Below are 60948 nucleotides of genomic sequence, written 5' to 3' on the forward strand. Positions count from 1 at the left end.
TTGTACCAATACGTGTTTTTCCTTTGCAGAGAAATGGATGATGAAATCGGTGCTGACTTGGAAGATGAGGTAGTCTTCTGGAAGTTATTGAGCCAAAAGTGATGATAATGACGCTGTTAACCATTTAGCCCTATATCATTTACTTAATTGTATGATGTATAGCAAAAATAGCTAATCCACAGGCTCCAAGCATGCAGATCTGTTATTCTCACTATCTTTGAACATTTTAAAACTTTTTGAAAATCTTAATCTATAATGCCATGCCCAAAATAGGAATTTAAAGTGGTTAAATGATCGGTATTTTACCCCAATGCATCACATCTTCAATTGCTTGTCTGCCCACAGGAAGAAATATCTGAGGATGATATTGATGACTCTTTTAAGTCCATGTTTGCTCAGTTAGCGGGTGAGGTAAGTTTCCTGCCACAGGTAAATCATACTTAAACTAAAAACCTGTACAACTCCTTTGCAACTTTTTTAAACATTTGTAAATTTTCTCTCGTGTTCTTTTCAGGATATGGAGATATCGGTTCATGAGCTCAGGACCATTCTGAACAGAGTGGTGACTCGACGTGAGTGAGATGTATTTGTTTACAATTAATCGTGAAGTTAACACAATGGTATTACTTTCCAGTCACTGTTAATGTATTCACTGACAGCGTATGTTCTGTCATTGTGTAATAAATTGAGCCTGAGTTGGTTGAACTGTCTCTGATAAATCTATTTTTGTCATTTCAGACAAAGATCTGAAGACCGATGGATTCAGTTTGGAGTCCTGTAGGACTATGGTCAATCTCATGGATGTATCCTCTTGAGGTGTCAGTCATGAATAAAAGGGGATATATCAGTATAGTATTGTAAAGTTAGTGACAATCTCTGTCCAACAGTAATTTCACACCTTGACTCAGTTATTCCCAGAAAGATGGCAGTGCACGTTTAGGCCTGGTGGAGTTTCAGCTCCTCTGGAACAAGATCCGAAAGTGGCTGGTAAGAGTTGGTTTGGATATTAGTGAACAATGTACAGTTGTATCTGTACATCTGGAGTTTACACATTAGTAGGACACTCTAATGTGTGAGGGGGCCTTTATTTTGCCATAACTTCTTTCATTTTTTTTTTATAATCTTTTTAAATGTTTATTTTATTTGAAAGTGAAGTATCCCTTTAATCTCTCCCTCTGTTCGCAGGGTGTTTTCAGACAATTTGACCTCGACAAGTCAGGGGCCATGAGCTCGTATGAAATGCGTCTTGCTGTGGAGGCAGCAGGTACAATATTTGAGAGCACTTACTGCATCTACGCACACACACACACACACACACGCGCGATTGTAACCCCTGATCTCTTTTAAATTAAGGTTTTAAACTGAACAACAGACTGAACCAGCTTCTGGTGGCGCGGTATGCTGAGAATGAAGTCATTGACTTTGACAACTTCATTTGCTGCTTGGTCAAACTTGAAGCCATGTTCAGTGAGTACTGTTCCTCTACAATAGATGTGATATCCATGTATTCATAAAAAAAATGTAAACAATATTCCCCTGATCATAACCCACAAACAGCAGACATTTGCACACTGTACTGTACTATACTGTATGAAGAAATACTTTGTTAATTTAATTTGACTTTCAACAGGATCTTTCCAGCAGCTAGATAAAGGAGAAGGCATGGCTGAAATGAACATCACAGAAGTGAGTTCTGTATCAAAATTGCATTATTTTATTGGCAGTTCAATAATCTATTGTTGCTAGAGAAGGCATATGGAAGTCTTTGTCAGCCCTGTCAGGTGTCAGGTTCACCACTAGCAAATGCGATCAGTTATGTTGTTTATCAGGGCAATGGTCACAAACAGGGAGTTCACAAAGGCTGGAACATTAAAGAAAGCAGTGTCAAAGCCTGTCTATGTTGTTCATCTTAACATTTTACCAATTCCTGTGATTTTCCCCAACGTTCTAGTGGCTCTACATTACCATGTGTGGTTGAAGAGGACCTTTTCACCAGAGATGTACAGAAAAGCTAGAGCGTCTGCAGTGTGCCATGAAGCCGGAGCCCTGAACACCTTCAGCCTTAGTGTCCTGTTGATAAACAATCCTTTACACACACCTCAATAAATGTATACAACGGTAAGCGCTGTGTAATGTAGAATAAGACCAAGCTAAATACCTCTCGCCCCAAACCTTGGGTTTGCTATGCAAAAGACGCAAAAAAGCAGAGTTGCTATGCTGCAATCATCTTCCCTATGATGCTCACACCTGTCATCTCTTGATGTAAACGGCATGGGTCAACGCATGATAGATAACTGCTAATGTACATACTGTAGTATCAGAACTTTGTAATGCCCCACATGCTTTGATGTCTGTATGACGTCTGCATATCACTTAATTGACTATCAGCCCACATTTCTACAATTGTGGTAATGAAATCCTATTTTGTCTCGTACAAATATCCGTTTTATTAATTTCTTTGACATGTAGATTAATTTGTTACTGCAGTGGTTCTGATTACACCAGATTTGTTATGTAGCATTTTTACTTTGCAAGTTTTTTTAACACCAATATTTCAATGTTCAACCTGTAGGTGGCAGTGCAATGTTGTAGAAAACCTCTCATTTGCCTCAAATATACTGTAGAAATGCAGTTTGATTAAACGTTTTCCCCTGAATTGAACTTGAAGTCAAGAACATACCTGAAATTAGTAAATTTGTACTGTTACAGGGGAAGTCTGTTCAATTCAGGGATACGGTTAGTGAAGTTTAATATGTAATTCAAGTAGTGAGCCTCAGTTTAGACCAGTGTTATTTACAGGCGTGAATGTGAATATGTAAGCCTTACTCCCTAATCATAGCACCATGTGATTGTCAAGACACTGTTAGAAAAGGAATGCCATTACTGTGTGTATGGTGTTTTTGAATGTATGTTGTGCCTTCAATAAATGTTACCCCTAAAGTGTTTGTTTTGAGGTATGTTGCATCCAATTGCTTGCTGTTCATAGCGCAAGAAAAACATGAGCATGACTGCTTTGTTCGGTTATATTTATGGTAGAACTCATGACTTGCAATCACTGTAAAGGTTATATTTATTGTAAGCATACAATGATGCATTACATCCTAAAGAGTGAAATGGAACAGTCATCTTACCCACATATGGAATAATCATTCCTCCCAAAACACACAATGTTTTGTGCAAGCACATGAAGTGGGAAGCAACTTTGACACATTGAGGACAGTGACCAAAGACAAAGATTATGAGCACAGTACCACTTTATAGAGAACAAATGTAATTGGTTGAAAAATGTACAGTCCGATAACATCAAGAGATGCAGTAGAAATTGCTTGTAATTAACCACTTAAACTTTATTAGACCAGGGACTGACAGCGTTCTACAAGCTGGTGTGCACGTCCTACCAGGACATGTCTCATTGGCTCTGTACCACAGGAAACAGAAGACGGCCACCGAGACTTGCGTCAAGACCTGATCGCCAGCGTCTAACAGCGCGCCTTCATTGCAGTCCTTGACACCGCTTAACAGCTTTGAGCAGTTCTGTATCAACTAATGAGAAACTTCAGAGACAGTTCAATATGCAAGTGTTCAAGCTGGAACTGGAAGAGCAGATTGATGACAGAGCATATTCCCCAGAGACTGATAGATTTCACTATACAAGGCCCTCTCCTGTTTTCCCCCTACACCAAATCTCTTCAGCAATCTACAAGCTCACAAGGTGTTACAATGCGTTGTGAGCTTGTAGATCTGTTTTTGCCAAATGTTCACAGCAGAAAAGGGACAAGGGTTTAAGTGGTTAGATACATGATGCTGTCTCTATACAAATTTATTGGCAATGGAAAGCAGTTTGGAGTAGTCTCCTTCCATCTTGCGCAGATGTGTAGGTAGGGGGACTTTAATTCTTGTTCCTGTAGGGTTGCCATTGTCCTCTATTAGAACAACATTGTTCGAATCAAAACGTGGAGTCATGCGGTCTCCAGGCATCTTGTGTCCGACAATTAGTGCCTTCTTCTTCTGTCCTTTGATGGCGAGCAAAACTGTGTCACCTATTTTCCCCACTCCATTTTTGGTGTAGACATGGATGACTCTCGGTGCGCGATGATAAGGAGTGTTTCCAAGAGGGCTGTTATCAACAACTCGTACTCTTGTCATTTTCTGGATGGCTGCTGCAACTGCTGACACACTGCAGGACAAAACTTGTATTAGTCAATAGCTACTGGCAATCTACTAAGCAAATACCGGTAACTAAATACACAATACAGAGTCCAGGGATCAAGATGTTACAATCAGACTTAGGGCTTGAAGATCTGCCTTTTTGTCATAAGTGACACAAGTGATTAATTAAGTACAGATGTAAAGCAACATAAACTCATTATCAACAACTGTGACTATAATGTAGTAGATAATGACAGATACTTTGAGGAAAAAAAGGCTATAAACATCAGTGGGGTGAGAATGCAGTAAATTACTTTGTAAAGAGCAAAACATATCAATTTTATAGTGATACGCTATATCTTCGCCCCTAGATATGTATTTAGACTGGTCAAGTTAAGTTAAGTATAAACATAATGGCTGTTCAACATTGAAGAGATTAAATTAAATACTAAAAGGCCAAGAAAGACAAATACATTTACCCTGTCACTACCATGGAGGTAGAAAGAGGTCACACTCACTACACATCATATGGAGGAGTGTGTTAGAAAATGCAAGCTCCTTAACTGACCTGAAAGCTCTCTGTTGTGTTGGGCTGATCAGCCCAATGAAGGATCTGGACAGATGGTGGATAACAGACATGACTGAAGCAGACACCAACCTAGTTAGAGAGAAGATCACAACAAACGGATGATTACACAAACCAGGCAGAGACCAACCTAGTTAGAGAAGAACATAAATAGACAGTTAGCCATTTAGCTCGTTATGTAGTCATGCACAATACCACAGTGTCCAAGGTTGGGTATGCTATGCTATCTGCTAATAATAAGTGAATTATCACTTATCAGGTTGACAAAACAGCTGCTTGGTTCATTGGGTTAAATATATATATCACCACGCACGTGTATCAACAAGGCTTATATTGTAAACATTTTAATAAGACATCAACTCTGATAATAATGGGTTGATTACCTTCCACTTCTCTCACGCTGCTACATGAATGTCAAAACGTTTTGCGTCACTAAAAGGCGACGAGGAGGAGGGCGAAGCAACTGCGTTTAACATGACTGTCATGGATGAACTTCAATCTGGTGTTTGCACTTTCTTCATTTACGGCACGTACATCTACTTAAACGCTCAGATTGAAAATATTAAGTGCTTAACATATGGTCACGGATGTTACAATTATGTACGGACCCTCAGAAGTACCCCTAGCTTCCGTATTGTTCAATAAGAAGCATTTTAATCCATCCAATCCACCATTTTATCATGGAGTTATAATGTATCACAGTGCAATACACCTCCCAGCCGATAGGATCGCGTAGTTGAAAGCCTATGGAGAAAATACGGATTAAATGGCCACCAATCGGATTAAAATGCTTTTTTATTGATAATACGGAAGATGTGGGTACTTCTGAGGGTCTGTATGTAATTGTAACATCCGTGGACATGGGGTAAGTACTTTATATTTAAAATCTGGTTGAAGTTCATCCATGATACTCCAGGTTAAAGTTCATCCATCGACGGTCGTGACAAACGACCGTTGTGTATCCATGACTAAGCCATTATGTCACAGCGATGATTGAAGAACAGACACTAGACAAGCAATCCCACATGTAAATAATAATAATAATAATAATACAAAGATCTACAAGTTAGATGTAAAACATGTCTCAATCTGTCCCGATACAAACTAAACGAACATATTAAACTCGGGTTTGACGTCATTAAAACGTGCCAGAAAGTGGAGTCATGGCGTCGTCGTCAGATCATGAGCGAACTATAGCTGATCTACAAGCTCCGTTGTGAGCTTGTAGATCGTCTATTTCGGGTGCGCGACACCGGCGCGAATCTACGTATCAACCTATAGAAACACAAAGCATAGACACAAAGTACACAAAGACCAGCGGCCGAGAGACATGTTCTCTATTAGCTAGAACTAGATCTTTGTGTGACTCATTCACTGATTCAAAGCGGGTGTATTTGTCACGCCGCTCACGCGCCGATATTATATTATATTATAGCTCAATGTCATTGAATTTATTTGACTCGAGTCAATCGAGTCATGAGTCAATTTGACTCATACAGTACCAGCACAAGTACATGCAGTGAAATGTTGGCGTGACAAGACATGCTCCGCAGTCCGCAGTCTGTGCTAAACAACAATAAAGCTACGATATAGCCTACTATTGGGTTGGGCATAAAACAGGTTAAGAAAACACAAGTAAATTAAGTTAAAGGCACTGTAAGTGATTTTTTAAATTTGATTTACTAAGTGTAAAAGTGTCTCTGTCTCCCCATCTCTCAAGCAGCTCTTTAGGAAACATCTGGTCGAGGTCCAGGATGCAAGTGAAATTGAAGTGGTGACACAAATAAATTAGAAGACAACATTGGAACTGGAACAAGCTGATAAATGATCCTTGTGGGGTTCTCTCTCTTGGATGAAATGTGTAACCTGGAGAAATAAATATTAAAGAGATGGAGCTATGATATAATATAAAGCTTAACCATAAACTTTTCGTTTTAACCAAAGAATATCTCTAGTCTCTAGTCTAGTGTATAACCTACATGCAAAGTAAATTATGTGCAGGTTTTATCTTTATTTTTTTACATTGATTATATTATCAATTCAATTCCCAAGTCCCCCCTATTGGTTGGTCTTATTTAGGGGGTCAGGTGTTGTGCATGTGCCTCCTTCGATACACTTGATGCTGTCAGTCTGCTTCTTTTTACCTGACAGTGAGGAGTTTCACCGGGAGGGCGTAATGCATGTGGAGGAACATGCTTTTTTTTATTGATTATAAAAAAAGCACATGACAGTACTGTTCAATACAAGGTCAGCTAATAGGATTGGGGTCCTTTGTACTCAATTCATAGAGACATTAAATGACAGACAGATATACACTACTATCATAAAAACATCATAAAAACAGTTTAAAAAAAAGGGGGGAAAATGTGTACAGTAAACAGTTCGGGGGGGGGGGGGGGCTAGGCTTTGACTTTTACAGGGGCCAGTTTCGAATTGCAGCCACCTATGTACTCTTTTAGGGTGGTTTTGAAGGAGAGTAGGGTTTTACACTCCTTTACGGCTTTTAGTAGGGCATTCCACATTTTTGTGGCAAAAAATTCAACCCCTTGTTTGTGCCAAATCTGGGTTGGACGTGATCAGTGGAGCTTCCTCTGGTGTTGTGATTGTGGACTTAATTTAAGTTTTTGAAGTACTTTGACAGGTACATGGGTGTCTTAACGTAGTGGTGCATCTTGTAGACCAGGCCCATTGCAAGTTGCTGTACTCTGTCCTCAACCCTGAGCCATCCGACCCTAGCAAAGTGAGCAGGGGTTAGATGAGTTGTAGGTGTAAGGCCAAGAAGTAGTCTTACAAGTTTGTTTTGGGATGTCTGGAGCCTTGTTTTTAAGGCCTTTGTGGTGTTGTGGTACCATTAGGTGCATGCATAGTTGAAGTAACCTTGGATGAGGGCTCCTGTTACTAGAGTCCTCAAAGTATTCTTACTGACTCACCTGGCTTCCCTCCCGAACAAGGCCAAAATGTGTTCATTGGATGTGCAGTGGGTTTTGTCCCAAAAAGTATGAGAATAAATACAGTGTGTGCTCTGTATAGTGACCAAAAGGGTGGTGTTTAGCCTACATATTTTGATGTTTGATGTTTTACTTTATTTTAGTTTTGGGGCTCTGATAGCCTCAGCCAGAAAGAAGCTGTTGCTGTGTCTCTCGTGATCAGGGGTGCAATGCTCACTGGACGGCCTTGCACGGCGTGCAAGAACCTATTTGACCAGGAGCACGCGCAGGCACACGCATAGATTTAAAACTACTTTAAATTCACACTTCAACAAAGTTTACAAAGGCTCCCGACTCACGCCAGGTACATTAACATAGGAATTAGCCTAGATGAATATCAATTGTCCATTGTGTGACCTATAGTGTAGGTGTTAAGCGACGTGCGCGTCACATCATTAAAATACAGTACAAGCACATCCCAAATGAGCATAGCAACACTGCTCGTGATGACCTTGTGACACCGCAGGCGCGTGCCTGTCCGCATCATCAGCACAAACAGTCCATTGCTGGAGTGGTATTTTACAGGAAGGAAGTCGCTGTGGTGCGCTCAGCCGACCACACCACCTTCCACAGGTCCGCAGATCCAGGGAGGAGCTTTTCAAGGGTTTAGGTTGTGCTTTATTGTTACATCTTGTGTACAGGTACATAAGAGTAAAACTTTTTGTTCGGCTTCCTTCAGACAATGCAGCAGCATAAGTAATAATAATAATAACTAGAAAAAGTTCTCCTCGGAGCACAGGTCTCCGCCAGGTCAGGTAGGCTATTGTGGCCTTCTGGTGGCGCTATAATAGGCCAACGTGAAAAGGGTGCCATTTCTTCTTAGACCTTGCACGACAATCGGACACTGACTGCATTCATGATTTGAGGCATTTTGTTAAAAACATGTGTTTCGCTAAATTAGACCTGTTGGTGGTGCTATAACAGGCCAATGTTAAAAGGGTGGCATTTGTTCCTCAACATAGTGTGAATGTGCGTGCAAAGTTTGAGCGCAATCGGACGCTGCGTTCATGATTTGCGGAATTTTGTTCAAAACAAGCCAATAATGCAAACTTTACATGTCAATCTTAGCCAATCAGTATGAAATATGAAAAATCAAACACATCCGTCGTGATCACATGACTATAGAGATCATGTGTACCGATTTGTGTGAAATTTTGATAAAATTGGAAGGAGTAGTATAAAAAAATGTGTTTTACATAAGTTGACCTCCTGGTGGCGCTATAAAGGCAGATGTGAAAAATGCAGGGCAAAGGTTTTTCCTTGACCTCTAGGGAGTGTGCATACAAAGTTTTACACAGATCGGTGCAATTATAGGTAATAACACGAATTGACCTGTTATAGCGCCACCATGAGGCTGATTTGAAAATTAGTAGTAATTAGGTAGTTCTTCCTCGGCCTAATGGGAATATGCGTGCAAAATTTCACGGACATTGCATGCTGTGTTCATGATTTGAGGCATTTTGTTCAAAACGGAGCACTCCTGCAAACTTTGGAAGACATTTTTAGCCAATCAGGATGGAATATGAGAAATCTGAAAGACCGGTTTTGTTTAATGACTATAGAGATACTGTGTACCGATTTGCGGGATTTTTGGACAAAATCTCTAGGAGTACTGTCAAAAAATATGTTTTGCACAAATCGGCCTCCTGGTGGCGCTATAAAAGGCCCATGAGAAAAATTTGGGGCAAAGGTTCTGAATTGGCATCCAGGGAGTGTGTTTGCACAGTGGCGCTGTGATCAAGCCAACGGTGCCGGAGATTAGCTGCTCACAGACGGACGGACACACACACGGACGCACGGACGGACGGACGGGGTGGAAAACATACTCTCTCGCCATGCCTTTCGGCCTGGCGGAGACAATAAAACCGTAAAAAAATAGCCCAAAAAAGAGAACATCGGTGTATGTACATGTGCATATGATCTTGGTTTATTTTATACACTGAGAATATGTTTTGAGAGTTTTAAACCAGTGTGCCGATGTTTTACCTCCTTCTCCTTGATTCTTGCCTTGATGTCCAGTACCTGGCCTAAATACAGGTACAAGATGTGCACACAATCTCCTCTGTGAAATATTTTATACACCAACTGCATTTTCTTCAGTAGCTGCCACATTACTTTATGTAAAGAACTTTACAGTATCTTCCATATACAGCAGTTTAGGTAGGAACAGTTCAAGCATATTAAAGTGCAAGAAAAGCACAGGAGACACCTTTTGTCCTGGTTAATTTTTGTTCTTGTCAGATCGTGCCTGATTGTACAGGGAAAGAAGCTTGCATCGTATTCTAAAACCACCCACTATCCCAAATTCATTTGGTAGAGCGCGCCTGCACTGGGAGTCAATGTCGATAGTAGGGCCGGGCGCACTACGGCACAACATTCAGAGGCTCCCTCTCTCCTAATTCTCAACGAATGTCTGTGATTCTAATTTTCCTATAATCAGCAGAAGTGAGAGTGTCAATTCCTTGTGTCAATTGTGTTTATATAAGATGATAGTCTATTCAAAGAAGACAATGGTTTGTGCTGCACGTCGCACGCGATGCCATTCGCTCCGTTCGGTTTCATTAATCTATTGTTCAGGAAATATAGAACGGATTACAATAATATAACATTCTCTATAATTAATCAGTACCATGTAGGTAATACTTATGTCTGTCAAATATGGTTTTATAGAAAGGCAATCAAAGGCTAGGGCGTATGAAGAAAACGTCAGGTGTATAGTGTCCAACATTACAAGTGCCTCAGTGCGGCCTAAGAAAAAGTGAGGGAAAAAGTCGGGGGTCATAGCTTAAATGAAAGTTAGAAGAACTACATGAAACATAATAATAAACATCACTTAGTGATAAGGAAGTCAATAGATAGTCAATTATAAATTATATTATACACAGAGCTCTTCACAGGTTCAAAATGACGGACCCAAACCTGAATGGACCCCTGAAATTGGTTCCAAGATCAGAGTGGAGCCGACATAATTAAAAGAAAAACGCACCGGGACGGCACCCATTACTTTATGCATCCGACAAACCTAAAATGCTGTTCTTACACAGTCTGCGAGATGTCAGCTATATAGGCTACTCCAAGCTGTAGCAGCCTACAATAGAGACATTGACAATGTATATTAAATATTAAATATTAAATTGCATGTTTTCACCTCGATTAATAAGGAATCCAACAACTTTGTTCCCCCATACATATTGGCTGCAGTAATCTGATCCCTGGTCAGTCTATATTCTTGCAGCCCGAGCCCCCTTCTTTCACACCCACAGTCAGTTTACAAAGAACAATTTGTTGTGTATTACGCTTGTCTGTCTGACACCTAGTTGAGAGAGCAACTGTAGCCAGTGACAGAACGGTCATTGCCGTGAGAGGCAAGCATGTCTATTAACATGTAAGTGTAACCATGCATTATATGTAAAACCTGAATAATTTCAATAAAGTATATTAAAAAGCAAGCATGCAGCCAATACACAACGACGATTGATCAATGTACTTTATTTAGTAAGACATGAGAACATCAGTACATGGAAGTACAAATTCACAATACAAGGTCTACTAAACTGGAAGGCTACTAAAGCACTAAGCTTGTTTAAAATGAGATCCCCACGCACACAAAGGTTAGGTTAAGACTTTGACAGGGGCCATCTTCGAATTGCAGCGTCCTGAGGGTGTATCTTTATACGTTTTGAAAGTGAGTAGGGTTTTACACTCCTTTACTCCTTTTGGTAGGGCATGCCACATTTTTGTTGAATAGCATGAGAATGTGTTCATTCCCTTTGTTGAGCCAAATCTGGGTTGAACATGATCCGTGGAGCTGACTCTGGTGTTATGATCGTGGACTTCATTTACGTTTTGGAAGTATTTTGACAAATACAGGGGGATCCCAATGTTGTGTCGAATCTTGTAGACCAAGAAGTAGCCTTACTAGTTTGTTTTGGGATGTTTGGAGCCTTATTTTTAAGGCCTTGGTGGTGTTGTGATACCATGAGGAGCATGCATAATCGAAATGACCTTGTATGAGGGCCCCTGCAAGAATCTTCAAGGTATTCTTGCTGACTACGGAAATCCTAGCGTGTTCTTTGGTTGACCACTCTTTCGGCGATTTTATCACCATATAGGTTTGCCTCCAAGTCCAAGATGGAACCTAGGTAGGTAATTTCCTCTTTTCTTGAGATAACATCATCACCCGCTTTGATTGTGAAGCTCTCAGCCTTGCTAGAGCGCAACACAATGGGAAACGGTAGACCAGCACCGGTCGGGGAAAATGAATAAATAAATAGACCACTCGATCGCAATAGTGTCCTCCCAATAGCGGGGGGACATTCAGGCCCCCCACTATGCTTAGCGTAGTAGAGCCTATGCTTAGAGTGCACTTCGGAATTAAGTGATTGTGAATGTTATTGTCATTACAATTTTACTGTAATCCACAAAAGTGTGACTGTTAACGGCCAAACCACACGCATAATGTAATGGGTAGCACAGGTGTTTTACGGATAAGGCTGGTGGGGCGTCACAGGGGGGGTGTAAGTGGGACTGAGTTACTAGGCCCCCCCCCAAAAAAAATATATATATATTTTTTGTATTTTTTAAAGAAAAAAAATCATAGGGTGGCCCACAGTGAATCTTTGTCCCCATGGCCCAGAATTTGGTGCTACGCCCCTCCCCAAATAGTGGGTTTAGCCATTTTTGGCCAATATATAGGGCCCTACATCTCCACACTCCAGTCCAGTTGGTGGCATTAATGCGCCTTTAAAACTGGTTTTCCAACTGCTGACAAATCCAGAGGAAGAGGACGAGCGGCGAAGAGCCTCCCACCTCTCGTGTAATCTCGCGTTGGTCAGAGCTAGGTTACCTCTGGTGGTCGGACTGGTTAGTGGTGGTAGCTGTTCAACCGGGCTCTCTCTCTCTCTATCACTCAGTAACGTAACGCGGTGACAACAACAAGTCCTCCTCCTCCTCCTCCGTACACTGTATAGACAGACAGACAGTTGTTTACCTCCTGGTTAATTGATCGGTCAACGTTGGTATTCCGGCCGGCCCGGGCGGACACTGTAGTGTGTGGCCAGTCACACAGGAACAATAAGCTTTATGTAAATCGCTGGAGAAGAAGAGCGGCTAACGGGCGTTAGCCAGCTAGCTTCCACCTGTTATTAGCTTCAACAGCAGCAGCCACCACCGCCGCCGCCGATAGGAGCTATTATTAACGCTAATAACTAGACGGTTGGCTAATATCGACTAGCTAACCCTGAACACCAACCACACGACAACGAGGTAAGACGGTTTAGCAAATAGATAAATCCCTGTCTCTTATTTGTTTTGCTCTTAGGGGATGTGGTTTGTGGTTTTAGTGGCTGTGGTTGTTGTTCTCACAACCTTCCGATTGCATCTGCGGCAGCTTTGAGGCTCCATTATTATTAATCACGACTGTGTTCAGAGATTAGTGTGAGGCTCATTATATTAACACGAGGTTGTCTATCATAATTAATCGTTCGTAGATGTTAGATGGTCTGTTTCCTTTTTTGTGTGACCGCATATAGTTAAAAACGCGACATTCGTGAATCAGGGACATTCATGCTTATTTATGCATGTCACACACACTCCCCGCGACAGAGGCTTAGAAAGGCGACATGGAACTGGGCTTTGTGATTTCCATTCCAAACAAGTGGGAAAATAATACAAATAATTAAGATGACTTCACTGAGATTGTACAGATGAAACTACAGCTGTGTCTCATGGAAGTGGTTCAGTCAGATTGTACAAATGGAACAAAATGGACCCTCGGGTTCATTTGGTTCCATTTGTACACTCAGCTACACATCTGCAATGGTCCATTTGGTTCCATTTGTACACCCTGGCTGAGTAAAATCAGCACTGGATTTTTACTGTGTAATTAGATCTAGTGTTAGATTAGCTGGCTGTGGTATTTATTATGCTAAAATGTTGGACATAGCGCTGTAGATAAAACCTCATATGATTAGTAAATCCTGACACTTACACTGGGTTACTAGGTGCTGACTGAGTGACCATTGTTGTTGAGAAACCTTGATAGTTCCACAGGTCAGGTCTAATCTCTCTGCTGTCTTAAGTCAAATGTGCTTCATCATTGAGTTGCGATGACCCCCCAGCCACAATCTGGTAGATGTCACTGCTAATCTGTCTCTTTGATGGTCTAGTCTAGTCATGGTCAATGGCCAAAAAGGAATAAACATGAGACGGCACTGTTCATTTTGTATTCATGAGCTGCACTGGGGTTGGATGACTTGCTATGAAATATTAAACACTGATGGCATGCTTTTCAATGACAATTATCAGTTTGGCATCCTGCCCTGGATCAGTGTTTTATTTGACAGCAGGCATTATATGACATACACAACATCACCAGCTCACTTTGTCAGTAAGCGAGTTTATGTTTAGTTAGGTTTTGATTGACCATGTATAGTTGACACTCAGTGTGCAACTCTCCTCGTGATGTTGCCCTAATTATGATTTATTATGGCAACAAGTAACAACTGTACCTATTTATGATCTTTGACATTTACCAGCCTAAATCAAAATAACAATTTCCTTTGCAGTAAAAAAGATATGGGGTGGATTAGCCAACCAAATTTTCTTGACGTTGAATTCCGTTGCAGTGACAAGATTGCCAGGGCCTCTCTTTCACACCATCTGTGCCATAGTTTTAAGTGAATACACTGAGAGGTGTGCTCTGTGGTGTAATGCATCTACAGCTGTTGACTTTCCCTGCTGATCTGAAATGAGTCAAGGTTTGCCCCAGGTAACCCCCCCAAATCCCGAAACCGTTTCCTGTTAACAGGAAATGTATGTATCATAGTACATAAAAAATGTTTGCCACCTTTGATTGTGTCCCTTTTCGATGTGAATGGCATATTTTGACAGCCTTAAATTGATCACATAGATCTGATTCTTGGCACCAGTGATGCCATATTTTATCATCTTTCCACTGGAAATTCTCCTTTTGTCTGTGTTGTACTAAGCACTAGAGTGCTTTCACATTATCAGAATCCTGTGCTAATCAAAGCTCAGGTGTCAGTAGTATTTGCATTGTCAATCATTTACAGACTAATACCCACAAGGCCAACAACATCAATTCTAGCTAATCTGCCAAGTCATTTGTCTCTTTGCTTATGTAAAGAATTCTCACCATTGTACGTAGGATAGGCTGGGCAGCCCGTATCAGCTTTGGAATGTTGTCTTACAGAAGACAGGCTAAAATACTGAAATTGCATAGGCCTACTCAAATTGGATATTTGTTTTATTAAATAATAAATCAATCCTAAATTCCATCTGGGTGTTTATAATTTCCACTTGTTGTAAATGTATTGTTAACATTTGAGATCATAGTGTAGGCAACCTAGACCAGAATAGAGCTTTGCTAATGTGTGCACTTGAAGTCTTCTTTACATAGTTTGAGATTAGGCTACTTTTGCCCAGAAATTAATCAGGGCTTGAGCTCTCACAATAGCCAATATGTCAAAGTTGTTATTATTATAACCATTTATTAGTACTTTAATGAATAGCCCACGGTTCATAGTTGCATTAGATTTTCTTCTGATGTGAGTTGGTTTATCATCCCTAAAGAAGGGTGAATTTGTTAACTGGATCTTGAAGAGACATGTTCAGTTAACTAGGCCAAATTAGACTGGATCAATGTGTGTGTGTGTGTTGCATGAGAATGTTCTGTCTTGTAACTCGCATGCTTGCTCAGGTAACTTGCAGTACATGTAAACATGAACTGTTTGTTCTGTTGTATTGCTTTTTTGTTTAGACCTGTATATAGGGGCTTTCTATGATAATGAAGGACCTTGTATAGCCTAGATTATAACTTCAAGATAGAATCAAATTTTTGCATGTGAACATGCCCACACACTTCTTTCACTGGGCTTGAGTTTGATCCAGCTTGATGTGCAGATATTTGGGTTTTTCCTCCGTTATAGGCATCAGGCAAGTAGGGGTATCCCATCATTTTTGCAGGTTATTGGTCAGGGTAACCGAACCCATAGTTACCCAAGTCACTGCCATGATAGAAATACCAACCGTGGCCGCCAGCGCTGCTTGGTGATGTCCTACACACTTGAGAATTGAAACTTCTTTCTGGCTTTTGGAGAGAATTTGCTCAAGTTGATTGAAGGTTCTTGTGACCAGAATACGTTTTCGACATTCCGAACACAAGTCTAGACAGAGAACTCAAGGGCTATCATACCCATAGAATCACCTTTGAAAATAGTTCCATGTTGGCTTTTACATCCCAGTTGAGATAGTGTTTGACTAAAATGCCAGGGGCTTTTGTGTCTGAATAGGGTCTTTCCACTAATGAAGTGCATTTGTCTCACATGCATCAGGCACAAAGTAGAATTAGCCTAAAAAGCTAAATGTTTGTCACTGCATTATTAGTTACAGTCTCACATGTTACATTTGGTTGCATTTTTATGGGGGTGGACAGCAGATCCTCTGAATGTCACTTTTGTATTGCCTCACAGTTGCCTGCTTTATTATTTGTTTAATGAGTTGTATCAACATGTTTGAACCACAGTTAAGTCCACTTTAATAGCAAACCTGTTCCAAATTGAATTTACCAAGTGATTTTCTCCCCCATTGCCTTCATCCCTGTTATGTTTGTTTGTATTATGAGAATGTGCGGCAGACTGCCGGTACCATAGCAACCAGCCTGAGGTGGAGAGAGGTGACACAGTATTTCCCTGCTGCTTGGTCATGATTCAGAACTAAATATGGTCCGTTTTTACATCTACCTTTCCATTTGAAATGTGGTAACCTATGATACTGTACTTGACTGCTGTGAAGAAACACAGGATCAAATATAAATATATAATCATATCACGACACGTCTTTGTGACAAAAGCTGTGTGTTAAGTGTTTTTCAGAAACAAATGAAAAACAACAAACTAGTAGTCTCAAGAGTGAGCTGTTTAATCCCTAGTGAACAATTCAGTTTTGTATGAATCAACTTTCTGAGTCATTCAGTTTTTAACGTCTTAAGATACAGTATTGGCGTTTTAGCTGTGTTTTAAGAATGCATATAATCTCCTTGGATATTATTACCAAAGGTGAGCATGTAAAGTGAAAATAAAAGAGTCGCTAGAACAAGCACAGCTCGTACAGTACCTCATATTTCTGCCCATGAATTTGCATCACATTGATGTAGGTCTACTCTGCCTATATCTAGTCTAGGCACAGTATGTAATATTTCAACATATTCTTTTCCAAGCTGCAAGTCCTCCCAAAGAAGTCTGCGTTGTTGATTTTCCAGTGGTTCGAAATCCATGGCCGCATGCCATGCAGCGGTTTCATTTTTATGCGAGACACAGGGGGTACGTTGTCTCTTTGCATGGGTTGAGGCTCGTCCATTTGAACCCTCTGGCCTCTATCAGTCTATTGTTCAGCGGCAGCAGCCTCCTTCTCCAGTGATGTCACAGCATTCCTGGTGAGACCATAAATGAGTTAGTGTTAAAGGCAGATGAGCAGCATCGTGAATACTGGTAAATAGTGGGTCGAAGGGCACGGTATAGAAGTGAAATTGTGCATTTGCCACCCGCCTGGCCTGACAACCTATGCCTGATTGTTGTGCGGTGTGATGTCACGCACCAAAAATAGCGGATCTGCAAGATCACAACATGCCGTGACGGGTTGTGGGCTTGTAGACCTCCTTTTTGGTGCGCTACGCGGCACACAACCATTCCATTTCTGATATGCGGTATGGCCTTCCTTGAACCCCTTGCACAGTCGGCTTACATGAAGTCTTGCCATCTCCTTACAATTCAGTATCCTTCAATTATGGGTCCACCTTCCATATAGAGGTAGGCAAAAAGATAATTGCTGCCTTTTTGTTTGTTGGACTTAAAGCAGTAATGTTGGTGAACTGGCTTTTCCGCATGCTTTTTCTAAGTGTGAATGCAATTTCACCCGATATTGTATCATTGTAGTTAAGATGGTGTATTGTGTAAGCTCAGCTGGAGGGCTCTGATGTTTTGCAATCAGAAGTCATGTTCCAGGGCATGTTGTGCCCCTCGTCATGCATTACTCACCACATTGGCAGAGGTTGTTGTTTGGATGCTTTGAGTAACACAAGGCCACGTCTAAAAATATTTCCGCTTTAAGTTCAGTGTAGGCTACATTATATTATATTTACTGATCAAATCAACAACTGCCTACAAATACTTACTGAAGTATTTAAGCTTGATTTATATTTAGGCAAAAATTATATTGGCAACTCAAAAAGTATAGACAAACGATGCTTCAACAATTTTCTTTTTTTTTTGTTTTTGGGGAAACATTGGTGTGCAACAAAGTATTCTATTTACGGGGGAAGGAGTCAGCCTGAAGTGCATGGATTCATATGAGCTCATTGTTATAAGTTGATCAGCTGAAATGTCATTACTCTAACTCTTTGACCTGATGTTTGAACATCTGAGTGCACTGCCGCATCACTGGTATCTATTTTAGTTGATGAGAAAACAGGATATTTGTGCTTGACATCCAATGTCTAGATTATAGGCACAGGCCCCTAAACATGCCAAAGTTTCATTCCTCCTTTTAGTTTCTTCACATTTATTTACAGACTAGATTAGCCTAGCTTATTTATACTATATGTTTTAATACATATATATTTACTTATTTATAAAATCATCCTATTGACGGCGCAGTTTGTTTAATGCCGCAATGGCTAAGGGGACAAAACTCCTGCTAATACCTTAAGGTTAAGGTACCTTAAGGTTAAGGTTCTGTATCTTCGCCCAGATGGCATGAGTTCGAAAATACAGGGGATGATCAGTGTCATTTGTTATTGTAAGTGCTAAGCGTGTGATGGCCTTATTTTCATATCAGAAGGTGTGGGTGTGGGAAGTCGGATAATCTAGGAAACAATACGGGTGACACTGAAAAGTTTGTTTCTGTTAGGCATGGACAATATACTGAAAAAACACGAGGAACAATACAACAGAACAGGTTGAATATTACGGATTACAAAAAGTCTTACGATGAAGTTGTTTAAATTTAAACCACCTTTTTCTGATTGGGTGTAAGAGAGCAGCACAGCTTCAAGGGATTGCTTAGTGGGGCTTTTATACTAGTCTTGCTTTTTTATTTATTCGTTTTTTTTTATCTTTTTGCTTTGATTGCTTTTCAAATGGTGTAATGTTTTGTAAGCATTTTAAAATAAAGCTATTATTATTAGGGTTAGGGTGTTATTAAATTATATACATTCCCTCCTTTTCAGATACTCAATATGCTTCACTGAGTGATGTACCAAGTGTTGACTTTCATGATGGCCATGATCTATACGGCACAAGCGTGCACCAATGGGATCTGCGCCCCAGACGTTACCAACAACACCAAGGACTATTGCTACTCTGCCCGAATCCGCAGCACTGTTCTCCAGGGTCTGCCTTTTGGAGGAGTGCCCACTGTCCTTGCTCTGGACTTCATGTGCTTCTTGGTGAGTCTCTCTTCAACCACCCCCCTATATACTTAATTGACCGAGTCCCGCACACAGGGATCTATACCAGGCCCCCTCCTTTTTTCTTTCTACATGAAATGTCACAGAAAATATTTTTACCGAATGTTCGTCCCCAGAATAGGGACGTTGAGTTCAAGTGGTTAATTTATTAATCATTTAAAACCTATATACTTAATTGACCGGAGTCCCCAGGGGTCTATACTAGGCCCACTCCTTTTTTTTCCTCTACGCCAAATATCTTAAATAGACGATCTAGTGTAAAAGGCATTCTGCTATTCTGCCATCACTGAATGTTCACCTCAGAATACGGATGCTAGGGTTGATGTGATTAAAGTGGTGTTAGTAAAATGTTTTGGTTAAAACAAAACGTTTTTCGTTAAAAAGTTAAAGCTCTGTTCTGATAGTAGCCTAATCATTCATTGTTAATGTTTGTTCAGTAACAGCCAGGGGGGGTCTTCCTGTCTCTCCAGCTCTTTAGTAAACACAAAATACATTGTCAGGTGGGTCACCAATTTCATCCAGTCAGGAAAGAGACAGGAAGTCTCTCAGCTATCAGCTTCAATTTGATAGTGTCCCAATTTCAACTATGTTCGCTCATGAGGTCTCTCTTCTGATTGGATGAAATGATCCCCACCTGAAAATGTATTTTCTGTTTACTCTTTCAATATTTGTATTGATTTTTGACAAAATTGCGTGCACATTACAAAGACACACACACACACACACGTAGGAAATCATACACACAAAAAAAGGAAAGAAAAACTAAAGATAGAATCAACAACAAGCCAGCAACCAACAGTAGTTTCAATATTTGCAATAGAAAATAGTAGTAGTCAAGTATGCAAAATGCAGTTAGACTGTTTTCTGTACTAAACAGCTGGAGACGGGGAGACCCCTTTTACTGAACAAGCACTATAGCATTGATTACTATGGGAATATAGAGCTATTTAACACTTTCTTAAAAAAGAAATAAATGTCATAGTAGCTTATGATTAGAGGTGGAGATATCCTAGTCATACTAAAACCCATTGTCTTTAGTGTTTTCCTGATGATGAGCACAATTCTGTCAAGATGATACTCTACACTATATCTGTACACAATGTTCAGTACCATCACAGATGTCAGCTCTGTGTAGTGAGTGATGGCATGAGTTGTTTTGACACGTGTTTATTCTATCCCATTCTAGGTGCTTCTGTTTCTGTTCTCCTTCTTGCGAAAATGTGCTTGGGACTATGGACGTCTTGCGCTGGTGACAGATGCCGACAGGTAAAAATCTGCCGTGCTATACATTCAGTATTAGAGTTACAACTTAATCAGCAATGTTTATAAGTTGAATAGAGGACAAACAAAACATAAGGACTGCTAAAATCCCAGGATACAACACACATTTGAAATATTTATTCATGTCCACAAAAGAAGTACAAGAATGCCTTGTACAAAGGACATAAACACTGCGCACACACACACACACACACACACACACACACACACACACACACACACACACACACACACACACACACACACACACACACACACACACACACACACACACACACACACACACACACACGATTGGCCAAGAGACGTGTGTTATCTACTACTGCATAACATCACAGCAAGGAGTTCCTTTGCACCCAGATAAGACTCCAGTGTCTCCTCAGCCAAGAATTCTACGCTAGTATCTACCCAAACATAAGGATGATTGGTTAGATAGCGTAGAATTCTTGGCTGTTTGGTGGCCGAGTTTCCTCCATACTTGACATAGTGCAGTCCTTGGTTCCTCCTGGGCAGGTTCTGAGAGAATGAGTTGCCCAGGATGTAGTAGCGATGTAGTAATGGTACCTGTAAGGCTGTGAGACAAGCTGTGAGCTAAGATCTTTGCAGAATGTTCATCCATTTTCGCAGAATGTTTGTCTTACTATGACGTGCCCAGAATACTAATGGGGGATGCTAGGGTTCATGGTTAACCCATTAAAACCGGGAACGCATCTGTGTAACCACTTGAACCATTATTTTATACTTTAGCTATTCAAAAACAGCATGATCTGCTATGAGCTTGTAGATCTGCTATTTTTGAAAAAATCGTGAAGATTTTTGCAAATCTTTGAATATATATATATTTTTTAACACAAACATTTTAAACTAAAATCTTTGCTTCTGGGGGGGTCCCTGGAAGAAAACATTTTCAGATGGGGGTCCGCAACCAAATACATATCATTTCGGAGCTCCTTGACCATGAAAAAGTTTGAGAACCACTGATATAGCAACATTTTTTTTTCACAAGTTTTTCAGAAAACTGTTAGCGTTTAGAAGACATTTTGTAGAATCGGAACCTCTGGCCTTAATGGGTTAAGCGTGCTAATTCTTCAGAATATTATATAGACAGAAGAGTAGACAGATGTGTGTGTGTGTGTGTGTGTGTGGGATTGTGTTACCACAGACAGGATGGTCTGTGTCAGCAATTTCCCTTACGCTCCCGACAATATCACATGCTTAGCTGTGAACAAGTGAACCAATAATTAATTGCATGACTCCCTCTATAGTGTCTTTTCTTTGGGCCAAGCTAAGCTACCGTATCCAAAACACAACGGATTGTAAGTTCCAATGCTATTATAAGATGAAAAAAAAACCCACCAGATTTATTTAGAAGTTGTAGCCCAGGGAGAATTGGCTTGTAGCTAAATCTGGTACAAAGCATCTTTTCTCTCTTTCACTTGAAGTTGAGATTAATGCATTTTGTGCACAGTCCCTGATACAAATAAACAAACGAATGAAATGAAATGGAAATGAACAATGGCCACAGAGAAATGGGAGATCAGATCCTACTTGGCCTCTCACTAACTCAGCATATACTACGTCACCCGTGCTCCATCACCTACATCCTCCTTCATTTGTTTGTCTGTGGTCGCTGCTTCATTATTTGTGCAGCTGGATGTGAGCAGTATAAAGCAGTGCATTCGGCGGTGGTGGTGGTGGTGGTGGTGGGGGGGGGGGGGGCAGAATGACTTACTTTCGGAACAGACAGAAATCTAGGGCCAAGGCCGCATGACACTATTAAAAAGTGCTGACTCGGAGTCACTGTGTCTCTTTTAACCCATTGAGACCGGGAACGCAGATCTGTGTCATTTTTAAGATTTCTTTGGCTATTCAAATATAGAAGATATACAAGCTCATGTGCCGTGCTATGAGCTTGTAGATCTACTATTTTTGAATAGCCAAAGAAATCTAAAATGACACGGATGTAATCTTTGAATATATATATATATCTTTTAAGTGATTTTTTTTGTAACTCAAATCTTTGCTTCTGGGGAACAAAACATTTTGAGATGGGGGTCCGTGGCCAAATACATATACATTTTGGGGTCCTTGAGAACCTCTGATATAGAAACATTTTTCAAAAAACTGTAGGATTTAGAAGACATTTGTAGAATCCCCAGAAGCAAAGATATGAGTTAAAAATGTTAAAAATAGTTAACAATAGCAGATCTACAAGCTCGTAGCGCGGCACTCGGTGCCACACTATGAGCTTGTAGATCTGCTATTTTTGAATAGCCAAAGAAATCTAAAAATGACACACAGATGCGTTCCCGGTCATAATGGGTTAGAGGTCTTGTAATTCGTGGATGGCTGAGTGTGTGTCTGTAGCTTCTCGCATGCCGTATTATGGTTTGACTACCTGTATAATGTATGTGTAATGAGATCATGGATCCCCACACACTTGACAAGACAAATGATGATAGAGGGACCAACAATACATCTATTGAGGATGGTTTATTATTATGTCTGATTTTGTATTTGTTAGACTAGAGCAGTGGTTCTCAAACATTTCATGTCTTTTTTTTTTTTTTTGCTGATCTACTAACTCGCAACGCATTGCATCGTGACACACTGAGCTTGTAGATCAGTTATTTTGGAATGATATATTAACTAATGTAGTTGGGGACCCCCCTTTTGAGAACCAGTGCACTAGACTAGAACAGTGGTTCTCAAAGTGGATTCTAGGGACTCTGGGTTCCTTTTTAGGGAGGTCTAAATCGACCCTTACAAGACTGTAACCCTTACAAGACTCTGTAACCCTTACAAGACTGTAACTCTGACAGTATACAAATGGAACCAAATGGACCCTAACGGGTCCATTTGGTTCCATTTGTATACTGTCAGAGTTAAGGGGAGACCTTGAAATTTCAAGGTTTGAGAACCACTGGACTGGAGGATATAATTGCACAGTCACTGCTTTTTGAAATACACGTGCATGACCTTTATGACCGTTTTTAAACTGTCTGTCTGAACCCTTACCCACATGCTATTTCTCTATTACTGACATGCTTACTAGCAAGTATCTGTTCCTCCTTTTAGACCAACCCGACTGTCATAATTTTGTTTTTCTCTCTAAACCAGAAGAGAGCGGGATCAGCGCTACAGCCGCCTGGATGATCGGGAATAGTATGTTCTCTTTCCCCAATGTCGTACCCTCTTCACCGCCGTTTCTCACCCTATTCCCCCTTCTTCCTTTCAAATGATCTAACTCTTCCTCCATTCTGCCCAGGCTGCTGTGGGTTTTCTAACTTGTTCCTCCTCACTCTCTTGGTGCAGTGTTTGTTTTTTGCGTCATTCTCTCGTCCTTCCTGGCGTTTCTCAATGCCAGGCCCCCCCTTAATTGTTCTCTCTCACTCCTTATCGCTCCGTTCTACTTCTGCCATTGAGTGCCCCGGTCCTCTGTCACACTGTCCCTAATCAGATCTGTGTGTGCTAAATGCTAATCTGTGTGTTGACCTCTTTTGTCAAAAGCACGGGCTGCTTCTGTGTGAGCGCACCTCGCCGGCCGCAACGGCAGGATGCTTACAGGGAGAGGTAACGCTGTACCTGAACCTGTTAGCCGTGTGTGTGTTAGACGAGCCCTGACAGGGCATATAACTGTATATCTGGCCTCATAGACGTGTGGTAAACAGTCTCTAGCTCTCAGAGGAATGTGGAGGAGGAGGAGGAAGGCCCGATGTTGAAATACAGCCGCAGGCTCTGCTCTCTCTACTCAATCCATCTGAGATCACACTGCACTGTAAAAGAGCTCAGAGTGACGTTATCATTTTATGTGCATGAAATCAGTGTTGATTTTGACTGCAAATTTTGATTTAGATATCAGTCTTTTTCTAAATTCATTTAGTTTTAGTCATATTTTAGTAATTCCAAATGTTTTAGTTTTAGTCAACTAAATATAAGACTATAGTCAACTAAATCTACAGTTGATTTAGTTGACTAAAATGTATTTTGGCGGTGTCCTGATGGCGTCGTAATGGCTGATTTTACACTTGGTTGCATGCTGAAAATAGCCGATCTACAAGCTCACAACGCGACACGTTGTGAGCTTGTAGATCGGCTATTTTCAGAGCCCAGCACCCGAGCCCAACCAAACATAAAATTACTTTAGTCTTTTAGTTCTACTGGATCTCTTCTCCACTCGTCCCTCCCTAACATTTGAGTCTAGTTTTTATTTGTTGATGTAAATGTCAGTATGTTTAGTCATAGTTTTAGTCATCGTACCTTAGTTTTTAAATTTAGTTTTCGTCATTGAAAAAAAGGTTGTCGAGGAACATCTTTCGTCATAGTTTTAGTCGACGAAATCAACGCTGCATAGCACTGTAGAGCTCGGAGTGACGTTATCATTTTATGCCCTACTCAATGAGATCTACAAATGCAACTCCCAAACTGACACGACCTCACAGGGGAGTGCAATAAAACAAATTCTTGAACGTTTAAACGGAAACTTTGCCGATAGTGTGAATTTGCAGACTTAACGTGAATCCCAACGTCCTAGCGATCTTTTTTCCCGGCACAAATTCTCGAACAACGGAAGACGTTGGGAAAGCGTTCACGTCTGATTTTCACATGTCTTCCTCCCAATAGAACAGTATGATTCATGTTAAACACAGGCAAAGTTCCCATTTAAGCTGAATTTAGTCAGCGGGAGCTGTCACACATCCTGAGGCTCTGCTGGACAGACGTGGGTAACGGCCTTTTGGGATTCTCTCTTCATGGTCACCGAGTTCCTGTTGTGTTCCTCTGTGAATGTCCTTTTCCTCTAGAACTCACCCAGTCTTCGCTTCCTAACTATCTTTCACACTTTCTGCTCTTGATGGAGACCGTGTGTGTGTGTGTGTGTGTGTGTGTGTGTGTGTGTGTGTGTGTAAAACTAGCTACGCCCCTGTTGTCACGGCATGGAATGGGACTGGGGAGGTTCAAGTTTGTTCCTGTGGTTGGCTGGCTTAACAATTCCCAAAACCCTGTGACAACCACAGGATGAAGAGGGATGAATCTCCTCAGTCCATTTCAGGTCCTTGTGTTTGTGTGATTGTTGTCTGTTCATGTTCTCCTCTCTTCCCATTAAATGGCGGTAATCCCAGTGTAACTCTCGTTTAAAAACTAACTTCCCTCCACCGTCTGCGCCACTGGGCTTGTTGGGTAACACGCACATGCTTTGCTATTGTTTCCCACAGCGAAAGCATAGCGAACAACCCGGCTTCAGATAAACCTGAGCGCTACGAGCGCCTCACCTCGGTCTCCAGCTCGGTGGACATAGACCAGAGAGATGAAGTAAGTAGACCATTGTTTCTACTGTATTAACCACTTAAACCCTATAAACGTTATTGATGATCACAGTGTAGAGAGACGGGAAACGGGGAGAGAGAGAGTCAGGGAGTGACATGCAGCAAAGGTCTGCCGGGCCTGGGAGTCGAACCGGGGACTTGCTGTCACTGTCAGTCATCAGAGCCTATGTGGTGCACACCATAACCAATCAGCTATCAGCGCCCCCAACCCTATAAACCTTGTTGGCCAGTGTCCCCTACTAGGCCTCCCCTCTCCTTTCCCTCTGGCCTGGTCTAGGCCTGGACCGCTGGCATAGCGGTCCAGGCACCTAGGCTCAATGTAACCTGACAGCTTGTCGCGGGTTCGACTCCCGATCCCGACGGCCTTTGCTGCATGTCACTCCCCTTCTCTTTCCCCATATCCTGGCAGCCTACTTTCCTGTCAAATAAAGGCATAAAAGCCCCCCCCAAAAATCTTTAAAAATAGCTGATCTAGGCCTGGACAACTGGCGTAGCGGTCTGGGCACCTAGGCGTGTCGCGGGCTCGGGTCCCGATCCCGACGACCTTTGCTACGCGTCGCTCCCCATCTCTCTCCCCATTTCCTGTCTGTCTACTGTATACTATGAAATAAAGGCATAAAAAGCCAAAAAGAAAATCATAAAAACAGCTGATCTACAAGCTCACACAACGTGTTGCAAGGTTGAAGATTGGCTATTTTCAGCAAATGTTCACACCAGAATGGGGACACTAGGGTTCATGTGGTTAACATAGGACAAGGTGTCCTTCTCATGTGTTTACCATCTGAAAGCTGTTTGACTGCACCAGCTCTAAAACCTCTGTTCTGTCTCTTTTTTTTTTCAGGGTTTCTGCTCCTGGCTAACTGCCATCTTCCGCATCAAGTGAGTCAACCTATTATCATGGATTGGATTTAAGTCTAGTTGGGGGATGTTTATAGGAGGTCACACACCACATAGTTTTGATATTATAGACAGAACTGAATGTCAAACTGTTTGAATTTGATTGTTGATTGATTACAATCAGATAGGCATATAGTACTTCATCTAATCAGTATACTCTATATGCATATAGTACTTTATCTAATCAGGATATCGCAATGAAGTTACATGACGTACTTCCACTGCAGTCTTGTAGACTTGGTCATTGGAATAGGGTGTAGCATACAGTATACGCTGCTCATACTGTAGCACATTACAAAATCAACACATACCCCTCAGATATATATATTTTTTTCACGTGAGAACAATGGCTTCTATTATAGCTTGCATACTTTCCAGGAATATAAATCCTGCCTTTTCTATTAGCTTGGGTTCCCAATCGATGATGTCACTGGTAGGCGACTGATGTCTCTGAACTGTCCACAGCCCTCCTCTGAGACACAGATGGGTTAGACAAAATGGTACCATATCATGAGCATAAGTTAGGACCAATTATATGAAGATAGGTTGAAAATGGGTGAAGTCGTCCTTTAAGGACCCTCATTAGTTTGTTCTGTTCTTTTTGGAGCTTGTATTTTGTTGTGCCATTTGTACCAGGCATTGTAAGTGTATTCAACGTGATATTGAGCTAATGATATAGCTAATGTACTCATGAGCCCTTTATTCAGGAACTTTGATATCCTTGCTTAAAATTTGTTTTTTGAATGAACCTTCCCAATAACAGAAAGTTCACCTGCAATTATAGATGGAATGGTATAGAGTTTTTTTTATTGAATGATGATAACTAAACAATAATTATTGTCTTACATCTCATATCGCACTCCAGTAACTTTTACCAGCAAAAAATTACCCCCCCCCCCCCCCCATAATAATAATAATAATTGTGGTGATGAGCTCAATCCCGTGGTATTGCGATATGTGGTTATTGTCCCAGCCCTACCTGTCATACATTGGTCGAGCTCACATCCAAGATAAGTAACAGAATGTTTTTCTTTTAACTATGTCCCTTGGCAGAAGTTGGCACTCCACAGAAAAAGTCTCTCTTAATTCATACTTTGATCCAAATAAAATACATTCCGATTTAAATAAGTGCAAGCATAAGTTATTGTCACATAGCCAACCACTTACATTTTAGAGCTCCTTGCCAAGTAATGTTTTAATTGTTTCTATACACTTTCCTGATACTAATCATCTCCATATGCTAATACGTAAATGACATGAACAATCTGCCTCATTGTCATTTATTTAAAAACAGTTGAGGGAGTTTTAAGGCGGTTTCGTTGACGGACTCCACATGTGAGCTGTTTAGACTCTGAGAATATGTCACTGACACCTGTCATTTGTTAAGGATATATGAGTGTGTCCATGTTAGCTATGTGCAGGTATGGGCGGCAGTGGCTCAGGGGTAGAGTGGCCGGTAGAGCGGCCGGATTGGAACCGCGGGGTTCCCAATTCGATCCCGGGCTCCCCCAGAGTTAGTGTCGAAGTGTCCTTGAGCAAGACGCTGAACCCCTAATTGCTCCCGATGAGCAGGTTGGTGCCTTGCATGGTTTCCTCCGCCATCGGTGTATGAGTGTGTGTGTGTGTGTGTGTGTGTGTGTGAGAATGGGTGAATGTAATGCACAATCTATGTAAAGTGCTTTGGACAAAAGCGCCATATAAATGCACTGTTTACTATTTTATTTATCATTTTCACATGAGTTATGAAAGTTTTGCGGCTATCTAAGGTTGCTGGTTGATTTTGCTCCATAGGGATGATGAGATCAGGGAGAAGTGCGGCGAGGATGCGGTCCACTACCTGTCCTTTCAGCGCCACATCATCGGCCTGCTGGTAGTGGTGGGCGTGCTGTCTGTTGGCATCGTCTTGCCTGTCAACTTCTCTGGGAACCTACTTGGTAAGTGGCACACAGGGACATTAACACCACATGCCAGTCAGCCGCTGGTAAATTGTGCGCTGTGGCAGCCACTTAACCTCCTGAAGACACCTTGGATAAAACAAAACTCCTAATACAATTCTGTCCTGGCCAGTATCTTAAGAATCTTCTTTTTGTAAGTTTCAAATGTAACCGACGTGTTTAACGTACCATTTGTATTAAATTATTCAGAAGAAACATATGATGTAGGTGCCTTAAGTGAAAGATTTCATAGTCTAAATCAGATTTGCAAATTCCAACAAACCACTTATTAATTAGTATTTATAGTCTCATCGGTATCATGCTGGTCCAGTGCACACCCAATACTACATTTTAAGGCCTTTTTTGCTCTTATGTGTATCACATGAGTCCACTCTGCCCTTTTATAAAGGCATTCATTTCATTTTCTCCACCTAATGGGCAGCCACCTCCTGCAATGTTGCTAAACTGCTAAGTTAGAACATCTTCCACGTTCCTAGCTACATAGTGGTGCAATGTCACAAGGTCGACCTCACCATTCTAGTGAATTTTCTTGTTTTTAATCTTTCCCACAGAAAACAATGCCTACAGTTTTGGGCGAACAACTATAGCTAATTTAGATGCCAAGTGAGTAAACTCATCATTACTTGCTTTCAACATTCCTAAATTATATTGAGTCCATGCGGTCTGACGGTAATGATTTCCCCTTTGTCTTTCTTTCCCAGTAACACGCTGCTGTGGCTGCACACAACCTTTGCTTTCCTTTACCTGCTACTGACAGTGTACAGTATGAGACGGCACACTTCCAAAATGCACTACAGAGAGGATGATCTGGTAAGTGTGATGTGATGGTAATGCATGGATTCCTAGCACACAGTAGTGTAAAAAGTACTTGCATGTTTTACTTGAGTAAAAGTATCAATACTGCAATGTAGAAATACTCTGTTACAGGTAAAAGGCCTGTGTTCAAAATGTTCCTTGAGTAAAAGAGCAAAAGTATGGGCATCAAAATGTACCAAAAGTAAAAGGACTAAAATGTTTGAAAATAGCAGATCTACAAGCTCGCAACGTGTCGCGATGTGACGTGTTGTGAGCTTGTAGATTGGCTATTTTCAAATAGCCTATGTATACAATAGGGCTGAAGTGGTTAATGTATGTTTTATAATATAATTATTTATATCTGCAAAGTAACTAGTAACTAAAGTTTTCAAATAATTGTAGTGGAGTAAAAGTACATTATTTTCCTCAGATGTAGTGGAGTAAAAGTAAAAGTATTGAAAATACTTTTAGGTACTTTCAAAAGTATTGAAAGTACCTAAAAATTATACTTAAGTACAGTACTTGAATAAATGTACTTAGTTACTTAACACCACTGCTAGCACATACTTAGATAACCTTGCTTTGCACACTACACCGCTCATTACATCTCAAAAGCATATCCTTTTTCAAGTATTTCAAGTGTAAATTTCAAGTGTAAATGCACAAAAATAAAATGGGAAAAAGGATAGGAAAAATAGACATCTCAACCTATAATTCTGAAGCAAAGAACAAAAGAACATGAATCGAGCAGTAACATATACAAATACATAAAGAGTAAAAAATACAATAAAAGTGGTGCAATCCATCTTTGTCTGCCTGAATGTTCACAACTTTATTCCTATCTTCTTCAGGTGAAACGCACTTTATTCGTCAATGGAATCTCCAAATATGCAGAGGAGAAGGACATAAAGCAACACTTTGAGTAAGCGCTGTTTCAGCATCTCAGCTTTACGTTGAACTGTCAAACGTACTGGCACTCACTTCATAATTAAGTTGCACATTAGCAGTAACACGGCTTTTCCTCGGTTTATGTTTTACATGCATTAAACTGTCAAACGTACTGGTGCTCACTTCATAATTGAGTTGCACATTAGCAGTACTAAGCTCTGTGAGAAGAGCCATGGCTGCTCTTGCGTAAAGCTGCTGTCTTGACCTTAGCCTTGTGCCTGGGACAAGACAACAGCGGGTCTATATGTTGTAATTGTCCCTAATAGAAGCCAGATGAGCAGGATCATGGGAGTCATGTGTTGGGATGGGAGGGGCCCGTGGCTCACTTCCTGCTCAGCCAAATAGTATTATGCCAAATCTTATCTCCGCTCCAGGATTCCCCTCCCTATTCTCCAAAAATATCCATGTTCTACTATATAAAAATATGTCCATTGAAATTAAGAGTTCTCAACGGGCCTGGAAATTAAGGCCCCGGCCATAACTGGGCCGCCCCGAACAATTACCATCATTTTAGGCCCGAAAACCTGAAAACCCCTCAAAGTCATTATGTGCTTAATGTCCTCAAAGTCACGCATCCAACAAGCTTTGAACTGAGCAGATTGGATAATGGCCAAAACATGTAGAAAACGTCCACTTTTGCCGATTTCTGATGTTTGATTTCTGGCCATTTTCGCCAGTTTCTTTTTAACACATTGAGTGCCAAAACCGTATTAGGTTTTGCAAATACAGCCGTGGAGTGCCAACTTTCCTAAAAAACGTATATATACTTTTTTCTTTTCTTTTTCCCCCGTTTATTTCCATGCGGGAGGGGCTAGAGCAGCTCTGGGATCACCCTAGGCGATTGTGAGAAGGAAGGGCCAGATGGATCATTGTGTCAAAAACATGGCTCCCCATCCGCTTCCGGTCTATTTCCTTCTCTAAAACGCCTATAACTCCGAAACTTTTTACGCTGGGGAAAACAACTCGTTTTGTATCCGCGATCGCTCCGCCATAGTTACTCGTCTGAAAGATGTTATCGTTCCAGCCGTTAGCCAGGACCATCGGGTAAAATGGAGGCATGCTTTTTTTTTCATGGATCGCTCATCATGGAGTCTACAGCTTTAAACAGCACAATGGAGCCTAACGGTGAGATTCCCGGCACCGAACGTATTCTGTCATTATAAAATTCTGGCACCCAATGTGTTAATAACACGGGCTAGAAAGGTCGAACGGCGACAAACTAGATACCCGAGTAAAGTTAAATTTGAGCTTCATCCAACGCATCCACTGCCATTTCCGTCGGCCTTACCGTTAGGCCGCTAGGGGCAGTTGAAGCTTCTTTTTTCTGGGTTATAGGTTTTTGTTTTAGTTTTTTTGGAACCCGAGGCTTGGCTCGCCCCGACTAATTAGCATACATTTTCGGCCCGGTCTGGCCGGAAAACGTCGGCTTAGGGTAGAGTTTGATAACTCGAATTGAAATTGAACCCCCAAAGATAGAAGCTTGATGTAGGTGTTTTGTTGTGTGTGACTCTTGCATTATAGCACTCTGTATTGTAGATTTGTAGATTAGTGTATTGTAGATTTGTAGATCAGATATTTATCACAGAAACTGACTTCATTAGTGCCATTAGGATTGTGGAGACCAGATCTAATCTTTCACTCTTTCTTCCCGTTCCTTTCTCCCACGTAGGCAGGCGTATGAAAACTGCACCGTGCTAGAGGCTCGTATCTGTTATAACGTGGCCAGGCTGATGTACCTAAACTCTGAAAGGTAATTATTACATAATCGTCTAATCGCAATTATTTTATATAATCGTCATCAATTCCATTAAAAAAATTGGCATATATTTAAAAAAAATGACAAAAATAGTGGAAATAGCCGATCTATAAGCTCAAAACGCATCGCGATGCGTTTTGAGCTCATAGATCGGCTATTTCCACTATTAATGTTGATTTTTAAGTATGAAGTAATTAAATATGTGTTATTTGTCAAATCTGCCCTGTGCAACTTTTGTTTACGAAGGCTAAAAGCCAAACAGAAATGTATTTTTTATTCATAATAATGTTCCATTAATTTTCAACGACAGAAACACAATTAAATCGTTAATCGCAATTATTTGAGTGATAATTAATCGTCAACTTAAATTTGCGATCGTGACAGCCCTAGTAACGACATTGTGCCAAATACCTTGTGGTATATACTTTATGTCTGTTGGTCATTGCTTGAAATCTCAAGTATTCAATTGTCCCAGGTCCTGGGTTGGGTTTGGATGTAGGTTTTGATTGGTTCTGTCTGTCTGCATGCAGGAAGAAATCGGAGCGCAGCAAGAAGTTCTACACTGACCTGAAGACCAAGGAGCATATTGAAACCCTGGTCAACACCAACCCCTGTGGCCACCTCTGCTGCTGTGTTGTCAAAGGCTACTGCGAGAAGGTACAGTAGGGCTGATGCCTTCTACTACTGAATCCATTATGTACCACTTTTAAATGGGTAGTTCGTTATTTATATCCACTACAGCAGTGGTTCTCAAACCTTTTCATGTCAAGGACCCCCAAAATTATATGTATTTGGCTGTGGACCCCCCCCCCCCCCATCTCAAAAACTATTTTGTGCCAGAGATCTTTCTAAAATAGCCGATCTACAAGCTCCTAGATCTTTTCAGATCTATGAGCTTGTATATCTGCTATTTTTGCATATAGCCAAAGTATAAAATATGGTTAAAGTGGTTAAACTGATTGTGAGGCTATTTTAACAAATTTTACTGGGGACCCCCTGGTACCCCCCCCAAGGACCCCTGGTCCTTGGGGGGGGGTCTTTGAGAATCAATGCACTACAGGGTGCTTGTGTTCACTTTAAAGTAAAAACAACGTTTCAGTGTGCCTGTGGCGGGCATGCAAATATGGGGATCCCTCCCCATCACTACCTGTGATGGAGAGGGAGGGAGAGGGAACCTATTTCACACACGCAATATCCTGGGAAATGCTGGGTAATGAAACTTGGGAACACACTGTTCAGCACAATAATTCAAGCGTTGCTGAGTAAGCTGATAGGAAGGGATTTTTTTAATGCTTGTCCTATATAATTCTGTTGTGGCAAAAAAAACAAAAACAAATAAAAAAAAACAGGCTCAACTTCATTAAAAGAAAAAAAAATGACATCAAAAGAAACAAAACAAGGATTAACATTAGATGTATTTTAAAAAGACTAGACCCTACTCAGGAACGATTTAAGTCAGGAACGATGCAAGTTGGAAATGCATGCCCCACCCAGGGTACCCATTGTATCCATCTGTCCCTTTTTATGCCTGTCTGTCTCCCACAAAACGACTAACAATTTTTCTCCAACATCCCACAAACTGCAATAAACCGCCTACCATAACATATATGTACATTTCCAGGTACATAATGCTCCCGCTCCCTAGTAAGCGCCTGAGCACGAGGAATACAAAATAACTTGTAGAATACTTAATAATGATTAATGGTAGTAAATCATGAGAACAACTGTTAAACGTAGTATAAATCAGGCTTGTTTCTCCTGCTTTAGCTGAATCTCCTTTATCTGAACTTGTTTCTGAAGAATCGCTGTCAACTGTTGCGGGTTGATCAACCACAAAACACGGTAGTTTGAAGACCAAGAAACGTTCCATTTCGCTCAGTATTGGTCTCTAACTTCTGTGTTGAACATGTGCCGCCGCCTTTGATCTTTAAACAAACCCACTTAACCAACCACACCTGCTATTTTGTGTGTCTATTTTTAAGTGCAATCACTAAAATATGTGGGTGTGCGAGCAAACATACCATGAATAAGGTATTATTGGTCATCTATTTATAGGACCACATAATATCACGGTCGAACAATTAATTAAATTCAGTTAAAAAAGTAAATGTGTGAAGAAGGTACATTTTTTGGGGGTGCTATGCCCCCTCCTCCAGCACTGCATCTAAATCAGGGTTGTCATTGTTGTTCCCACAGGAAGAGGCTGTATGCTACTACACCAAGCTGGAGACAAAGCTGAAGGATGAGTATAGCAAAGAACGAAATAAGGTCAACAGTAAACCCCTAGGCATGGCCTTTGTCACCTTCCAAAATGAGGCCATGACTGCCATGTGAGTGTTTTAGTGAGGGGAGTGGGTGTTTGTTTGTGTCTGTGATCAAGCAATGTTCTTTTTCAAACTAACTGTTTGCTTGGCTTTTGACCCGTTCTAATTGTTGTTCTATGTGTCTTTGCCCGGATGTCCCCTCTCAAGTATCCTGAAGGACTTCAATGCTTGCAAATGTCAGGGCTGTTACTGTCGTCGGGAGCCAAAGTCCTCTCCGTTCAGTGGCAGCCTCTTCGCACAGAGCTGGACCGTCAGCTACGCCCCCGATCCACAGAATGTCTACTGGTAAGAACGCAAATATTCGTTACGTTAGAATGTGACGAATATGTGTGACACAAACGGCTAAATTGTACAATCCAGCAAAAATAAATGTACTCTGTCATACCAATGCAATGAGAGAATGAGGGCAGGTCAGTGTTTATTTTGACAGCAAATTTTTATTTCGTTTTAGTCAGTCTTTTTAATAAAATTCTGTTTAGTTTTAGTCATATTTTAGTCACCTGAAATGTTTTGGTTTTAGTATAGTTTTAGTTGACTAAATATCATGAGATTTTAGTCGACTAAATCTACAGTTGATTTAGTCGACTAAAATGTATTTTTGGTGGGCCGTGATGGCATCGAAATGATTTTCACTTAGCTGCATGCCGAAAATAGCCGATCTACAAGCTCAGTAATCTGAGTTCCCAGAAGTTTTTCGCCTCGCATACAAACGGGAGCTGCGAGGAACTTCTGGGCCAAAGCCCTGGTATTTGTGGACGGGATGTAACTTACGCTCAGAATCTGAGCGGACACGCCTCTTACCGGTCTACTCGTCTAAAAAGTCAGACGAGAGGCAAACAGCAGTACACAACAATGGCGGCCGCAATTTCTCAAGGGGAAATTGCTTCCCGTCGCTCCTATTTACATGTAAGACCCACTGCATGTGGATCCCGCCCCCTTTTCTTTATTGGCTGTTGATTTGAATCAGAAATCAGTGGCCGCGCCCCTGCTGTCCAGGCTTTGAGCCGAAGCCTCCCAGACTACAAGCTCAGTTGTTAGCTTGTAGATCAACTATTTTTGGTCTGTGACACCCACGCGCACCCATGATGACTTGTCTTAGTTCTACTGCATCTCTAGGGTCCACTAGTCCCTCCCAAACATTTTAGTCGAGTTTTTATTTGTTGACGAAATTGTCAGTATATTTAGTCTTAGTTTTAGTCATTATAGCTTAGTTTTTATTTAGGTTTCGTAAGCGAAAAAAGGTAGTCGACGAACATCTTCCGTCATAGTTTTAGTCGTCGAAATCAACACTGAGGCAGGTTAATAATATATTGTGAATATCCTCACAAAAGCCTTCAAACACGGGTTGATGGCTTGCTTTTTCTTGATGTCTCCCATCTGCCTGAGTATCATACTGCAGAATGATTAGATTTCAGCCCACTTTTGAAGAGCAATGCGCTCCCTCCAAGAGGAACCCCCTTTGTAAACCACTAGTGTCTATATTCTGGACAGCTGTGTCCATAACCACGGGTCATCCATTGCTCAAGTGTCGGTCTAACCCCACATTCTATGTGACCCTTCCTCCCACAGGGAGCATCTGTCAGTTGGAGGGGTCACCTGGTGGCTGCGCTGCTTCATCATCAACGTTGTCCTCTTCCTCCTGCTGTTCTTCCTCACCACTCCGGCCATCATCATCTCCACCATGGACAAGTTCAATGTCACCAAACCCGTGGAGTACTTAAACGTGAGCGCTTCCTTTCCCTTTTTACCTTCACCGTTGACGTTATGGGAAGTCTCATATGCTGGACTTGTATAGTCTGTGGTTTTACACAGACCATATGACTAACGACAATACCAACGGTAATCTCCTTAGCAGTAACAATTAGAATTTTTGTTTTGAGTAAAAAAACACTCAATTAGAACAACGGTGGAACCAAAAGATGTGGTGTTGCATGTTCTAGCAGTTCGCTGTCTGCAGGTCCCCAGGTTGAACTTTGTCTTGGCTTGTTCTCCTACCTCCCCATCTCCCACGGCTGTGGCCTGAGGGGGGGGGGTCATTCATTCGGTTCATACAGTGCTTTGTCTGTACTGCAAATACATTTGAGTTGTTAAGACCAGTCTATGACTTGGGAAAAATACTTGTGAGTGAAGAGTTGCTGAACTTGTGCAAGACTGCAAGGATATCCTCAAATCATGCATAGATTTTTAAAAATGCGGAGATTTTAACAATGTGCTCAAATTCTTGGCCGGAACTTTCCTTTCATTGTGTAGATCTTGGTAATTGTCTTGCCTATAAACATATCATTTATTTTAAAAATATGCAGTTAAGTCTGTTTCCACTTTTATACTAAGTGTAATTGTAGGTGTATATGGTGGCGTTGTTTTTTTTTATAGCATTTCCACAGTAGAATGATGCCAGCACAAGTAATGTTGCTCTATTGTTTGTTCGGAGGAGGTACTTAAGCTCTCTCCCTGTTTTGGAGTAGCTCACTTAGCAGGTGAGTGACGTAAAAAAAAAGTGTTGGGAATGATATTCACAGGTGCCTGGCAACCATAAACGTCTAACATCTTAGCAGGTATACAGCCCACTTAAGAATACATTGCAAAAAGGAGTGTTAATTGCAAAATGGGGCTGACAAAAAACATAAACACAATTCCATGTACATGTATCATATGCAGGGAAATGGTAGGGTGTTGTGAAGTCATTAAAGGAGTGTGTGGGCTCTTTTTGAATGAGAATCGGGTTATCGCTTAAGCTGGAACCTGCCACACATGCCACGGCAGGAGTTACAATGGAGAGCCGCTAGACATAATGGTCTCTATAATACCACAGAATGATTAGCAGTCCTTCGTAAAATGTATCCGGTCACTTCTAAATTATATGTCTCTGTTATCTGTCCTCCAGAATCCAATTATCACCCAGTTCTTCCCCACCCTCCTCCTGTGGGCCTTCTCTGCCCTGCTCCCCACCATCGTATACTACTCTTCGTTCTTCGAAGCCCACTGGACACGGTAGGTCCCTCACCAACAACATCTCACTGGCGTTTGCGCTCCTTCGTTCACACAATACAATATATTCTCAGTTTTGCTCTGTGTGTTTTCACCCAACCACTTAAAACCCATTAAGACCGGGAACGCATCTGTGTAATTTTTGATTTCTTTGGCTCTTCAAAAATAGCAGATCTACAAGCTTGTAGCGCGGCAACGCGCTACTAGCTTGTAGATCTGCTATTTTTGAAAATTTGTGCAAATCTTTGAATATATATATATTTTTAAAGCGAACATTTGTAACTCAAATCTTTGCTTCTGGTGGTCCCTGGAACTAAATATTTTGAGATGGGGGTTCGCGGCCAAATACATATAATTTTGGGGGTCTTTGACATGAAAAGGTTTGAGAACCACTGATATAGCAAAATAGTTATTTTCAAAAAATTGCTAGGATTCAGAAGACATTTTGTAGAATCGGCCTCAGGTCTTAATGGGTTAAAACCTATATATTTAGTTGACTGGGATCCCACAGGGCTTTCTACATTTGTTCCGCTCCTTTTCTCCCTCTACACTACATAGCTTTGCTGAAAATATGCTATTCTTTTTGCTGAATGTAAACCCCAGAATATGTGGTTAAGATTTGTATGTGCATGTGCCCCAAGTGTTTGTCTTCTTTCTTTCCATTTTGTAGGAATATAAATAAATATATTTGTTTCCTTCTGTTTTCCAGGTCAGGGGAGAACAGGACAACCATGCACAAATGCTACACTTTCTTAATCTTCATGGTCCTTTTGCTGCCTTCCCTGGGACTCAGCAGGTACTGCATATCTCTGCTTACAGCTGTGTTAATAACACAACAGTCTACATACAGTAATAAGAGCATCTGTCGGCTTGGTTTTGTGTTGGCTTAAAGCTAAATTATAGTTTGTTGCCCGGCCACTTTTGTTAAGTGTTTGGCAAAAGCCTTGAGCAATTAAATGCAAGTTGATCCATACTTTTCTGCAATTTGTTTAATTTCAATTCAAACCTTTTTCTTGTCTCTTTACAGTCTGGATGTGTTCTTCCGTTGGCTTTTTGACAAAAGTTTCCTGGCAGACGCTGCAGTGAGATTTGAGTAAGTAGCAGCAAACCATATGACCACCACACACCACCACTGTACAGAACACTATACACCTGGATAAATGACACCGCTGCATATCGGCTTGCTTCAGAAATTATTTTTATACATTAGTCATGCGATAACGTGTGATAATGATCTATTGTCCTCAAGGTGCCATCTGGTCTCTGTGACTGACTGTCCAGGAATCATGTGATTAATTGTTAGGTCATGTTGTCATAACAATATCAGGCCTGTGTCAAATTCAGTAATTTGATGTTTTATTCTCTTTGAGTGCCACATTACTGCATCAGAATTTAGGTACTGACTGACTTTTGCTGTGTTGGCTCCATGTAGCCTGGAAACCAGGCCCTCGGCAGATTTGGTCTGGCACCGCTCAATTGTCATTGGATTTCACTCCCTGCGAAGTAGTGAGTGACCAGTCAGGGCCCAGTATGCAAATATTGGGCAGGTTTATCACCAGAGGCATTTTGGTCCTTGGAAATGCAGGTTCCACACAGATATTCCAGGTTAATATCTACGCAGTGACATTAGTCTGGCCATGCCAGGCTAGGCTCCATGAGCTTTAATCAAACGTCCTAACATACAGTATTATCACATGACTATGATTTAGACCCTAAATCAAGGGGTGGGCAGCATTTTTTTCCCAGGGGGCCATACTGTGAAGGGCCACACATTGGACTATTGTATTGAAACTTTTTTACAGCTGTACTTTCACTCACATTATCAAACATATTGCATTATTATGCGTTATAAATATGGACTCAAGGCAGACAGTTTCACTGTCACATTAAACATTTAACATTCGAGTACATACGGATGGAATGCAGGTATGTACTCAAATGGTACATAATTGCTTGGAGTCAAGTTAAATACATTTTCCTCAAAACCATTAACATAAAATGCTGCCTTTTAACCCATTTAGACCTGAGACCGATTTTAAAAACGCCTTCTAATCTGAAGTAGACAAATTAAACAAAATGTCTGTTGCTATATACATAGCTATAACATAGCAACATCTAAAATGACACAGATGCTTTCCCGGTTTTAAAGGTATAACAATGTATAGGCTTTCCCGGTCTTAACTGATTCACTGCCAATCACGTAGATCTACGCGAACCTATTTAAAGCCGCCACGTGCCAATCTACGTGATCTACGTGATTTTTTATTTTTATTTTTTATATATATTCTTTTTTTCCAATTTGACCCAAAGACCAAGGAGATATGATTTTTTTAAGATCTAGACTCCTATCCACTTCCTTAACTTCCGTTAACTTAAAAATTCTGTATCTCGGCTCCTGAGTACTTTTTTTTTTTCAATGAAAAACTCTGGCTAAAAAAATATGAAAATACCTCTGGCGGTTAATGGGTTAATACTGTATGTAGATTTTTGGGGGGTAATTTTGTTTTTCTTTGAGGACTTCAAGGGCCGGATTGAGGTGGTCAGAGGGCAACAATGGTAATATCTAGCTTGATGATCGGGGGCCAGAATTCGGTTTTCAGTTACATTGTCATTCTCCTCTCTTTGCTGCAGGTGTGTGTTCCTTCCCGACAACGGAGCGTTCTTTGTGAATTATGTCATTGCTTCAGCCTTCATCGGTAACGCCATGGACCTGCTGAGGATCCCTGGTCTGCTCATGTATATGATCCGCCTTACTTTGGCCCGCTCCGCCGCTGAGCGCAGGAATGTCAAGAGGGTTAGTGGATTGTTCCTCTTCTTGCCAAGTTGAAATGAGTGCATAAAGTGTCTTGGAATAGGATTCCTGCACTGGGAATATCTTTGGGAGGGATGGAAGAACATCCCTCCCAAAACCGATTCCGTTCTAATGTTACCGTAGTCGTGTACATGATCAAATCTGATAACAAGACAAGCCTGGGTTGTAAAATGTGAATTATTCAGAGGACATGTTTTGAAGGTGCTACACTGATGATGATCAAGGGCAGATATATTATACATATACAGTACTGTATATTAAAACTATATATATCTGTATAAACTACTGTCTGTCTCTCTCTCTGTCTTTCTATATATCTGTCAAATAAATGTTTAATGACACCATGCCATGACCTATAATATTATATAGTTATCATATATTTAGGTATTGTTTGTTGTGGTTTTTAATTTCATTTAAGGTTAATCACTGTTAAGCCAAGTTAAGCCATGGGTTTGGTGTGGTTTAATTAATTTAGTTAAGGTTGAGCTGTAACACCCTTTCAGGTTGGATTTTCATTTCAGTGGTCATTAAGTTCACATGCTTATTTATTTGCACAAACCTCACCGGTGATCGTAAATCACCACTTATAAGATTTACACGTACAGTAACCAGGCTGCTTCCCGTCCAATATAACCTCATAACCCATCAATCTGTCCCTGCAGCACCAAGCCTACGAATTCCAGTTTGGGGCAGCCTATGCCTGGATGATGTGTGTCTTTACTGTAGTTATGACCTACAGCATCACCTGCCCAATCATCGTTCCTTTTGGTGAGTGAACATCTGCGACAATGTGTCGCTTTGAACCACTTATGCCCTATTTTATACTTTGTCATACAGACATTTATAAAATAACTTATCTACAAGCTCACAACGTGTCACTATGCGATGTGACGCGCTGTGAGCTATTTCCCCTATTTATAAATTTTTTGTGACAAAAAAGAAAAGAAAAAGACAATGTTTGAACATTTTCATCTTATAATCATCACGTGGCTGAAATAGAGACACCAGGTTGAAAGTGGTTAAAAGGGCTTAATGTGAGAAGACGGGGACCCTCTGTTCCCTCTATGCTGAAGCTTATCAACAGGCGTAATAGGATTAGGTCCTCGGAGTGACAATGCTGCACCCTTTCCCCTGCTCAGGACTGATGTACATGCTGCTGAAGCACCTCGCCGACAGGTACAACATGTACTATGCCTACCTGCCTTCCAAACTGGACAAAAAGATCCATTCTGGCGCCGTCAACCAAGTGGTGGCAGCTCCCATTCTCTGTCTCTTCTGGCTGCTTTTCTTCTCCACCGTGCGCACGGGTAAGAAAAGAACTCCACCTACTGGCCACTCAATGTCTTAACATATCCATAACACTTTGTCTGTCTCCAATGAGGTTACAATTACACTTTGTTAGAGGTTTGGGTTGTTTAGTTACCTTGTCATGATGTCACTCCAAATATTGGTAATAATCCAAAGTAGTTTGTTGTTGATACACCATGGCAAGGTAACTACACAAACCTACCCAAACCCCTACCAAAGTTTAATTGTGTTTAAGTTTGCAGAGCCATGTCTTCCTAATTGCTGCCATCATTATGACACAAAAAGACGTTTTTTTTTTCACTGTAGAGCAGCAATTCCCAACTTGTGGGTGGCAAGGGTGTTACAAATGGGCCCCCAAATAATTGATAAAACACTAGACAGTGTAATGATAATATAATATTAATATTTTTTCTATAAAACCTTGAAGAATGAGTTTTCATTGTGATACCGATAAATAGGAACTTACTCTCCTTACTATGTTGGTTCCATTGATTTAAGCCGGAACAAAATCATTTGATTCATCATTAAAATACACATGCTCTGAAAATGCACACGGCCTACCAGTCTGACCATTTAAAACGCCAGCCGAAAGGCCTGCCGTGTTAAGTGGCTGCGAATGCCTTTGAGAAAAGAGTTACGTTAAAAAAGTGACAAAATGTTAACCGATAAAGATGATGGCTCGGAAAATAGGGCCCAGATTGAAAACCAGACATATCCTTTAAATGTTTTAAAGTGCAGTCGTCCAATAAGTTTCCCTCTACCTTCTCCCAAAGGGTTTTCGGCTGCGACGTCCATGTTCACCTTCGTAGTTCTGATCATCACAATCATCATCTGCCTCTCCCACGTCTGCTTTGGGCATTTTAAATATCTCAGTGCTCACAACTACAAGGTAACACTGTCATTTTCTAAACGTACCATCTTAATATTCCTGACCCCACAATGCTCTGACGTTCACCTGCTCATGTCAACTATTTCTTGTCTGTCCCAGATTGACAGTCAGGAGACGGATGGCACGCTGGAGAATGGGGTGCCACCAACACGTACCTCCCCCACCAGCAAGCAAGCAGTAAGCATAGATCGCTCTCGTTCGTGTCATTCCCACCTTCATTTTTTTTTGGATCGGTGAAGTTGTTGGCCATTTAGAATGAGGTTTACAGATGGTGCAGATGAGGTGTTTCGCCTCCTTTACCCACTTTACATATCTGAATTACTGCAGTCACTTCAAAATGTGGCTGTCCCAAAGATTAGACTCGAAACTAAGGGTGAACAAACCTTTGGAGTGGTTGCTCCCACTCTCTGGAACGTTCCTCCTTAGGAAAAAGACTGTTTAATAAATGAGTTAAAAACACATTCGGTATTTTTCAATAAGCACTTTGTCTTATGATGATGTATTGACTTCTGTGTCGGTGTTAATGTTTTTATACTTATCTTTTTTTGCGTGTGCGATGCGACTTATTTTTTTGCACATTGTGCTGCACCTTGTAACTATGTATTGAGAGCTGCTTTGTAGATAAAGTTGACTTACTTTTTCCTCTCTCCCTCCTCTCTTGCAGCAGATGTACATTGCTCAGGTACTACAGGACCCACATTCAGACGAGCTTGGATCAGGCAGCAGCGAGGACGACGGCCAGGGGTCCTCGCAGGGGTCCTCGCAGGACGAGGAAATAATTAACGTTGCAAATGGCCTGAACGAGGAGTTTCAGTCTGGCGAGGACAGCCTCATTGCGAATGAAGTGCGCCACTGACACTGCCTGGAACGGACAGGGGAAAAAAAGACATGTGGAGCGCACTGAATTTATGTGTATTAAGCTAGGAACCGAACCCACAGTTCTCTAATGCGGGATTTATGCTTGGTTGCACATTGTGTCACGCACCGAAAATAGCCGATCTACAAGCTTGCGACGCGTCGCAGTGCAATGCGTTGTGAGCTTGTATATCTGCTATTTTCAGTGTGCGACACCGGCATGCAACTAATTATAAATCAGGCTTAAAGCATCTCAACCTCCATAGAGGGACTCGACACTAACGTAGGCACGCTATCTACAAGGACAGTTTCTAAAGAACTGTATTGCTCTATTGCTTCACTGGAACTCACTACATCAATGGCATCCATATACGTACAAACCGCAGAAAGAATCTACTTTGATGACGCCTGACCCAGCATAGGAACCCCCCCCCCTCCATCTCAAAAAAGAAAAGAAAAAAGACCCCACTTGCGGCACAGGGGATCCACGCAGAAAGACCCTCATCATGCACAAACGAAGACGTTGTTTTTCTTTCCCTTTTCTCTTTTTTTGCCCTGTGAAAGGGGTTTGTCTAGTATTCCCTTGATATTATTGCACTTGAACCAGAAGACCTGCCCCTGTGCCCTGCGCTGGGGCAAAGGCGCCGTGGCAATTGTTTCTGCTCTCCCATACGCTTGAGGTTTAATATGGTAAATATGTGGCATGCCATCAAGTTCAGAAGAGTGGAGGGATTCCCTTATAATCGTTTTTACCGGGATCCCCAGTTGTCTGCACTAGATGCTATAGCTGAATAAGCAGCTTACGGCGGAGAGAAGAAGAAGAAGAAGAAGAGCAGCAGAGAGGAGGGTTACCCCTGTGCCCCGCGGGAACTCTGAAGCGCTGATGATGTCTGAGTGGTTCTTATAACCCTGTGTAAGGCTTCCAAAATAACAAAAAAACACTGCTACTAACACTCCACCCGCTTTGGACACTTTGACACTGTACAGCTACAAAAACTCTGGATTTGTAAAGTTGCCTTTTTTTGAAACTGTATTTATTTTTAGGCACAAGTATTTTAAATGCTATCGAGAAAGCGCCAATTTCGCCCCATAACTGTGGAATGATGATGGTTTGCGGCTTGGCGTTCTGTACACCCTTGATAAGGATCGTTTCAGTCTGGGCCGCTGCTGGACCTGCTGTTGGACCGCTGCTCCTGACAGGGGGCCCCCCCAAGGGCTGAAACCCCAGCAATGCTCCCAAAACAAGACTAGAGCCTGACCGATATATCCGTCTGGTCGATCTATCAGTCATTATTTAACATCGGTATCTGCAATTATGCGGGCAATGTGTCCCGATTTTTAACCCCCTTTCAATCTCGCGTCCCTATTTTGAGCATGTCATTATAGGTGAACATTTTAAAAATTAGCCGATCTACAAGCTCACAATGCATCATGTATACATTGTGAGCTTGTACATTAGACCACTAGTCCAGGGCACTCCAAAACCGGGATAGGCATCAGACCTAACATCTGGCATCGGTTGGGCTCTAAACAGGTCATGGCCAGAGAACTGAGAGCCTTCCAGCCCTCGGTCTGTTCGAGATGGTGAGAGACAGACAGTATGTGTTTTGGACCTGCTTTCTGCTGAGACAGTTTTTCTGCAAATGTGTCACCTTTGTTCTCATGGAGGTTCTCATATACTGTAGGCTTTATCCAGGTGTTTACATCTTAACCTATGGTTTTCATGGCTTGTTGGATGAAGTGTCACCAGTGTGTAAGCAGAATAAAGTTGCTAGGGAACAGACTGGGGCTCTCTGTCAGCTTCTAAAATTAGTGTTAGGTGGATACCGATAGGATTAGGAATGAGCTACTCAACAGCCTGTCACTATGACACAGCTGTTTAGTTCTATCCAATATTAACAAGACTTTGTCATGCAGGCAGCAAATTCAAAATGATAATTGAGCATTGTTACAGTTACTCACTTGCCTTTACACAGACAATGCTGATTTATTGATTGTTTAAGTCAAATTGCGTAGTTTTGTTTTTGAAAACATATCAAACAGTAGTGCAGGTCACACAAAATGTAGTCTTGGAATTGTACCATCTTAATAATTGTAGAACAGTAGCTTTATACAATGAAAATGATCTCTTGCCCAATGAAAGCAAAATGGGTGATGTTTCCTTCATTTACTATGGACTAATCAAGTGTTTTTATTTTGACAAATCTACATTCCATTTGCAGACATAATGGCCAGATTTGTGATGCCTCTGCCAGAGCATTCTTATTTGTCACTTAGCAGTCAAGTCTATTTGAATCACAACAGGTTGTCTCATAACACTGTGTAGAGACCAAACAATCCCCCCCCCATGAGCAAGCACTTGGCAACGGCAGCCAGGAAGAACTTGCCTTTAAAAGGAAGAAACCGAGCTGAACCTGGCAGCCATCTGCCTTGACCCAGTTGGGTTTAGAGGGAGACACAGAAATAATGATGACTATAATAACAGTACACAGCCATAATCCATGGAAACCCTCAATCCACCAGCCTGTGTGAGAACACAGGAAGATGGGTTGTGTGCGTTTAAACCCGACACATTGTAAAATGTACATTAAATGTCCTTGAGAAATGTGTCAATTTTGGTAATTCCACAGCCATACCAAGTACACTTTCTTGTAGTCCCAGTAAGGACCATGCAACAGCCCAGACAAACACACTAATGCTAATACCAAGTAACAAATGCAATGTAGTGTCTCAACATTTATGAACTGACTCAGGATTTATCAGTGTTCTCTTTTAGCTATTTCTTATGTCATATATATATATACACACACAGTGTATATAGATATGATATAGTGAGTGTGTGTGGAGATTTTTTTTTCCAATGTTAACTACACCGGTATGAGTACGCCCCAATAAACCTACTGTATGAAATCTTTGGTAAAGCAAGGCACTGGTGGGCCAGTTGTTATGAGACCATAATGTGAAAGATGGATTATTTAGCTGCTCAGTGAACCATTGTGGGGAATCATGCACTACTAATATTATTTTCACTTATATGATTGACAGAGGAGGCCATATCCCTGTGGGTTCAGACATGGTGATCCTGAACTGTAGCCATAATTTGTCCGTGGGTAAATTTCCCCCTTTTTAAGACTGTTATGGTACTATGGAATCTAAACAATTGTTTGACACCATGAATTCTGGCGCTCTTCCAGTCATGACAAGGTGATTTTTCTTTTAATACCTCTTCATTTTTATACCTCTGAGATGTTGAGACATTTCTAAATGTTTCTTGTCCAAAATAACAAATACGGTCCTACACTCTTGAGGGAGATACTAACATAAGATTCATGATTGCTAACAATTGCAGACTTTGTTGCTACCTAAAGCCCTGAATGTTATTTCCCCAGTGTAAAGAATCTTGTGATTGTTTGATTACAATGATTTAAGAACAGGTGCAACATATACTGTAGACTGCATACTGTAAATCACAAGTCATTGACAGTTCTCGATGGTCTGTGGAACTTCATTTGGGTAACAGATCCTATACTTTGATGTCCGATGGTGGCAATTATTTCCAATAGTTTTTATTATTTCATTGTTACAAATCTGTCATTATTTTATTACTTTCTTGTGAATACCCACCTTTTTCCTGTTAGGGAGATTGCCATCATCAGGATTGTGTTTAAGTGGGACTGGCATCAAATGGATGTTCTTTGCAAGCAGCCTAGTACTCTCAAGTTCTCGAACATTGTACAAATTATTCATCAGGGGCAGTTTAATTGCTCTTCGGTGAGGCACATTTTGAATGTCTGTTTTGTTTGCTTCGCATTTTATTGTCGTCTGCCTTAGCTAGATGGTAGGAGTAACATTGACAGATCCCCAAATTATCATTTAACGGTGTCTGTTTTCTCGTTCCTCCCCAAGGGCTGTCAATACAATGGATTTATCTGTACATTTCCCCCCCAGGTCTTTGAACAATAAATCTATTTAATCAAGTATGTTGAATGACTGGTCGGGGTGATTTGTTCCTGCAGTTCTCCATCTTCAACACTAGGTGCTGCTTGGGAGGGATGTGTGATATTATGCAGACTTGCGACGTGGAAAGGCAGATGGCAAGCGCCTCCTGTACTGTACAGTGTTGCCAGGTCCGCTTATTATAAGCGACGTTGGGCTTGTTTTTCCTGTAAAGTTGCTTGTAAATATTGGTAGTTATAATTGTGGATTGCGTTTTTTTTGTTGTGCTTTTTTTTAAAATTGTAGTTGTTTATTTTGGGCTTGTTTCCTAATGTCGTTTAAACCAGTGTTTCTCAAACATTTTCAAGTCAAGAACCCCCAAATTAATATGTATTTGTCTGCGGACCCCCATCTGAAAACATTGTATGCCAGGAACCCCCGCATACAAGACTGTCAAATTGTTTTCAATAGCCAATGTAGAGTGCTGCTCATGTGGTGCTTCTTTTGGGCTTTGTTTTCATAGACCCCGGTTGCTTGTTTCTCTCGCAAAACCTGGCAACACTGGTACTGTACTCTACCCAAACACACATTACAACTTATTTATGAATGGGAGCGACCGGACCGACGCTATAAATGCACCGTGTTGTAAACAAGTGGCAGTAGAGTGAATATATCGTCGCCATGGACGGGGGTATAGCCATCACATGCATGTCAGCTGCGATGTTTGTAGGGTGTTTTCTGTTAGGATTCATCCCACTGTTGTTCAGACTCTCAGAGGTAAGAAACATGTCATCTTATCGATTTATTATGTTACCTGTTATTGTTACTATATCATTTCCCCCCCATATCCTGTCTATAGGGTCCTGGCCATGATGATGACCATGACGTAATATTCGACTGTTGTGCTGCTTTAATATGTCTCTTTATTACTCTCTTGAAATTGAGCGTTCTTCTTATGCAATGTCTGACCCCAAATAAAATAAAAATGACGTTACTTTTTCATGACTTGCTTTTGACATGGATGGAGTATTGTAATGCAAGTTGTAACTAAAATATATACTTTAAAAGGCACTGGTTCCCAAACATTTTAGCTCGAAAAAAAGACATTTGATGTCCCCCCCCCCCCCCCCCCCAGAACCTGAACTAGTGAAAATAGCAGATCTACAAACTCCTAATGAGTCACAATGCTACGCATTAAGAGCAGATCTACAAGCTCCTAATGCGTCTAACTTGTAGTTCTGCTATTTTCACTACTTCTTTAAACATTTGTTTTCTAATTTATGGAATTTCTTTGATTTAGATTCTTATATGTATGAAATTATTTTTGATTGTTTCCAATTCATGTATTGGAAACATGAATTAGCTTTTTTAAATTGAAAATGTTTTGAAATAATAATTAAAAACAAAATGCATGGGAAACCCCCAAAAAATTAAGGGATATTTATGTACTTGTGACCTAAAAAAATGTGTCTGCCACCCACACATGGGTCACTGCCTTATGGAGTTAGGTTTGTGATGTGAAAGTGAACACGTTGAACAAGTTGTACTGGTAGCATAAATCACTGTAACCATATCAAATAACTTTTAGAGAAAGCTGAAGTTTGTCACCGTCCTGGGGGCAGGACTCCTCTGTGGGACAGCCTTGGCCATCATCATCCCTGAAGGAGTAGATCTACTGGAGGAGTCTCAGAGAGGTGAGGATCTGCACCCAACCAGTGGTGGAAAGTAACTAAGTACATTTACTCAAGTACTGTACTGTACTTAAGTGCAATTTTGAGGTATCTTTTACTTTACTGGAGTATTTGCAATTTTCAGTGATTTTACTTCTACTCCACTATATCTCAGAGACAAATATTGTACTTTTACTCCACTATTATTTTACAAATTCTATTTTATAGATTTTGATTATTATTACAAAACATACATTAATCACTTCAGCTCTGTATACATTTAGGCCATTTGAAAATAGCAGATCTGCAAGTGAGCTTGTAGATCGGCTATTTTCAAAAGATTCTTTTATCCATTTCATATTTGAAAACCTTTTTAATTCAGAAATGGGACATTCTGAATAATGAGTGCTTTATACTTTTGGTACTTTAAGTACATTTTGATACCAATACTTGTGTACCTTTACTCAAGTACATTTTTAATTCCAGACTTTTACTTAATAAAATTAAAATTGTGAGTACTTTTTTCACCACTGACTGCACCCAACTCCTTTCATCTGGGGTCAAACAGACCGGGGGCAATTTGAACACGTTGGCATTGATGTCATTTCCCCAAAAACCTCTTGAACCATTTGGATAAAATGTTTATAAAGGAACTTGTTCAGTGAGAGGGAAGAGACTTGCCTGTGTCTTTTTTAAATGCCAGTCGCTGCTGTGTGAAGTCATGCATCTCAAAAAAGACAGTGGTAGTCTTCATAAGATGGAAAGTTCTGAATTCAGATACTTGTGGGCACCTTAACACGATACTGCCGGTGTTACAATCCTTTGCCTTTCCCCATGTTGTGTTTTTTGAAAGAATGTTTAATTTGTAATGACGCTTGTTAATTTGCACTGATCGAAACACTAGAAGTCTAATGTTACAATGTTGCCCCCACATGACAGGTAGATTGTAACAACACACCTTCATATAAGTAGCCTACCGGCACCACACTAACCCCCCCATGCACATGTTTTATATAATATATCCGTATTAAAATGTCAGTGAGTCACAAACCATTTGATTAAAGGAAAGACATATCAACTCCAAATCCAAAGAATTGACAATGTCACATTTGTTCCCTTTATTTTACCAGGAGTCCCATTGAGATTCCAAATCACATAAGATCCATTAAAAAATATAACCATACAGATTAGCGGTGTTCAGTAACAGGACGTGTGCAGACAGTGGTCAAATAGTCCTTTATCCTGTTTTTAAAGGCCTCCATACTGATAAGAGAGTCCAGTTTGAGTCCAATTCCCAACCTGCTAAATGTATGTATACTGTATACTGTATATACACAGCATATTGTTTATGTGTATAAACGACTGGATAGCTGACAACTGACGAAATGGCAACAATATAGTGGCATTTAAAACAAATGGAGAAACTCTTAATCTCTTCTCATTTTCTGAAGAGAGGTTGGCAGGCAGGGAATGTCTCAGTCGCTTTTACAGTGGTATTGTTGTGATTTCGGTTGACCACATATGGTCCCTAATAGTCTCCATCTATAAGGGTGGTGGTGAGTGAAGGGTTTCTGTTGAGACGCACGCGTGGAGAACAAGTTGACACCAGGCAGTATCACACGACAAGCTCTGTAGTTTAATACACACATAGAGAATATATACAGTATTGTACAGTGGACACATGACGTGAACAGAAGATATGGAACAAGGAACAGAACATACATCTTGTATGATTGTGCACAGACGTCCGTATCTCTGATAAAGTACTTGATGGTCATCGTATGACGGATATCAATATGCTTACGTAGATGCACATGTGTGTGCTGGGTCAAGCAGATGAAGTCATAAATCATGACCGGTATCACAAATGGTATTTTTGTTTTTGATGTAATTGCTAAGCCGTGTCATTCTGATGGTGTCAGAAGGATGGTGTCACACACCATTTTGATGGTGTCAGGGTTAATTGTTTGTGACACAGCGTTTCAGTTGACCCCAACCGTACCACCTATCATGACACAAGCTACCCTGCTGGATAGAAACAACAAAGCTAACATTTGACAAAGATATCAAAAGTTAGAAAACGGAATGGTCAAAACTAGACTGATATAAATTAATTTACATTAAAGGTTAAGACAGTATGAGGAGACACTGTCTCTTGATGAAGGTCCAGACAGAGGGACCAAAATATCATGTTAATGCTTGAATACAATTTGATGCTGCTGAGAAGTGTAGTGTGCAGGATTTCTGTTTGTGGATTTTTCTTCATGATTGTTTCACAAGACAGTATGAGGAAGATACTGTGCTTTCATACCTAAAACTAATTGTCTTGCCAAAAAATCTAAACAAAACAAAAGAAAAACAACAATTGACAAGTATGATACATCAGTTTGTTCTTTGGCACAAAAAGTGCAATTTCCCAGATCAGTGCAATTTGAGATGGTACAATTGTCCTTTGTTACAATTGCCTTTGGTTAGTTGGGGCTTGGTTGTCTTGCCTACTGTTCCTCTGTGTAAATTGATATCTATGTTGTTGAAAGGAGCCCAACATACAAAAGAACTAAGCCTTACCACTCACCTACAGTACTGCACTCTCACCTACTGTACATGGATACAATTAATGATGTTGCTCAGACAGAGACCACATATCTAAAGGCCATGTTCAGACTGGCAGCCCAAATCAGATTTTTGTTGGCCTATCCAGATAGGAATCAGATTGGTTTTATCAAGTCTGAACATCAAAAAAAGAGTTTTGCAAATCAGATTGGAACCACATTCCTAGGTTGAAATATCTGAAATGTGTCTCAGTCTCGACACTCAGACATCGAAGCCTGATTTATGCTTTATCATACGTGGCGAGCTTATAAATCAGCTCGCCACGAAAATAGAAATAGTGAGTTTGTAGATCTGCCATTTTTGGCGATGTCTGAAATCTGATTACTTGCAAATAACAGTGTGGATAGTCAGTCCTAAAGATCATATTTGAGAAACAAATCAGATTTGCCTGCAGTCTGAACAAAGTCTAAGGCCACATACACACACTTAAAATGCTTGTTTTATGGCTGCCTTATGCCTTACGTGAGGCATAAGGCCATTTCAATTCATTCCCTATGGAAGTCACGTGGTTTGATAAGGCTGACTTGCCTTATGGGAGGGGGGGTAAAGCCAGAGAGCCGTGAGGCACGCATAAAACAGCAAACCACGTGACTTCCATAGGAAACGAATTGAAATGGCCTTATGCCTCACGTAAGGCATAAGGCAGCCATGAAACGAGTGTTTTAACTGTGTGTATGCGGCCTGAGAGGTCTCACAAGTGAAATGGGTATTTGACGTTAGCTCTAACTTGTTTGTCCTCCCATGTGCCTTATTGCTTTGTCTGATGTGAGCTGTGAATGAAAATATCTTTTACCATTCCTCGCAGATTCAAACTGCTCTGACGCGCATGCGAGTCAAAATGACAGCGAGACTCAGGAGCCTTCCTCGGAGGGAGGCCTTCCACCTCGTTTCTTCATTGGGATGTCCTTAGTGGTTGGTTTCACCTTCATGTTTGTGGTGGACCAGGTCGGCACTTACCTTTCCACGCGCGGCAAGTAATTTCCCTAGAACTCTCTCTAGATGTGTTTCCTCCAACAGAAGGACTGTTATTTCATGTTATCATGTAACCTCTTTCAGGCACACGGACCACTAGCACCAGTATAACAGCCACACTGGGGCTAGTGATTCACGCCGCAGGTACTGTTCGACATCATCCTACACTTATGATTCACACATACAATAACTATTTGTCTTCATAATTTGTAGACTTTAGGTGGGTATTGTTCTGGCACGTTATACTTTGTTTGCCCACAGCATCAATTTAAATAAATAATGGCAACTTCCCAACACAGTATTAGGTTTGTTCTGAATTCCCTCATGTGACTCACCCTGTGATCGCCCCACTCATTATCCTTTCACATGTTTGAAAAGACTTAGCCTCAAGTATATGATACTGTGTGATCCATTGTGCGACAATAAGACAGAAATACGTGTACCAGCATTGCTTGAACCACTAACCAGACATACCATGTCTTCCGTATATAGCTGATGGTTTTGCTCTTGGGGCAGCAGTGGCCACTAACCAGGTGTCATTACAAGTCATCGTATTCTTTGCCGTGATTCTTCACAAGGTGAGAATGCACAGACGTCTGCTTCGCATGGAAGTAGTACAAACATGATGTAATGGCGTGCATAAATACTATCCGAACTTTCCAATTGCCCCAGGCTCCTGCAGCTTTTGGCCTGGTGTCATATTTGATGCATGCAGGCCTGCAGAAGAACCATATACAAGGACATTTACTGGCCTTCTCAGCTGCAGCACCTATTTTTGCCATCTGCACTTACTTCATATTGATTGCGGTGAGAAATACTTTAAAATCAATTACTTGTGTGTGTGTGTACTGTATATTCTTTTTCATTTTATTTTATTATTATTTTGTATTATTATTAAACTCGCGGTGAGGGGGTGGTGTTATTTTATGACTGTTTTTGTGCTCTCTGTGTGCTCTCTGTGCAGTCTGGTGGGTCACCACAGAACCAGGTCACTGCTACAGGCGTGGGGATGCTCTTCTCAGCAGGGACCTTCCTTTATGTGGCCACAGTGCATGTCCTCCCAGAGGTCAGCAGCAGGGGGCATCAGCACTCCCCTCACCTGCATCAGCAAACTGGGCATGGGGCTGGCCAACCAGGGAACCACCTAGGGTTCATGGAGAGCCTCACTCTTGTCGTGGGAATGGGGCTCCCTGTGTTACTTGCCTTAGGCTTGAGTGATGACTAAAGGGCCATACAGTTCAGTAGTTTGAACAGAGACAAGCACCACATTTAACCACTTAAACCCTATACACTTCGTTGGCTAGGGTTCACCAGGGGTCTAGACTTTTTTTTCGCTCAACACCAAATCTCTTCACCAAAAATAGCCCATGTTGTGAGTTTGTAGATGAGCTATTTTCACCATATGTTCGCCTATTTTACATGCCCAGAATAGGGACGCTCCGTTTCAAGTGGTTAATGAGCAAGACAAACATTGACAATACCTTTTGACTCTTGAAGAAGAAGTGGTTCTCAGAAATAGTACTGTTCTCAGAAACAGTAGCTGAATATCAAAGTGTGTATGTATGTCGTATGTGTGTGTGAAAGAGAGAGTGTTAAAAGGGACTGCTGTAAGATTACATGATAGTTCCTCGTGTCTGTTTTCAGTGCCTTCTGGAAATATTACATTCTGATGTAATAGTAAACCGATAGCTAGCTCATTGTTGTCCTCAGTAGACTGAGTTACCACCACACAACAAAAGCTTAGTTTTGATGCCATTTTTTTTTTCAAAAAGTGTGTTAATCAGGGCATGGAATTCTCAGCTTGGAAATCCCATTTTTGTAACAGTTGATAGATTTACAATTGAAAAACAAACAAACACATGTGATCTGATTTTCTTATTTTTTTGCCATGAGTGACTGAAACGATCAGAACAGATCTAACCTAACAGAAAACATGCGTTTAACCTATATTGTATCTCCTTGAATACAGCACACAAAGCACAATTGAGGGTAGTACTGTCAGAAGTATTTCCTAGTTCATTCATTGTCTGACATTTTGTTTAATGTCCTTTTAGTATTTAATAAATAAAATGCCATCTCATGCTTAATTGTTTTTCTTTATTTTTTTAAGTCTTGAACTTTTTTTTCCTGTGAAGCACATTGAACTGCACTTGTTGTCCAAATTGTGCTATATAAATAAAGCTTGATTGATTGATTGATTGATTGATAATACTCTTTTACTACACGTTTAAAACATGTCTTTTTAACCCAAACTGAACACAACAATGAGAGAGTTAAAGATATAACGAGTAGGATTTTCCTCTTATGTATTCACCAAAAGAACCCCTCTCAGTCATCACTTATGACCCACTAGAAGTGTGTAGCAGTGTTTGTATCAGCAGAGACTCTTCCCTCTGCCTGTATTTTCTTATTTTACTTTATTCAGGAGGATATTTCTGCGTGTCAGCTTTTGGGCAGTAGGTATGCACTATAATGTCATACAGCCAGGGATGAGGGGACAACTCTTTGAATCTAATGTTACTGTTTACAAAGCGCAATCAAATCCTACTCGTTACATGAATATTGTGCATATGAATGCAACATTTTACAAATGAAAGCACAGAAATTAACAGAGATTTATATTGAGAAATAGCACCAGCTCAGTGGCCTTGTGGTTAGAGTGTCCGCCCTGAGACTGGTAGGTTGGGGTTCGATCCCCGGCCGGGTCATACCAAAGACTCTAATAATGGGAACCAGTACCTCCCTGCTTGGCACTCAGCATCAAGGGTTGGATTGGGGTAAGTCCCTGCGACATACTAGCATCATGTCCAGGGGGTGTACTTGTACATCAAGCTACCTCACGCTAAGGAAACAGGAGAACTATGGGCTTCAGGGCTTTGCAAAGATTACTTATATTAATAAATGTGAACGTTTTACTCTAGATTAACTCTGGTTAAGAAAACATTTATCAAAAATATTTTGACTAATAAAAAAGTTACATATTATTCATTCTACATGATGATCTGAGGCATATCGATGGCACTTATGCAATCACACCACTAACTGCTAAATGAAACCCTACCTTTAGTATTTAAGCCACATTATGAAATCTTGAAATCAAGTATCTAAATGATAGTAGCTATTGTTGGGATACTGCACAAACAACAATAACAATAATAATGATACTAATTAATAAGCAATCAGAAGTGGTACTTTACATTCTTCATTTACTCAGTATTATTCCTCTAGTCCACATATCTCTACCCTCCATTGAAATGTAAAGTTTACAAAGGGTACTTGGCAGTGTGTTGCAGAAAACACTTTCTATTAACCCCTGGCAAGCTAAACCATTTACCCTTCAAACAATGTTTGTGCATATGGCAGATATGAAGCCAAACGGCGGGTGTTTATCTCACAGTTTGACACGGCCCATGCAGGCAGTGATCTGAGCTTCCAGAGCCATTTGGTCAAAAGTGCGACACTGCGTGTGATGCCTGACTCTGTCCCTCACATGGAAGGAAGCGCGAGCTGCTCTGCGGGCCTCTTCCTGCGTCTGCTCTCGCCGCCTCAGTAACCTCTCCCTCCTGTACTCCTTCATGGAGAGGTAGCTCTCTGTGGCCGCTCGCTGGGCCTCCTCCTCCCTTTGCACCCGATCTCTGACTCGCCGGTGGCACAGTTGCCGGTCCCGGTTGCTCTGGTAGGCTCTCTGAGCTCTGTCCTGGTGCTGGGCGGAGGCAGTGAGGGAGGCCTTCTCCGTGCGATGCTGGCTGAGCTGGACCAGGAGCTGCCTGTGTCTCAGCTGCTGCTGACTCTGCAGCTCGGCCTTAAGCTGCGCTCTCTGGATCTTCTCCCCCGACCGGGCCGAGCGCTCCTGGAGCTCGGTCGCCCGGGCCTTCGCTGCCTGGATGTGTTTCTCCCAGCAGCGGTGCAGCCTCCCGTCCACGGTGTTTCTCATCAGAGCCTCCTCCTCCTGCAGCTGCTGCTCTGCCCTCTGTTTCTGAAGGAGGTGTTGTAGCAGCTCCCGGCGGTTCTCCTGCTGCAGCCTCTTCCTCTCTCGTCTCTCCTGTGTCATTTTGGTCTTCCTGGCTCTCTCCTCCTTCCCCAGGGCAACTAGTCTCTCCTTGTCCCTCTCCATTTCCTCCACCTGCTCCCTGTCTCTGAGCATCTTCTCCTGGTAACGCTTGCGTAGCTCTGCCTCTCTCCTGGAGGCTTCTGCTCTGTCCCGGCGCTGAACCTCGAGTTCCTCCGTCAGCCTCCTCCAGCGGTCCTCCTGCAGTAGCACCTCCTGCTCGCGTAGTCCTGTTAAATCTTTCTCCTGACACTCCATCAGCCTTCTGCGGGCCTCCAGCTCGTCGTGCCAGTGCCGAATGCTCTGCATTAACTGTTTTCTCCTCCTTTTCTCTGTCTCGGTGCGTTGGACCTCCTCCTGTCTGAGGGCCTCCCGTCGCTCCTGCTCCTCCTGTAGACTTTGCCTCAGACGGGCTTGCTCCTCCTGGTGCTTCAGCAGCATCAGAGCTGCAATCTTGCGATCAGTCTCTGATATGGTGACGTTCATCTTCTTCTGGATGTCTCTTGTGAGCCTCTCCAGCTGCATTTCAGTGGCTGGAGAGTATCTGAGATCTCCCAAGCTAAGGCTGGAGGAGGTCGAGCTCTTGTCTGGTCTCAGTCCATTTTCCTGTCTGTTATCAGAAAAAGTGGACCTGCTAGAGGATTTGCCGTTGCAACCCTGATTCTCATCTGCAGAACATAAGTCCTTCTTTGGTTTATAATTGGCACTCAGACTTGAAACCTCAAGGACCGTTTCTAGAGATGAAAGTTTCTTGCTGCCCTGCCCTCTGTCCCCGGCCTCCTTGACGATCCGTTCCCTCTCCTCTCGACACAGTTTCAAACGCCTTCTGCATTCCTTCTCATAGGATTCGTGCATAACCGTCACTGCCTCGAATGGCATGTCATGACGTTCGGTAATGAACTCATTCAACGATTTAATCAAAAGTTCAACAGGCTTGACACCGAGTCTTGCACATGATTCTAGGGATCGGGGGCTCGTTAAAACATACCGACTGTCCTCGGCTTCTGTTGAATCAAAGTTGTTCAGATCCAGGTGAAGAATTGGAGGGAGCAGCGACCTAATTTCCCCCATGAGGACACAATAATCAACCTTTAGTCTACTCACAAAATGTTGACGATCTTGTTTGGTTGTTGTTTTCTATGGGCAGGCATCTCTTCTTGACGTCTGATTCGCATAGAAGTGGCTGGTTGTGAGACGTATGCGTCCATTCAGCTTTCAATATGGGCGAACCGGTGAGGCGTCTTCATGAAGGGATTAACTGCTAATTCCCTCTCTGTCCCATGATGGTCCACTAGACAGCAGATCAGTAGCAATACGAATTAGGATCACCTTCAAGCACATTCAAAACACAAATTGTAACATGTACCACAGATAACAGTTTGAAGAAAATAAGGAAAAAGAAAACTCCCCCCAAATCTATAATAATAATAATGCAAATGTAGACTATAGATAAAATGGTGTATGATATAAACAATAGGCTTATAATAGCTATTATTTGACTTTATATTGCAAAAACTAGATCTGAATTATTGACCAAACTTTTCCATTTTCTGTGTATTGTCATTTATATAAGAATTTGAGCTACAAATAATATACAGACCTGTTTAGTTGAATAAGTCTGCCATTATTTTAATGAAAACAGACATGTGCTAATATTTTAGAGCTGCACCAGTGGGGGAAAAAGTTAACAGATGCTTCTTTTGGTAACCATGGTAAAAACAACAAGGTAAGTCAAATAAAGAGGGACAGTCCAGTTCCAATTTCAGACTGATAAGGCGGCTTTCCATATACATGGACTTACCTAGCCCCACCCCACACCGCCCACCACAGCGACGGTTTCCACTACAATGAAGTGGGTAGAGTGGTGTGTAAGTGGTACTAAACTGGTGCCTAAAAAGTACCCAGTCTTGGGTAGGTCTGAGCTGGGCTAAGCGGGGCTAAAGCTGCTACTGCTACTGATTGGTCGGCTCACAGCTGTGTCTGTCCACTCAGGTCTCTGTAAAATGTAAACACTACGGTAGCAGTGTTGCCATGTCCACTTATTATAAGCGACATTGGGCTTATTTTTCTGTAAAGTTGCTTGTAAATATTGGTAGTACTTTTACTCCACTACAATTATCTGAAAACGTATTAGTTACTAGTTACTTTTCAGATATAAATGATTACATTATAAAACATACATTAACCACTTAAGCCCTATTTTATACCTAGGCTATTTGAAAATATCCGATCTACAAGCTCACAACGCATCGCATCATTGTAGATCTGCTATTTTCAAACATTTTAGTACTTACTTTTGGTACCTTAAGTACATTTTGATACCAAAAGTTTTTGTACTTTTACTCAAGTAATTCCAGACTTTCATGTCAAGGACCCCCAAATTAATATGTATTTGTCAGATGCACACACTCACAATGCGTCGCATCGCTACGCGTTGTGAGTTTGTAGATCTGCTATTTTCAAATAGCCGTAGATAGTCGCTTCTTTTGGGATTGTTTTCATAGACCTGATTGCTTATTTTTTTCTGCTAAACCTGGCAACAATGAATGTGCGACGATACACGCTAATAATGTTTTTTATATAAGTGATGGCAACGTGTTTAGACACCACACAGGTCTTCCCAACAATAGCGAAGTCAGGGTGAACATGGCCAAATAATAACTTAAGAGCCAAACTAGCTCTGAGGAAGCACACTAGCATTTAGGCTAACCCTGTAGCCTGAGGCTAAGTTGGTGTGTTAAAGAAAAGGGCGTTGATTTCCTTCGGGAGGGGAGGGGAGGGTGGGGATTTTGCGAGTGGGGACTTTTGTGCAATGGAAACGCAAGACATTTTGAAGCGGTGCGGTGCGGTTCTGGACTGTACTGGACAGTGTCGTGCTTAAGCTGTGATGGAAAAGCGGCTTTAGTGTGCCATCTAGTGGAAGTCATAGACTGGGATTAGAAAAGATTCATCCATGGGAATAACTTAACATACATCCACCTTGAAATGAAATGCTACTGAAGACCTTGAAATAATACAATGCTACCTACCGTTATATACCTTCAGCTTCCATTGCAAGTACCTACAGGTTATCATCATTATGATCATGATTATTATGGTTTTACTTCACAGCAGTTGATTTAATAGGCCAAAATCATCATATTAGAACTTCGGACCCCCCACCCTGACAAGCACTTGAAATTGTAGGAGTTGAGACATTACATTTTGTTCCACTGAAAAATATCCTGAAAATAGCTGATCTACCAGCTTACAACACCTCGCAACCCCTCGCAAAGCTTGTAGATCAGCTATTTTCAAAAGTTTTGCCTATTTCTTATATTATTTGTCAATTTGGCCAATGATTGACCCGTTTTTAAAGTAGACCTATAGTTTGTTGATGACTTTTGATTATCTTCAATCAACAATTATCTACTATCTTTGACAGCTTAAACGGAGGGGGGAGGAGGTGAAATTGGTTTGGTGAATATTCATTATTGAACATAAATAATGTCAGTGGATCCAGACTGGAGTCTTTGTAGTACCTAAGAAAAATGATGTATGTAAACGTATTCAGATATATGTGGGAGTAAACATTGTGGAAATGTACGCTTTATTATTGATGGCATTACTATGGGTGGAAGAGAGACCAAACCTGATTACCTGTAAATACCAATCCTTAAAATATAATGTCCTTCAAGTCAAAGTGTCAGGAAGATTTATTGTAATTAAGTTCTTAAGTGCACAATATATCATTCAGAAATCCATTGAGTATGTATGTATGTGGAGCTGTGGGTGTGCCAAGGCTCTACCACAGTGGTTTTCAAACAGGGTTAAAGTTAGAATCTCATGGCACACCTGCATTCATATCCAGGTAAATGGACTGCATTTATATGGCGCCTTTCTCCAAAGCGCTTTATAATGTACTTCTCATTCACCCATTCACACACCGATGGCGGAGGAAACCATGCAAGGCACCAACCTGCTCATTGGGGGTTCAGGGTCTTGCTCAAGGACACTTTGACACTCAGCCAGGACGAGCCAGGAATCAAACCTGGAACCTTTGGAGTCCAAGGTGGCCGCTCCACATCCTGAGCCACTGCAGACACGTGTTTCCACTCTGTGAACTAGCCCTATTATGTCATACTTTGAGACTTTTTCAATCTGCTATTTTTGCTCATTTAGAAAGTGATAGAGAAATATCAGGAATGTTGGGATGCAGAAGTGAAAGGAAGGTAGACATGTTTTTGATTGATTGATTGAATACTTTATCAGCAGTTTGCAAAAAAAGAATATACAAGGTCAGGTCAGCCAAGAGGATTTTAAACCCAAGAAAGCTTATGATTTTTTATACATGGACATTCTGTATAATGCTTACTTTTATTTTTGGTACT

At 41.2% G+C, this 60948-nt stretch overlaps 5 protein-coding genes across 7 annotated transcripts in view; 3 read left to right on the forward strand and 2 right to left on the reverse strand.

Moving 5' to 3' along the window:
- LOC308100266 (calpain-1 catalytic subunit-like) overlaps nt 1-2940 on the forward strand; it is a 13328-nt gene extending 10388 nt beyond the window's left edge. Inside the window, exons 15-23 of the mRNA XM_080449244.1 lie at nt 30-69; nt 346-411; nt 515-572; nt 739-803; nt 919-987; nt 1186-1264; nt 1354-1467; nt 1631-1686; nt 1952-2940. Coding sequence (XP_080305370.1) covers nt 30-69; nt 346-411; nt 515-572; nt 739-803; nt 919-987; nt 1186-1264; nt 1354-1467; nt 1631-1686; nt 1952-1978 — 574 coding nt within the window. The 3' untranslated portion in view covers nt 1979-2940. The remainder of the gene's footprint in view (nt 1-29; nt 70-345; nt 412-514; nt 573-738; nt 804-918; nt 988-1185; nt 1265-1353; nt 1468-1630; nt 1687-1951) is intronic.
- Nucleotides 2941-3076: 136 nt separating this feature from the next.
- mrpl14 (mitochondrial ribosomal protein L14) lies at nt 3077-5164 on the reverse strand. Its single transcript, XM_080449533.1, has 3 exons — nt 5119-5164; nt 4718-4807; nt 3077-4177 (listed from the first exon to the last, which is right to left on the reverse strand). Exons 2-3 carry the CDS (start codon nt 4786-4788, stop codon nt 3811-3813), a joined length of 438 nt encoding a protein of 145 aa, XP_080305659.1. The 5' UTR covers nt 4789-4807; nt 5119-5164; the 3' UTR covers nt 3077-3810.
- A 7411-nt stretch (nt 5165-12575) lies between these two features.
- On the forward strand, nt 12576-48052 carry LOC308100131 (CSC1-like protein 2). Of its 3 annotated transcripts, none has more exons than XM_080449038.1 (24): nt 12576-12987; nt 18968-19186; nt 20394-20473; nt 23609-23653; nt 25702-25798; nt 26654-26691; nt 28501-28643; nt 29216-29267; nt 29366-29474; nt 30311-30381; nt 32077-32157; nt 32694-32820; nt 34360-34493; nt 34635-34772; nt 36057-36210; nt 37372-37478; nt 38185-38271; nt 38503-38568; nt 40107-40269; nt 40950-41055; nt 41427-41594; nt 42369-42484; nt 42584-42661; nt 43149-48052. In XM_080449038.1, exons 2-24 carry the CDS (start codon nt 18992-18994, stop codon nt 43338-43340), a joined length of 2547 nt encoding a protein of 848 aa, XP_080305164.1. In that variant the 5' UTR covers nt 12576-12987; nt 18968-18991; the 3' UTR covers nt 43341-48052. The 3 variants fall into 3 exon arrangements, with proteins under 3 accessions (XP_080305164.1, XP_080305165.1, XP_080305166.1); XM_080449039.1 differs by having other exon boundaries at nt 12577-12987; nt 23612-23653; XM_080449040.1 differs by lacking the exon at nt 23609-23653 and having other exon boundaries at nt 12577-12987.
- On the forward strand, nt 47924-54710 carry LOC308100136 (zinc transporter ZIP9). The gene is made up of 7 exons (XM_080449046.1): nt 47924-48052; nt 48864-48969; nt 52364-52528; nt 52615-52674; nt 53023-53108; nt 53203-53337; nt 53495-54710. The coding sequence occupies exons 1-7, from the start codon at nt 47957-47959 to the stop codon at nt 53753-53755; spliced, it is 909 nt and encodes a 302-aa protein (XP_080305172.1). The 5' UTR covers nt 47924-47956; the 3' UTR covers nt 53756-54710.
- Nucleotides 54711-55921: 1211 nt separating this feature from the next.
- Nucleotides 55922-57649, reverse strand: LOC308100644 (coiled-coil domain-containing protein 177; the record flags this gene model as incomplete). The annotated part of the gene is made up of 1 exon (XM_080449709.1): nt 55922-57649. The coding sequence occupies one exon, from the start codon at nt 57647-57649 to the stop codon at nt 55922-55924; it is 1728 nt and encodes a 575-aa protein (XP_080305835.1).
- Nucleotides 57650-60948: the final 3299 nt, after the last annotated feature.

Source organism: Gymnoscopelus braueri (genome assembly GCF_963280865.1).
Source record: "Gymnoscopelus braueri genome assembly, chromosome: 14".
NCBI classification, from domain to species: Eukaryota; Metazoa; Chordata; class Actinopteri; order Myctophiformes; family Myctophidae; genus Gymnoscopelus; species Gymnoscopelus braueri.

Coding starts and splice junctions, on each gene's coding strand:
- LOC308100136 (XM_080449046.1), top strand. CDS start 47,957: ATGGACGGGGGTATAGCCATCACATGCATGTCAGCTGCGATGTTTGTA. Junction 52,675..53,022: donor GCTAGTGATTCACGCCGCAG/GTACTGTTCGAC, acceptor TTCCGTATATAG/CTGATGGTTTTGCTCTTGGG. Junction 53,109..53,202: donor TTGCCGTGATTCTTCACAAG/GTGAGAATGCAC, acceptor CAATTGCCCCAG/GCTCCTGCAGCTTTTGGCCT.
- mrpl14 (XM_080449533.1), bottom strand. CDS start 4,788: ATGTCTGTTATCCACCATCTGTCCAGATCCTTCATTGGGCTGATCAGC. Junction 4,178..4,717: donor ACACAACAGAGAGCTTTCAG/GTCAGTTAAGGA, acceptor TTTGTCCTGCAG/TGTGTCAGCAGTTGCAGCAG.
- LOC308100131 (XM_080449038.1), top strand. CDS start 18,992: ATGTACCAAGTGTTGACTTTCATGATGGCCATGATCTATACGGCACAA. Junction 20,474..23,608: donor CTGGTGACAGATGCCGACAG/GTAAAAATCTGC, acceptor TCTCTAAACCAG/AAGAGAGCGGGATCAGCGCT. Junction 41,595..42,368: donor CTTCTCCACCGTGCGCACGG/GTAAGAAAAGAA, acceptor CTTCTCCCAAAG/GGTTTTCGGCTGCGACGTCC.